Here is a 72089-nt window from a genome sequence, read left to right as displayed (position 1 = left end):
TGTCAATCTTTCCAAGTTTGTTGCAGTTTAGTGCTCTTTAAATTTTTTGGAAGTAAAAGTTCTGAGAATGTCTTAATTTTTTATGCATCTTGAGCCCAGTTTTATGTATTTAGTTCTAGGGACTTCTACCTTGTTCTACAAGATGTAAGGTACCCTCAGATATTTTGTATCAACATAAAGTAACTTTTATAGAATATTCTAATAGCATTCTTACTTATGAAAAGAGAATTTAAGGAAAAGTAAATAAAATGTCTATGTTGGTTAAAAATTGAGTGTTGTTGAGAGAATGACCTGCGTTTTAAGAGGTAGGGTAGATAGGTTGTTAAAATTTTGGTCTTTGTAAAAGCCAGAGAGTATTCATTGAATCCGTTATTTCACATCCTCTTGGACCACACCATGGTTCTTTTATCCTTTTGTCTCTTCTCCCCTGGAACTTTTCCTACCTTCTTTCTATGAGCCAAGGTCTGTAATAGCTTCACCGCTTGGTTATCTGAAAACCTCTTTCACTTATGAACACCCTTGCTTGTGCGGGTCTAAGAAAAAGAAGGCCTTCTACATGAAAGCTAAGAGTACTGAGAAGCCTGGTATATGTCTAGAAGCCTTTCTCAGGATGGTATGAGATTTAGAAAAGATTAAGCACTGAGTCCCAAATACGGACAATGAAACTTGGGAAACTGTAGGATTAAGCTTCATTAAGGCTAAGGCTTGTGGAATAGTGATCATATTGTCATATTGTCCTTGGTCGGTTTGGGAGGTCAAGAAGAGTTATTTAATAACTGGAATAAAGACATTTTAGTTTTTCCAATAACAATCTCCAATTCCAAAATTGTTGAATACTCCTTTCTTGCTGTTTTACCTTGTTAGGGTCCCTTGGATGATAGTGTGGAAGAAAGTTAGGAACTTTCTTGGCCATTTACTGTTTACCAAGCCTCTTTCATCTGTAGACAAATGGGTGTGCCACACTTACACTATCATCGGGATGGCATAGTACCACAGGCCTCCCTTTGTGGTTGTCTGGTTCTTTGTGATGCTGGTGATCTCTGCTGATGTGGTAGTTTCCTGTGTCTCTGTGAATTTGGCTTGGATATGTTTCCTTAATGTTGCCTTATCCTGAAGGGAGGGGAGATTTAAAAGCTAGATCGAGTGGGTTTGGCTGTCACTCTAAGAAGTCTGAATTTTGTTTTTAAGTGTAATGGAAAACTTTGAAGGATAGTAACAAAATCTGATTGCTATTTAGGAAGAAAACTCAGCTAAGTCAGAGATGGTCTATGCAGGAGTAACAGTGAAGCAGAGGCCAGTTAGGGGGCTGATGCAAAGGTCTAGATGAGAGATGATTGCAGCTAAGATTAGAACACTGGTGAAGTGGCTGGATTCAAGCTATGATTTGATTGCAGAGTCAGTAGAACTTACTGGTGGATTGGATTCAAGTGTGGAAGAAAACAATGAGCATAGTCCTGGAAGTGCACCCAGAATCTACAAGGAGGCCATTAAAACCATTGCTAAAGGTGGGAGAACATCTTGGCACTCAGCTGGGTTTAAGGATGAAAATAGTACACAAATGATAAAATCGGAGTGTAGCAACTTCAAAAAAGCATACACAGTGGAATAATGATGCAAAGCAAAGGGTCATCCTTTCTCTCTGACCCCATGAATTACGATGGGACTCGTTTCCATTTCCCAATGAAATGGAAATCTGTCTGGTTTTAGGAAAGGGGTATCATCAAGTGAAATCTGGTGTTAGGTAAGATGGAGTAGAGAAAGGGTTAGAAGGGAGATCAAAAATCTAGAGAGAATTATTCTTAAATGAATGATACTGAAGGTACTGGAGGATAGAGGGTGATAAATGAGGCTGAGTGATGAGAGTGTTGCAAGAAAAGGCATGAGGAGTCCCCTAATCTTAGCATTATTAAGTAAAAGCTGTCATTGAAAATGGGCTGATGGCACATGTTCATGATAAGGGATGAGAAATGCTGAGAAGGAAAATTTACCTTAAAGGCCGAATAATATACTTATCAGTACCAAGCTTCTGTCTGGAATGTTAGCATCATGGTTATACACATCCTATGTTGATGGGAAGGCCTGGGTGGAGGCCCAGTCTCTGTGGGCCTTTTCTAATGTCTACATTTACTGTTGAGTAGAGTAATTGTGACATCAGAAGAAAATCACCCAATCATGGTTTTCTGCTTTCCTTTCAAAATTTGTTTCCACTTTTATTAGTCTTTTGCACTTTTCTCACCATCCTTACTTCTTCTACTTCTCACTTGCCTTATAGATCATAGCATACCATACAATGCATTAACATTCTAACAGCTTATTTTAAGTTTGAGACTGATTTTTGGCAGTTTTTGCACCCAGGATTTTAGAAATGCTCAACTGGGATATATCTCTTGTCACTAATTACAGTCATCATGATAACAGCCTTTCACTTTTTTGAAAATGAACCTTGCTATCTGGATAAACAGATCATCCCATCACCTTCTGACATCATTAATGGCATAATGTCCATATCTGTACAATGGACATCTAGGTGATCCCTTTCATGTGAAAGATACGACAACATCTTCAGACAAAACATGAAATGTGTGGCACAGCTAAACACCATTCCTTCTCTATTAAATCTTAATTATTGGCTGTTCCTTTTCTATTAAATCCTAGTTATTGGTATGTTAAAGAATTTATATATACCACCTTATTAGTACATATCACACTTTGTTTTCAAGTCCTACTGTGACCCATTTGATGGAATTTGAACTTTGAAGTTATAAGATTGGCCCTTTTAGCATGTGAGAAGGGGGAGGGAGAAAAGATATAAAAACAATTTAACCTACTAATGAATTTGTATCCATATTAACAAAAAGCCAAAGACTTGCTGAACCAGCTAACCAGACTTTTTTTTACAATGGATTGGCAAGATAAAGATTGCAGATGCCACCTGTTGAGGCAGCGACGACTTTCAGAGTTAAGGTAATACTGCTTCTTCTTAGAAATATTCACATTTAATTACATATTCAATGTTTGCCTTGTCCTTGTATCGTAGGCTTTCTAAAGGCAAAGATCATAGCCTCAGGATTTTTCACAATGTCTGGCATACTAGGGCCCCCTCTCAGGTCCCTTCCCTCCTCAGGAGCTTTGTATTATCCATTTGCTATTATTCAGTAAACTTGCTTTGCTGTCAAAAAAAAAAAATGTCTGGCATGCTTTAATCTTTCAGTAAATATTGATTGAATAAATAATTTTAATTTGGGAAGATCAATCAAGTTGGGAAATAGTGCTGATTAATATGCTGATGTCTTCTAGTAGTCAAACTAGTTAGCTAAAAAATTGAATTAGGAAAATGAAAACAAATTTCTGAAATAAGTTCTTTTCTTAAGCTTCCCCCCCTTTTTTTTTCTGTAGGCTCCTTGCTCAGCATGGAGCCCAACACAGGGCTTGAACTCATAACCCAGATATTAAGACTTGAGCTGAGATTAAGAGTCAGACACTTAACCAACTAAGCCATGCAGGCACCCCTCAAATAAGTCCTTTTATTCATTAGTTCCCACCTTCTTTCTCCATCTAGAGATGAGAGAGATGTAGTCAATAGCCAGTGGTCCCTTGTGTGGCAGATAGAAAAAGCTAAGGTTCTGGAGATAAATGATGTAATAGGTCCTCAAAAAGTAGATGCGTAGCATAATTTTGTGTATACTGATTCACAGAATGTTCGATATTGTTTGTGACCCAGAGAGGATGCTTGTCAACCCACCGTTAAGTGGACATTTATTAAAATTCCAATATTTTTAAGTAAAAACAATAACGGATGTTCTAGGGAAAATGTTTCTTAAACTCTAAGGAGTGTAGTTACTTCATTGGCTATTGCTTCTGTTTGAATAACTTCATTCTAGTTGGCTATATATGCAGTTGCAGTGTGGGGGGGACTTGTTTTGTTATAAAAATAATATATTTTTGAAGTCATTCATCTCTAAACTAGAAAATGCTAGAGTCATCAGTTAAAGTATGGTAAAGGAGTGCAAGAGCTGGGCTCTTTCGAGTTAGGGCTCTTTGGGAATATAAAAGTGTTTTAAAAATCTTTGTTATTGAAGTGTAATCAACATACAGTGTAATATTAGTTACAGGTAAGCAACATATTTATTCAGTGATTCTCTACTCAGTGCTCACTATGGGAAGTGTAGTCACAATTGGCTACCACACAGCGTTATTACCATGTTGACCATATTCCCTATGCTGCACTTTTCATCTCTCTTTTTGTATAGCTGGAACTTAGTACCTCTTAATCTCTTTCATCTATTTTGCCCATGTGCCTACCCACCTCCTCTCTGATAACCATCAGTTTGTTCTCTGTATTTAAGAATCTGTTTATTTGCTTCATTTTTTAGATTTCACATGTAAGTGAAATCATATGGTATTTGTCTTTCTGTGACTTATTTCACTTAGCATAATACCCTCTAAATACATCCATGTCATCACAAATGACAAATTCTTTCTGTAGCTGAGTAATATTTCATGGTGTATATATACTATTTTTTTATCCATTTATCTACGGATGGACATTTGGGTTGCTTGCATATCTTGGCTATTCTACAATAAACATAGGGGTGCATGTATCTTTTCAAATTAGTGTTTGAGTTTTCTTTGGGCAAATATCCAGCAGCGAAATTACTGGATCATATGGTATTTCTATTTTCAGTTTTTTTGGAAACCTCCATCTTGTTTTCCATACTGGCTGCATCCATTTACATTCCTACCAACAGTGAATGAGGACTCCCTTTTCTCCACATCCTCGCCAACACTTGTTATTTTCTGTGTTTTTTATTTTAGCCATGCTGACAAGTGTGAGATGATATCTCATTACAGTTTTGATTTGCATTTCCCTGATGATAAGTGATGTTGAGCATCTTTTCATGTGTCTGTTGGACATCTGTATGTTGTCTCAGGAAAAATGTCTATTCAGGTCCTCTGCCCATTTTGTAATCAGATAATTTTGGGCTTTTGGGATTGAATTACATATATTTTGAGATCAATTAGTTTGACTAAAGATAATTTGGCTCAAAGTTAACTCTCATGGATTCTGCAAAAGTTCCAAGGGAAAATCAAATATGTCTAGCTGCTAGACATATGTCTATAATTGCTGTTAGAATTTAGACTAATTTAGACTAATTTAGTCTAAATGAATTTGGACTCTTCTAGCAACTTATTAGGAACAAAGAGAGATGCTTTAACTAAGATCATCAAGGCCACAGACAATGCAATAAAGATCAAGAGTATAACCATAGATGTACTATCCCCTTCATAATTTACTGAGCAGGCATGTTTGTTTGGGCAGCAAAACTGCTTTTGGTTGGATACAAGGAATTCAGTCATGAATTGCTAAATATTTTCTTTAGGATGAAATAGATGGATGCAGGAGTCCTACTAACAAAGACCACCATTTTGCAAACCTTCTAAACACTTAAAAAATATATTTATTTTAGAGAGCACGTGCACATGCACAGATAGGAAGGGTCAGAGGGAGGGGGAGAGAATCTGAAGCAGAATCCATACTGAGTGTGTTGCCTGATGTGGGGCTTGATCTCACCACCCAGAGATCAAGACCTGAGCCAAAATCAAGAGTCAGATGCTTAACCAACTGAGCCACCCAGGCACCACCCCCTTCTAAATATTTTTAAAGAGAAATGCTCTATAACTGATAAGAAGGGGATGACAGGGAGGCTGACGTTTGTTGAGAACCTACTGTCCATTATGGCACTAGGCACTTAAAGTGGTTAATCTTACTACTTTGAACCTACACTATTTTAGTAAGGTAGGGGAAAACTCTAGTACAGAAGAAGAAACTGAGAATTACAGAAACTTGAAGTCTTGCTCAGGTAGAGATTGACAGAACAACTGAATCCCATCAGATTTTTTATGTTGATAGATGGTTAGGGAACTAATGTGGTGCGGTGGAGCAGCCAGGATCAGAAATGCTTCCCGAGTGTAACCAGTTAGGAATTAGGACAAAATTGGGCAACAGGGAAGAAAAAGCAGTACTTAAATACACCTTGCTGCTGAAATTCAGCAATTCCTGGAATGGGGGTGGCAAAGAGACAATTCAATAGTGTGAAAATTAATAAAGGGAATCTCCCTAAAATGGAGTGGGGAGGACAGCAGGGGGAGCTCTAATGTTGTACCACTCATGGCCAATTAGAGACCTTAACAGGAATAGGTGTACCTTTCTAGTCCTACTACTTTACTATTCCAGCAGGAATGAAAAAGCTCACAACCCACCACAACAGCCCACCAATGAGATACTGTCACAGTCAGCCAATGAGAAGCCACTATGCTTCAAACTCCCAGTTTACTCCAACAGACTTTTCATTTGCAACAGCAAGTCCTCTCCCTCCCTCTTTGCCCGCCCCCATAAAAGAGCCTTCTTCTCCTTTGTTCTCTAGCAGCTTGCCTGTCCCGAATTGGAGTTCTGTGCAACTCCCTCATCAACCCATTTTTGTTCGTGAAATAACTGACAGCTGATTTTTTAAGGTTGACACTACTTGGTGAGGAGATATGGGATCCCAAGAAGAGCCCCCAATAACTCCAAGGCTGGTGAGCAAACAGGTGCCAGACCCCAAAGAGCCAGTTGAGCTCACTGCTTTCTTGCCGACCCTGGAGTTTGAGGGTAAGTTTTCTCCTGGATTGGATCTCTGCTCTTCGTGTTTGTGTTGATCTCTAGGGACTTTATTTGGAATCTATGTTAAGGTCTTCTTAGAGTACTTGATCAGCATTTGGTCTCTTTGGAACCGGACTGTGCCTATTGGAACTGTGCTGTGCTTTGGTGAGACTCCTTTTTGGAATCCGGATGTTCCTGTTGGAACTATGCTGTTCAGGAATTTTTCTTTTTGCTCTAGAGAACACTTCTGAAAAAATGGGATTTTAAAATGCTTTGAGGGGGTCCTTCCTTCTGGCACCCCTCCACTGGTTTTACGTTTAAAAACAGAAATCCCTCCTCATGTGCATTTCTAATTAAATGGAGCAACTTAATCACAAGCTTTTTGGGAACTTTAATGGCCATTATGGGGAACTTATGATGTCTTCAGTCAGAAAGTCCCAGCTAAACAAAAAACTGAATGGGATGCCTCTTTAATTGGTACCTTGAGGCTTCCAAGTGTTTTTAGGGTTTTAAGTTTGCTTCTTTGTGAAATACTACTTCTAAATTAACTGAGGCAAACAATTGAAAGGGATCAAAATGGCTTCTGAGAACTTTCTTCCCCCTCCCCCTCTGTCTCCAGGCACGTGGGCTCCACCTTGCGCACAGGCCCTTCCTCCAGTGGTATTTTCCTCTGTTCCTTTGTGCCTGCCTTTCCTCCTTCTGGCCCCCTCCCCATTCTAATCCTCTTGTTGAATTTCATTTTTCCTCCGAATCTCTAACCAGCACTTCCTGTCCCAAATGTATTAAAATCTACCCTATAAAGTTAAGTCTTTGGAGAATCTAACTAAACTTCAAATGTCTTAACATTCCTTGGACTAAGGCTGAATTTTGGGCCATAGTTTCCTAAAGTAACCAAAGACCCCTTTAGGTTTGCTGAAGAATTTAGCATAGTTATTTAAATGTACTACCTAGCTTCTTGATTTTTATCTGTCCACATGCCTGTTGGTGAGAGCCAGGTCAAATACTAGAAAAGATTAGCTCAGTGAGAACATCCTGAAAGGGATTTGGAGAAATAAACCCTAACTTTTGGCAAAATGCTTGAACACTCACAGGAAATGTCCACCAAGCAATTAGAGTGGCTTTTCCTAAGCCTGTTAATTGGAACAGAATTCATGTTTGTACACAAAAGCCTGGTGAAACTGTATCTAAATATTTTCTTTAGGATGAAATAGATGGATGGTGTTTGTTTAGTTGTTGAATCCACTTGGGTAGCATTTAATTCTTCTTATTAATGGACTGAAAGAGGCTCTTTCTCTTGTAGTTAAAAGGATGATGATGGAATGAGAAACCGTGTGCACTCCAGATTTAGTCAATTTGGCAAACTAACTTACTCCTATCCCAGATAAGTCACCTATAAGAAAGATGTCTACGAGTCTCAATTTTCAGTTCTGGAAAATTAAGGCTCCTCTACAGAACCAAAAATCCTAGTTTCTGCCATTATTGCAAAGGGCCAGGACATTGGACAAAATAACTTACAAATTTAAGCATACCAGGTGTCATCAGTCCCCAGGCCAGCCTTTCCAATGTCTTCCTAATTCCCAGTAATGGCACTTGGTGGAAATACAGGGGCTCTTCCCAATCCTCTATCTTAATCTGCTTGGAGAAACCACTCTCCGGGGTTGGGGATCTGTTTGTCCTGATTGACCCTGGAGGTGCATGCTCAGTGCTAACCCCACCGCTCTAAAGCAGCTTCTGTCTTGGAGTACTAAGGGTCTTTAATAAACCTCAACAGGTTCCTATCTGTCTGTCTCTCCTTTTGTCTAGGCCCTTTGTGAGATACACACTCTTCTCCTTAGTTCCTCCACCCTTACTCATTTATTGGGCCAAGATTTCTTAGAAAATAACCATACTGGAATTTTTCTCCCAAAAGGAAGAAATAATTCTGGAATCTGACAGTAGTAATCTAAGTAGCCAACCAGGGAAATTAAATAACTCTTTGATAGCTCTTATTTACTCTGTTTCTGATACCACTATGGCTGGATCTGCAGACAGTGATCATTTGTTCTTATTGGATCAGCTACCACCCTTTTTATGGGCAGGCTCTTCAGATTATATTGGCAGAATCCACTGTGCACTACCCATCAAGATTCAGATGCATCAGAAATTCTCCTCAGAATTAATAAAGCTTTACTAATCAATTCAATTAATAAACTAACCTATATATAAAGAAGCCCTCTAAGGCATCAGTCCCCTAATATAACATTGCAAGGCTCAGGGCCTCATGATCCCCTGAACTAGTCCTTATAATGTCCCTCTTTTACCTGTGAGAGAACCCAATGGCAGAGGATGGAGGTTTGTCCAGGACCTCCGAACAATAAATAACACTGTTATCCCCTGGCACCCTGTTATTCCTAATCCATGTCCTACTGATACCCATTCCCAACGAAAGCAAATTTTTCACTATTGCAGTGCAGTTTTTAGTATCCCTATTAATAATGATAGCCAGTATCTTTTTGCTTTCACTTGGGAAGAGTGGAACTATGCCTGGGCAGTAATGCCCCAGGGTTACAATTAGTTTTTCCTTTTCACAAAACTCAAAAGCTGATTTGGATAATACAAAGTTTTCTGCAGGCTCTGTTTGTTACAATGCATAGATGATTTGCTTCTCTGCTCCCCTTCTCGAACATCTTTATGGGAAGACAGCATCTGCCTGTTAAAACTTCTGGCCTTACAGGGTCAGAAAGGCTCCAAAGAAAAAATGAAGTTTGCTCAAACTCAGTTTCGATACTTCGAGTATCTGATCTCAGGACAAGGACTACATTTGGATCCAGGTAGGCTCATGGAATCCTGAACTTCCCAAAACCTAAAACTAAGTGCCATTTATGATGTTTCCTTGGACTGGCTGTCTACTGTTGAAATTGGATTCCAAACTTCTCTCTTAAGGCTCAACTTCCATATGTTTTATTTAAAAATGACCCTATTATTTGGAAAGATCATGATGACATAGTTTTGGGAACCTTAAAGAAAAGCCTAATAAAGCTCCCTGTCTTCAGACATCCTGATTATCGACTTCCCCTTTTCCTCATTGTATGTGAGGGGGAAGGGAATGCCCTTGGAGTACTCACCCCAAAATAGGGGAACATCATCAACCAATAGGGCATTATAACCAACAATTGGACCCTGTAGCAGGGGGATAACCCCCTTGCCTTAGACTCATTCCTGCCACTGCCCTTTTGGTTAAGGGCCACTCTGGAGAAATAATCACAGGATCCTCTTTAACCGTCCTGTGTCCTATGTAGCAGAACTCCCTTGCTATCCCCCACCCCCAACAATTCTCATCACACTGAACACTAAGTCAGTTGCCTTGCCTCCTAGGACATCTTCCTGCTAAACTGTTACTCATATAATTCTTCTCACTGTAGTAACCTTAGCCCTGCTATTATCCTCTCCTTCATGGATGAGGTCCCTCAGGACTGCCTAATGCTGACAGATAACTTTTGACTCCCTTTGACAATTTATAGGAAACTCCTCTACCCAATGCATATTTTTCATGGTTTAATGATGGTTCTTCTATAAAGGCTGAAAATGGTGAATATTGTGTTAGGTGCTGTCACAACTCCTTGGGAAGTCCATACTTGCAGATTTAGTTATGTGCCATGCTTGGGCTTGTACAGCCAAGAGTAGAGCCACAAACATTTATACCAATAGTCGGTATGCCTTTGGAGTAGCTCATGACTTTAGAAGTGCTGTGGAAGCAATGCAGTTTGTTTACCTAAACAGTGGGAATAAAATTAAAAATGGCTCCAATGTCCCAAATTTATTAGATGCCATACTATTGCCTGCATCTCTGCTTATTACTAAACTTTCTGGGTCTTCCAGACTCAAACTCCTAGAGTCCAAAGGAAACCACCTCACTGATATTTCCAACAAAACACTGTTCTTGAGGAAACCAAGACCAAAACCTGTCATGGTTGAAAGGGATGTTCTCTCAAATGATGAGTTGGGGAGAAAAATGACAAGAGTTATCCAGTAATTTACACTAGAGAGAGAAAAATAGTGGAAATCTAATAAGTATTTGTTTCATTAAAAAAATAATAATAATAACTCTGGTATAGACCCAATGCTCCTGCCTTGCTAGAAGTCCTAGAATTCCCACTACTTAACATCTCACCATCATTAAACCATTAGCCTACTGACAAAGTAAGTCGTTGGGAATGTTAGTGGGGAAATATTAAGGCTGCAAACAGTGCCTACATTACTTGTCACACCTGTCCGAAGTATAATCCAAAAAATCCTGTTCACACAAACAAACTTTATACAGCTTCCCTGTCTCATGGATATAAATGTCTTTTCATTATTATGCTTCATTATCTCACTGGACCAAGGTTTTTACCATGTAGACAGACTAATGCTTATCCTGTGGCTAAAATTCTCTTAGGAAAAGATTATCCCTGGTCTTCCTGGGTGGCTCAGTCAGCTAAGTGTCTACCTTCAAAGCTCAGGTCATGATCCCAGAGTCCTGGGATCAAGCCCCATGATGTGCTCCCTGCTTAGAGGGAAGCCTGTTTTCTCCCTCTCACCGTGCCCTACCCCCTGCTTGCGTTCTGTTTGTCTCTCTCAAATAAATAAAACTTTGAAAAAAAAAATGGAAAAGATTACCCTCCCTGGGGAACCCCCCTCCCTTGCAACTTCACAGTGATTAGGGAGGTCATTTTACCAGGCAGATGCTTCAACAAGTCTATGCTGTTTGGCCAGTTTTACAACTTTCATCGTGCATACCATCTTCAGTCCTCGGGGTTGATTAGTTGCACTAACAGCACTAACTGACAAAATTTTTAGAGTCTCCAAATATCTTGGCTGAAAACATTGCTGTTGGTCTTCTAAATTTCAGATCCACCCCCTTTGGGATTCCTAAACTCTCACCCTTTGAGATAGTCACAGGATATCCTAAGCATTTGGCCCCTGCCTCCTTTGACACGGAGTTGATAGAAGGGGATCTACTTTAACATTGTTAAAGGCCTAGTTGCTTCTGCTGAAGAGAACCATGATTTTTGGTAGAGCAATCTTTTCACTGTGTACTCAAGTACATGGGAGACAGACTTCAAGTACTCTGCAACTTGGAGATTTCATCTATTAGATTAGATACTTCCAGAGAAACTTATCAACCTCACTGGAAAGGTCCTTATCAGGAACTGCTAACCAACCCTTGGGCCATCAAAGTCCGGGGAATAGATTCTTGGGTTCATATGACACATCAAAGAAAGCTACAAACCCTGACTGGATCTGCATACCAGCTGGTGATCTGAAAGTGAAGATTTCCTGGAATTGAAGCAGATGACCTCTGATGAGACCCACTTTCCCATCATATCCAGACCAGGACTGTGTCCCTTTTCCATACTGTTCATTGCTACTTTCTCTTTTATGAAAAGAAAATGCTCTATATTTCCCAAACTCTTGCAAAAGTGAGAAATATCTCCTTTTGACTTGGTCTTTTGGAAACCACCTTCTCACGATCCTGAGAGCTTTCTCTGAAGGGTGAGAAGGTCAGAACTCACAGAATTCTTTCATCTGAACCATGACCTGACTTCTGAGTCTTACCCAAATTCATGGTTTCTGAATTTACAACTTTACATTGATATTATTGATGACACATTTGCTTCAAAACACTTCTTTTGAGGTAGTACCATTTTAAAACATCTTTGAAGTGTTAAGTTTTGCAACAAGTTCATCAGCTCCTGCTTCATGTTTATACCTGCCCTGTATCTTCCCAAACGCACTCCATTAATTCTTTCCATGTGCTTTTGTTCACCTGCTTTCATGGTTGCTTTAAGTGGAGACTTCCAGGAAACGTATTACTGCAGGCTTGTTTTTGTAAGGGGAACCTTATGTAGGAGAAACTCCCCTAAGTTGGAAAAAATGCCAATAAGCATGTTATTTGGCTACTCTCAGACCTAGCACACCAGTTGCCATCTCTTCTACAATTTGAAATTGTCATGCTTTGTATAATTCAAGTGTTGTATTTTGTTCCCGGTCACACTTTTGTAAAAATCAATGTACTCAAAAAGGTGATGCTGGTGGCTCAGTACTTTAAGATGATTTCCAATGTTTATGACCTTGAGAAGATACAGACTTGAAATGGGAAGTGCCTGAGAGTTCTCTCTCCAAACCTTCCCTGTTACTGTAATGTGGCCTTAAGTGGAACATGGGACATAACAACATGGGATCTAGGAAAGGTCCATCCTGGACACAAGGGACAAAAACCACGAAATGTGGAAAACCTGACTTGTAATCATTGATGTTTTTGAGGGAAGGTCTTGATCAAAGGGAGGAAATGTAAACATTAATAAAGATAAACTTCACTCAATGGAGTGGGAATACAGAAGAAGGAAGCTCTCACATCTTACCAATCACCACCAATTGGAGATGCCAACAGGAAGAGATATAACTTGCAAGTAGATACCATTTTACTCCCCAGCAGGAGGAATAAAGGTTTTCTCCTCCCCCAGCAACCGCTCAGCCAATGAAAGGCCACTATACTTTAAACTCCCTAGTTTACTTTGATGGACTTTTTTTTTTTTTTTTATAATAGCCCTACCAAATACCCCCAGCTTTCCCCTATAAAAGACCAGCGCTCTGCTTTGTTCTCCCCCTTGCCTGTGGTTTTGCTGTAGCCTGCATGTTTGGAATGGTAATTGTCTGCTATTCTTCAACCATTTTTGTTGGTAAAACAAGATAGTTTTATTTTTAAAGTTAACAACTGAGTTCTTTAGGAAACCATTAGGCACACATTTCCTTAGCCACCCATTCCACATTCCCCACAGCAGACTGTCCAGGTTACTGCAGAATCAACATTATGGAAGTTGCCTGCCAACAGCAAGTCTCTGTCTCCTCCCCTAGCCGGACTTCCTCTTTCCCTTTAAGGCCCCCTCAGGACCAGAAGGGACTGGAGTTGTTTGCTGCGCTCTGGAGGGCAGTACAGCAGCCCCGGCTTTGCAGAAAGCCTGCTGGTGGGCAGGCACTCACCCCGTCCCCAGTCCCCTGCCGTGCCCTCTGTTTGGTCTGCAGGCTAGAGGCTGGCTCTTTCCTGAACACCAAGCTCCGTCCCCAGGGAGTCATGGCTATGTCCAGGGGCCGTCTCCATCTTTGGATGTACTTGGCTGCAGCGCTGGCATCTTTCCTGGCAGGATTTTTGGTGGGTAAGTATGTACCCCTTCTCCCCGGTGCAGGGCTGGCACTTCACCCTGCCTAGGCTGGGGAGGAAGGAGAGAAAGCAAGCCTGGAGGCTGTGCGGGCTTCCTGAGCTCCCTGTGTGTGGCCAACTCCAGGGATTTCAGCCCAACTGGAAACCGAATGGAATGCATTTTGACCTTTTTAATGAAGTGTGACTGAAATTCAAATTCATTAAAGGTTCAGTGAGCTCAGGTTACTTGTCAGGAGCTGTTAGGTCAGAGCTATCATTCTCCACAGGCATGAAAAAGGTGGTTTCATTTACAAGCACTATTAATGAGTCAAAACTAGCAACTAATATGAACAGCAGTGCAAAAACTGCCCTTCCTTCATCATTTACTAAATAAATATTTGTGGAATGTTTCTTGTGTGTCAGACGCTGTGCTACGAACTAGATCACCCCAAGGAGAAAAAGAAAGTTAGAGTCCCATGCCTTGGTGCATAACATGTAGGAAAATGAAAAGAATATCTCCTAAAACTAGTTTTAACAAACTCAAAATTACATACACTGCATAGGAGATTTTGAAGGATTTCTATACTTAATAGGAATATTTTTGTAAAGCTCACCTTGATCTATTCCTGAAGTAAGGACAATTTCTGGTCTTCTAATTTTTGTAAAGTCAAAAACAATTGTATAAGTATATGGCAAGTATAGATGCATGAATTATCTCCTCTAGGCTGGTTTATTAAGCCTTTGAAAGAAACTACAACTTCACCATCCTATCATCAAAGTACACGGTGGAAACTCGTATCTGAGATGAAAGCTGAAAATATCAAATCATTTCTTCGGTAAGTTTGTTTTGATGTTTGGTCTTAAAAATGTTGAAAATATCTCAGAGGGAGAAGCATGTTACAACTGGTTATATTCACCTGGGTAATCTTTATGTGAAATTGTATCATCTCACATTAATTTATGGTAGTTCAGAATGTCCCTTTTAACCACTCAGGGTAAAATGTATCTGAATGTTGCAAAAGTGGGTCTTGGGTCTTTCTTTAACTTCATGTACAGAAAAAGTATCTGGTTGCTTTTTTAAGAGATGTTTCAACTACATGTAACTTTAGACAGCAACTGAATCTTGTTTCTTCCTTATGCCTGCTTTTAATCAGCAATTTTATTTGAAGGTCCCATTCTGTCAGGAAGACTTAGATGGTTGTAAACTCAGATTTAAAGGAGGGGAGATTAAAGTTTCAGACTGTCTGCCACAAACTAAACCTTTATGCCACATTGCACATATAAGTAACACAAACTGGACAAAATGAGAGCAAAAGGATCAGTGCAAATCCACCATCTCTAAGTATGAAAAAGCATGACATTTCAGGGAAATGATAATGAACTCCTTAAAGGCAGTCACCATGATATTTGTTTCTATATTCAGACTCTCTCAAAGGAGGGTCATTAAAAGAAACAAAAAACAACAACAAACTCAGCTTTATTGAAGTATAATTAATGTAAAAGGAACTGATCATATAAAGCCTAAAGCTTGACAGTATTGACGGATATATAGTACTTAGCAAACCACTTCTTGAGTCAAGATACAGAAATTTGGGGCGCCTGGGTGGCTCAGTGGTTAAAGCCTCTGCCTTCAGCTCAGGTCATGATCTCAGGGTCCTGGGATCGATCGAGCCCTCCATCAGGCTCTCTGCTCAGCAGGGAGCCTGCCTCCTCCTGTCTCTCTCTGCCTGCCTCGCTGCCTACTTGTGGTCTGTCAAATAAATAAAAAATACCTTTAAAAAAAAAAAGATACAGAAATTTTACATCATGTCCTTTGCAGTTTATTCCTGTCATCACCTTTAGCCCTACGCATCAACTGATCAGTTTTATGTCATTGAGTTCCTCTGCATTTTTGAGAATTTTATATAAATGGAATCCTCTAATATGTACTATTCTGTGTCTGTCTTCTATCATTCAGCTAATAATTTTGGAATTCATCAAGGTTGTTGCACATATCAGTTTATTGCTTTTTATTGCTGACTAGTATTCCATTGTATGGATATCTTGTAATGTGCAGTTGTTGGACTTTTGGGTTGTTTTTCATTTTTGATAACGAACAAAGCTGCTATGAACATGTGTGTATAAGTTTTTGTGTGGATGTACATTTTCATTTCTCTTGGAATGGCTGTATTGGATGATAAGCATTATGTTTAGCTTTTTAAGAGAATGTCAAACAGATTTCAAAAGTGGTAACAGTTTTACACTCCTGCGCACTATGCATGAGTGTACCAGCTGCAGCACATCCCGGTCAACACTTAGTTTTGTCTGTTATTTTAGTTTTGATTTGCATCTTCCTTATAACGAGTGATGTTAAGCATCATCTCCTATGTTTATTGGACATTTGCACATTTCAAAAAGCATCTGTTCACATATTTTCCTATTTTATTTATTTATTTATTTAAGATTTTATTTATTTATTTGACAGAGATCACAAGTAGCCAGAGAGGCAGGCAGAGAGAGAAAGAGGAATGAAGCAGGCTCCCCGCAAAGCAGAGAGCCCGATGCAGGGCTTGATCCCAGGCTCCTGAGATCATGACCTGAGCCAAAGGCAGGGGCTTTAACCCAGGCACCCCCTATTTTCCTATTTTAAATTGTTTTCTTATTGAGTTGTAGGAGTTTTTTGTGTATTCTGAGTACAATTCCTTTGTCGGACATGTATTGTGAATATTTTATTCTGTTCTTTGGCTGGACTTTTTTGTTAGTGGAGTTTTTGAAGTGCAGAAATTTTTAATTTTGGTAAAGTCCAGTTGACCAAGTTTTGATTTTTTTTTTTTTTTTAAGATTTTATTTATTTTTTGCCAGAGAGAGAGAGCGAGCACACAAGTGGGAGGAGCGGCAGGCTGAAGGAGAAGCAGACTCCACACTGAGCAAGGAGAGTGATGTGGGACTTGATCCCAGGATCCTGGGATCATGACTTGAGCTGAAGGCAGACCCTTAACCAACTGAGCCACCCAGGCGCCCCAATTTTTGTTTTTTTCTTTCCTATTCTATGTTCTATCTCACTTTGACTATTAGAAGTATGAAGATTTCCTTCTATGTTTTCTTTTAGATTTTTTTTTTAGAAGTTTTATAACTGTAACTTGTATATTTAGGTCATCGGTCTACTTCAAGTTAATTTTTGTGTATGATATGGTGTAAGAGTTGAAATATTCAATTATTTCTGCAACACTTGTTGAAAAATATTTATTTCCACATTGAATTGCCTTGGCATATTTGTCCAAAATTACTTGACCATATATGTGTGGCCTGGTTTTGGATTTTTACGTTTTCTTTTATTGATCTGTAGATCTTAACACTACATACTGCTGGTTAGTGTAGCTTAATAATAAGTCTGAGAATCCAGTGGAGTTAATCCTATAAACTTTTATTCTCAAAAATTGCTTTGACTACTTTGGGCCATTTGTATTGCACGTTAATTTTAGAATCACCTTCTGAATTCCTACAAAAAACCTGGAATTTTTACTAAACTCTTTTACTAAACTCTTTTACTCAACTCTATAGATAAATTTGGAAGACAAGTAACATCTTTAAAATATAGAGTCTGACAGTCTCTTTTTTTATTTGTCATGGGGGGGTACTATAGTTTAACTTTTCAGCCATGGAGGGACATTTACGATTAGTTTTTGGATATTATGATTAACATTGCTATTCACATTTATGTACAGGTTTTACATGAGCATAGGTTTTCATTTCTGTGGCACAAATGCCCAAGGATAAAAACTGCTAAGTTGTATGGTAAATACATTTTTAGTTTTAGAAGAGTTTGCCTGCTTTCCAGTATAGGTGTATTGTTTAATGTTTTCCATTGACATCATTATTTTTAATTTTACCCATTCTCACAGGTGCATAGTGATACCTCATTGTGGTTTTAAACTGCAGTCCCCTAATAATTAATGATATTGAACATCCTTTTATGTGCTTATTCATCATTTGTATACTGTCTTCAGTGAAATGTCTGTTCATGTCTTTGACCTATTTTCTATTTGGATAGTTTTATTTGTTTTTTTTTCCTATTGAGAGTTGAGAGTTCTTTATATTTTCTAGATAAGTCTTTTGTCAGCTTTGTGGTATTCAAATATTTTCCTCTCTCTCTGTTATTTGTCTCTTCATGTCTTAACAGAGTTATTTGTAGATTAGAAGTTTTAAATTTTAATGAGGTCCAGTTTATTGCTTTTTCCTTTTATGGATCATGCATTTGGGTTCATATCTAAGAACTCTTAGACTAGATCTCTTTTCCCCTCTCTTCCCTCCACCCTGAAATTTTATACTTTACATTTTACATGAATTTTGTGATTCATTTAATTTTTGCATAAGACATAATGTGAGGCTGAGGTGCATTCTTTTGCCTGTGGATGTCCAATTGCTTTGGCATTATTTGTTGAAAGGCTATTCTTCTATTTAATTGCTTTTCACCTTTGTCAAAGATCATTTGGGCATATTTGTGTGAGTCTATTTCTGGCTTCTCTATTCTGCTCTATTAATTTGTGTGTCTTCTCCCTGCACGTACCCCATGGTCTTGATATTTGAAGCCATATAGTAAGCCTCAGTAATGTGTAGAATGATTCCTCTCATCTTATTTTTCTAAACAATTGTTTTAGCTATTCCATATCCTTTTCCTTTTCATATAAAATATAGACTAAACATATTTACATCTCTGTGGGATTTTGATAATATTTGTCCTAATCTTACAGAACAATTCAGGGTACTTGACATTTTTCCTATGTCCAGTCTTCTAATCCGTAAACATAGTCTGTCCAGTTATTTAGATCTCCTTTGTTTGCTTTTATAACATTTTGTAATTTTATAGGATGCAGATCCTGGATATGTACTGTTCAATTTACATCCAAGTATTTCATTTTCTTTGGAGTGGTTGTAAGTCATATTGTGTATAATTTCAGTTTCTACATGTTTGTTGTTAATATATAGAAGTACTGTTGAATTTTGTGTTGATTTTGTATCCTGTGGTCTGTTTAAATTCATGTCTTTAGGAATTTCTGGTAGATTCATTGGGATTTTCATAGACAATCATGCCATCTTCAAATAGGGACACTTTTATTTCTATCTTTCTAAACTGTATGCATTTTACACTTGGCTTTTTCTGTTTGTCTGGTTTTTGTTTGTCTTGTTCTTATTGTGCTGACTGAAATTCCAGTAGTATGTTGAATAGGAATGAGAGTGAACATCTTTTGTTGTTGTTGTTTCTAAGATTAGGGGGAAAGCATTCAAAATTTCTTGATTTAGTATGATAATGTTCACAGATTTGTTGTAGGGGACCTATGTGGCTCAGTTGACTGAGCATCTGACTCTTGATTTTGGCTCAGGTCATGATCTTGGGGTCCTGGAGTTGAGCTCTGGTGGGCATGGGACTCCATGCTCAGTGGGAAATCTGCATGGGAGTCTCCCTCTTCCTCTCTCTCTCTCCCTCCCTCCCTCCATCTCTCCCTCTCTCTACCCGTTTCCCCACCTGTGCTCTCTCTCGCTCTCTCTCCCTTTCAAATAAATGAAAATCTTAAAAAAATTAAAAATTTGTTGTAGATGATCTTTATCAAGTTAAGAAAACTCCCCTCTATTCCAAGAACGCTAAGCATTTTCTTTTATCCTGAATGGATATTGATATTGTCAAAAGATTATTTTTCCACATCAATTTCTATGATCGTGATTTTTTTTTCTTTATCTGGTTTGGAATCTAGTTATTCCTTTACTGATTTTAGGGACATTGGAATCAAATTATATCAAGAAAGGAGTCACAATCTCCAGGACTGTGAAAATGCATATTTTCCCCTATTAATTATGTAAATTTTTGCTTTATATATTATGAAGACCATTGACTAGGCATATACATGTTAATGTTGTTAGGTTGTTTTTTTTTTTAATTTATTTATTCATTTATTTGACAGACCGAGATCACAAGTAGGCAGAGAGGCAGACAGAGAGGGGGAAGCAGGCTCCCTGCTGTGCAGAGAGAGATGGGGCTCTATTCCAGGACCCTGGGATCATGACCTGAGCCGAAGGCAGAGGAGGCTTTAACCCACTGAGTCACCCGGGTGCCCCTGTTGTTAGGTCTTTAAGACAGACTACCTTTTTATCTTTATGAAACATCCTTATCTTTGGTAATCGCTATCTTTAAGTCTATTTTATTTGGTAGAAATATTGTCACATCAGTCTCCTTACACTTACATATACATGGTATATCTTCTTCCATCTACTTTTAATCCATTATTTTCTTCAGAATTTTTCTGTTCACTGTAGAAAATAAGACAATAATTATATAAAGTAGAAATTAAAGATCTCAAGCCCCACTCTTTTTTAATGCATACAAAATAACTTCTGTCTATAAACACAATACTTTTTTTTAAAACAAATATGCTAAGATATTAAATATCCATAACCTGTAAATTTCATTTAATGATATAGAAAGGGAAAGCTTAATAGGAGAAGACGCTGGAGGAGTTCTCATGGGTGATAAGTAGTTTGCTTTCTCTTGTGGGAAAGGAGAATGAAAGAAGTGGTGACAGGGAGACTGAGGTAGATGGGACAGTATTTATGTCTCAGTGAAGACCTTGTGCAAGGGTAATAGGTGGCCACTGCAGGAGGAAAAGGAGTCTACCAAATGCCGTGGGGCAGAGATTTTTTTTTTTTTTTTTTTAGGGCGGAGAATTTTATATGGAGAGTGGTGGGAAATGAAAATGGAAAGGTGGAAGGGTGGCTCAGATAAAAAAGGGCCCAATATGCCATGCTTGAATGTGAACTTTATAAAAACTCACGGTATAGAGAGCCATACAAGGAGTTCAGGCAATTGAATAATATCAGATGAATGATTTCAAATTATCACTATTTCTCAAGGTCAGACAACTATGACTTTCATATTTTAGTCCCAGCATTTCATGACTGACATTATGAAGAAATTATTTAACTATCCTCTCAGTTCCCTTATTTGCAAAATGAGGACAATGGGAGAAGGGCTGTGAAGGCTGCATGAGGTAACCCAGGTGAAAGTGCCTGGTTGCATGCCTGGGATGTAGTAAATTCTCAGCAAATGTCTGTTTTCCCTTACTGCCTATCTTGTTTTGGTTGTGTCCTGGTTGGCTAAAAAAAACCAATTTATAAAAGTATTATTCTCTTACTGAAGGGGTGGTGGGGTAGAGAAAGGTGAGAAAATATTTTTAAAATATTATTTACCTTCATGTAAAATCAGTCTATATAGAAACAATTTTTGTGAGGTCCCTTAAATGCTACAACACATTTATACTCAGAACCAAGAGAACATTGCCCTAATTCAGTTCAACAAACCTGTTGTATAATATCTGAATAATAGGCAGAAACTAAGCAGTAGGCAACATAAAAATGCGTGGACTTTTAACTTGAATGAGATCAATAAACAACAGAATAAATACGACAACAGTGGAAGTATATATTTTAGACTGCCCAGCTGGTCTCTGGCAAACATTATGAACTGCCCTCCCCCCTCTACCACCCAAAATATCCTCCCTTACTGATGATCAGCAGGAAGGAGCACCATTCGTATGGAGGCCTGATCTTCTCCCAAGGTGCTTTCTCATACTGCTGATTGCCTGTGTTTACCATGGCATCGTGTTGTGAATATTGTATTTAAACACAATTTTTAAAATGGAACACCTAGAAAATTGGATCACTTTAGTTTTTTTTTTAAAATATTTGATGTAGAAATGATAATACCTAAAGGATGAGTGATGCATCTGGAATAGTCCTGAGGCATATTGTCTGAATATAGTCTTTAACTCCCACTTGTATCTTATTTTCATTGTAGTTCTTTTACAAAGCTCCCTCATCTGGCAGGAAGAGAACAAAATTTACTTCTTGCCAAGAAAATCCAAACCCAGTGGAAGAAATTTGGACTGGATTCAGCCAAGTTGGTTCATTATGATGTTCTCCTCTCCTACCCTAATGAGACAAATGCCAACTATATATCAATCATGGATGAACATGGAATTGAGGTGATGTGGAATTGTTGGTACTTATTGTAGTTTATAACACCTGTTGTTCATGTGAGTTGGGATATAGGGTCAAGTAAAAATAGAAATTGGTTAATAATGCAGTGGAGCTCATATTTTTTGGAAAATTGATAAGTTGCAAACTAAGGATTCAGTGTCTACTGTATATTAGGCACAGTGCTAAGTTTTAAAGATGGAATGAAGCCTAGGAACAGGATTCTTTTTGCATTAAGTAAGTCAAGGCAGTTGTTAGAACACGTCATTTTAAATCAATATGGTGAGCGTTATGAAGAATATGTTTTGGGTTCTTTACACAGGAAAGATTCACTTAGCCCAGTCTGGGACTTAGAGAAGGTTTCCTGAAAGAAAACCTTTCTAATATGAGAGTCATGAAAGATCCTAAGGAGTTAACCACATGAAAAAGCAAAGTAGGGGGCACCTGGATGGCTCAGTGGGTTAAGCCTCTGCCTTCGGCTCAGGTCCCGATCTCAGGTTCCTGCTTCCCCCTCTCTCTCTGCCTGCCTTTTTGCCTCCTTATGATCTCTTTGTGTCAAATAAATAAATAAAATCTTAAAAAAAAAAGAAAAAGCAAAGTAGAAGAATCCAGGCAGAAGAGAAAATAATGGAAAAGGTTTGGAGACCCATAACTAACTTAGTATTACTGGGGAACTTAAAAATTTTCTGTATTTCAAAAATGTAAAGTACAAATTGGGCCTCAGTAGGAGATAAACCAGTATATATGTTTTGGGGACAGGTTACAGAATGGCTTATACATTGTCCTAAGGGGCTTAGAATTTAACGTCAGTCAGTGGAAACCATTGACAAGTCCTAAGCAATGGAAGGATGTGGCTAGAGAGGCATTATTTAGATAGTTTGGGTCATCTGCAGCTTAGACCTTGATAGACAAGAAGTTTAAATTGGAGTCTTATGAGAACAGTCCAGGTAAAAGATGATGAAGCCCTGAATCAGGATGTAGTAGAAATGAGGAAGAGGGCTGATCTAAGAAATAGGTGGCAATACTAGTGGAAATTCATTAGTGATTGCCTGGAGTAAGGAGATGAAGACAGAGTTCAGGATGACTCTGAAGTATCTGTTGTATGGGTGGCTGGCTAGTGATGCTACTAGTAATAGCAAGGAAAGCCAAAAAGATGAGAAATTCAAAGTCGGACGTGTTGAGTCTGGACATCCAAGCTGAAATAATCATCAGGCCCTTATGTTGCTGGAAATGTCCATATATAAATGTACAAATGTATACATATCTGGAAAGGTGGACATTATAAGCGTAGGGACTATGGATAAAATTTTGGGAGTCCGTGAAATCTGACAACAAGAGAGTATAAAATGAGGCAGATCATAGACTGGGGATAAAACACAGGAAATATTTAAATGCATTTGAAAGAAAAGGGGTCCGGCAAAGAAAGTTGAAAAGGAATCATTGGAAAAGGAGGAGAATCATGGGGGTGCCACCTTCACAGCCCTGTTTTTATATGGCAACTCCTAGTCACCCGAGATTGCCTGCATTTGTAGAAGTTGTTACTGTTTTGAAGGCAGTAAGAACAATAAAGCTCTTGCTCATTGTTGCCAGTGGAATTTACCTGATCAGTTACTGAACCTACTGTCAGAATGCTTAGTCTTAAGTGTATACTTGGGGGCATTATTCTTTAATAAAAATCGGGAATACTTTTTTTCCAACTTCATGTATTTCAATTCTTGCTAGATTTTCAATACCTCCTATTTTGAGCCGCCACCTGATGGATATGAGAATGTTACAAATATTGTTCCACCATATAACGCTTTCTCAGCCCAGGGCATGCCAGAGGTAAAACGCCTTTTTACTCAACTCTTTAAGCCTTCCTTCGTTATTTAAAGTATCCGTAAAGGACTAGAACCAAGGAGATTAGGTAAATCATACATGCTGATCCACACTTAAAGATTCAGTGCTACGAACACACTTCCTAAAAATAATTTAAGAATAAGAAAAAAAACAAATACATAAAAATCGTAGCCTTGTGAAGCAGATGCCACTCTGAAATAAGCTGCTGAACACATCTTTAATTTGGTAATGTCAGTAGATGTTTCCACAAGCTCTTTTCCTTTGTTCATAGTCTGATTTTGTTACAGGTTTATATAGATCATACCACACAAGTGGTATTTAAAAATGAAACATGGGATTTCTTTTTTCTTTTAAAAATCTCCTTTGTTTCACCTACCACCCACCTTTCTCCCTTCTGGCAACCCTCTGTTTGTTCTCTGTATTTTGAAGTCTGTTTATTTAGATTCAGCATGTAAGTAAAATCATATTTGTCTTTCTCTGACTGACTTCTCTTAGCATAATATCCTTTAGGTCTATCCGTGTAGTTGCAAATGGCAAGATCTCATTCTTTTTTATGGTTAAGTATGTGCACACATACATACCCCAGTTCTTCCTTATTCATTCATCCATCAATAGACACTTTGGTAAATAATGATGCAGTAAACATTAGGGTGCCTATATATTTTTTTAATTAGTGTTTTCGCATTCTGTGGGTAAGTACCCAGTAGCAGAATTACTGGATCTTATGGAATTTCTATTTTTAAGTTTTTGAGGAACTTCCACACTGTTTTCTACAGTGATCACACCAATTTACATTTCCACTAACATAATGCAAGGATTTTTTCTTCTCTACATCCTTGCCAACACCTGTAATTTCTTGTCTTTTTGATACAAGTCATTCTGACCCATGTGAGGTGATATTTAATTGTGATTTTGATTTGCGTTTCCCTGATGATTGCTAATGTCGAGAATGTTTTCATGTGTCTGTAGCCCATCTGTATATGTTCTTTGGAAAATTGTTTATGTCAGTCTTTTGCCTATTTTAATCAGATTATGGGTGTATATATGTATTTTCTGGTATTGGGCTGTATGAGGTCTTTATATAGTTTGGATATTAACCCCTTATTGGATATATCATTTGCAACTATCTTTCCCCTCTTTAGTTATGTTTGTGGTTTTCTTTACTATGTGAAATCTTTTTATTTTGCTGAAGTCCCAATTATTTTTGCTTTTGTTTCTCTTGCCCAAGGAGACATATCTAAAAAAAATGTTGTTAAAGCTGATGTCAAAGAAATTACTCCCCTGTGTTTTCTTTTAGGGTTTTATGGCTTCAGGACTCATCTTTAGGGCTTTAATCCATGTTTATTTCTCTGGCTGGTGTAAGAAAGTATCTTGATTTCATTCTTTCACATATAGCTGTCCAATTTTCCTAGTACGATTTATTGTAGAGACTGTCTTTTCCTCACTATATTTTCTTGCCTCCTTTGTCATAGATTAACTGATTATGTAAGTATGGGTTTACTTATGGACATTATTCTGGTCCATTGATCTATGTGTCTATTGTCATGCCAGTAGTATGCTGCTTTGAGGACTACAGCTTTGTAGTCTGTCTTGAAATTGGGATTGTGATAACCTCCAGCTTTGTTCTTTCTCATGCTTCCTTTGGCTACTGGAAGTCTTCGGTGGTTCCATACACATTTTAGTATCATTTTTCATAGTCTGGTGACAAAGGCTGTTGGTATTTTGATAGGGATTGTGTGGAATCTGTAGATTGCTTTGGGTGGTATGCACACTTTAATGATATTAAATGAATTCCACTCTGTGAGCATGGCATATTTATTTATTTCATTTATTTGTGTCTTCTTCAATTTCTTTTATCAGTATTTTATGATTTTCAGGTTACAGGTCTTTCAGCTCCTTGGTTAAGTTATTCCTAGGCATTTTATTATTTTTATTATTATTTTATGATTGTTTAAAACATAGCTGGGATTTTTGAATGATCCCTATTTCCTTTGGTTCACTACCTGCTGATAATCTCTTCAAAACAGAACACACTGTTTAAAGTGTTACATACTGGCATTTTTTTTGACCTTTCCAAGTACTGAAATATTTTCTAAAAACATACAGAATTAGCACATACCAGTTTTTTTATGCCCAATCCAGGAAAGATAACTTTTGATGATGTGGTATTGTGGACCAAACTTATTCATTGGTTTTCCTTTTAATTATAGCAGTAGTCTATATATTTAAAAAAATTTTTTTTCCTTATAGGGAGATCTTATATATGTGAACTATGCTCGTACTGAAGATTTTTTCAAACTGGAGAGAGAGATGAACATCAATTGCAGTGGAAAGATTGTTATTGCAAGATATGGAAAAATCTTCAGAGGAAATAAAGTATTGTATCACCTCCTTTTCTAGAGAGAAGAGGATTGTGTATATCCTCTAAATGTAAATGATCAGCTTGCATCATGTTTTCCAGAATTACCTCAATTTATATGTATTTAAAAAATCTTCCTATTGGCCATGGTTGCATGGGAAATCTTGTTGTTGTTGTTGTTGTTTTTAAGATTTTATTTATTTCTTTGACAGAGATCATAAGTAGGCAGTCAGGCAGAGAGAGGATGGGAAGCAGAGAGCCCGATGTGGAGCTCGATCCCAGGACTCCGGGACAATGACCCGGGAAATCCTGTTTTTATGTTACCTCATACATCTAGAAAGGGAAATTACTTTTATTACAGCAACAAAATTTGCTTTTTAAATTTTTTTGAGGGAAATTTTATGTAAACTGAAAATGAAAGCTCCCCTACATGACCCATTTTATTTGCCCACATGTGATCAATCTTCACAGCTTTTCTTAGACCTAATTCTGTGACATATGAATATAAATATCTTTTTTATATGCTGATTTTACAAATATTATACATTTTTTACAAAGATGCCATCATATACTATATTTAACTTTATTTTCTCACTCAGCAATAATATATAGGTATCCTCCACATCAAAACACTGAGTGTTGTTGTATAATGTGTGATTAAGAGTAGAGGACTCTAGATTAGATCCATACTAGATTAGATACCATAGATTCTGGTCTAGTGTAGGCTCCCTGTTCTATTGATCTTTTACTGTGAGCAAGTTACTTATCTTTCTTTGTCAGTGTTTCTTTATACATACAGTGGGAATAATAGCACTGATAATAATAATAATAGCACTGATCTCCTAGAATCCTTATGAAGATTAAATTACTTTATGTTTGAAAGAACTTATGATAGTGCATGGTACTTAATTGGTAGTTAATTCTATAGAGCTCCTTCCTAAGTAAATATGTTGTTATTTTGGATGGGTGCATAATACTTTGTAGAAGTGCTAATCAGTGTAACTATTCCTATGTTGACAGATGCTTGGCTTGAATTTATTACTATTAAAAATAATTCCATTGTGAACATCTTTGTCCATACCCACTTGAATATTTATGTGAAGATTTTTGTAGTATGGATTCCTAGCAATTTAATGGCCAAGTCAACATGTATATTCTTTCAAAATTTTGGAAGGCATCATCTAATTGCCCTTCAAAAAAGTTGTGACAGATTGTTCTCCCGTTCATATTGTAGGAATGTTTTCTGAGTATTGAAGTGTGTTTTAGTTAGCCAAGACTGATTGTTATCTATCTTTCACTACAATATTTCTGGTAATGGAGACTTCAGAATCTTGCTGGAAAGATTTTCCTATTTGTGGTTAGTTTACATTGTTAAAAATGTTTACAAAATACAGTCAGCAATTTTTCACACACTCTGTGTAGAACTTTAAATTAGTTTAGTTCTACAAGTATTTCTGTGCTGTGCCAGAACTTGGAGGGTGGGTAGTTAAGAGTGAACAAGATATGGTCCCTTTTCTAAAAACATCCTCAGTCTAGCAAGGGAGAAAGTTATCTTAAAGGTATTTTAAAATACTATGATCCATACTATGACAGAAATATGTACAAAATAGAAGAGGTAGAAAGAAGGGAGTCATTAATTTTGCAGTTTTGGCCACAATAGGAATGTTTCACAGAAGAGAGAGGAGCTTGTTTGGAGTTGTTAAAATAAATGAGAGTTCTTAGTTTCCCCAGGAGAGAAACTGTATTTAAGGCATAAAGAACTGAATGTGCAGCAGCATCATAAAAAGCAGTGTCTCCAATTCCTTCCATTATTAAATTGATTTTCTCTTAGATGAATTAATCATCTGCCAGTTCTCCATTATGGATTGAACATTGCCCCTGCAGGTTAAAAATGCCATGTTAGCAGGAGCCATAGGAATCATCTTGTACTCAGATCCAGCGGACTACTTTGCCCCTGCGGTACAGCCTTATCCTAAAGGATGGAACCTTCCTGGAACTGCAGTGCAGAGAGGGAATGTGTTAAATTTGAATGGTGCTGGTGACCCACTCACTCCAGGCTATCCAGCTAAAGGTAAGCATGGATGGGCCTGCCCTGGTTCACCCATTTTTGCAAAAATACTACTTGCCCTTAGTGAAGACCTAAAAGCGAACATCTATTGAATAACCTTCAAACTGCATACAGTTACAATATTTTGGATTACTATAGCTAAGAATTAAAAAAAAATTTCCCATGTATTACTTTTGTTTCATATTTTCATGAGGTGTGCACGTGGAGGGGGAAGGGTCAGTTCAATTTCTCTCTACTTTTAGCAGAGGTGCAGAAACACAGACCCCCATACCCAAAGTAATACTACTTTTACCAAACTAGAACTTTGGTTTTCTGAATTGCTTGGTGATACTATCCTTCTCTAGCTATCATACATTTGTATTATTATTTATTTTTGAATACCTGTCAGTTTTTGGATGTTGTCAAAACTTTTCACATTTCACATGTTAAACATCTGTGTAACTGCCTTCACAATTAAGATAATGAACATATCCGTGACCCAAAAGTTTTCACTCCTCTCTTTGTAATACTTTCCTCCAAACCCTTCCTACCCACTTCCTGCCAGTCCCTAGGCAACCACTGATCTGCATTCTGTCGGTTTAATTGTTTTGAGATCCATCCATGTTGCTGTGTCAGTAGTTGATTCCTTTTTATGCTGAGTATTTCCTTGAATGGATACACTGCAGTTTGTTTATTTACTTGTTGATGGACATTTGGATCTTTTTTTAGTTTGGGGACTCATATATAAACCTCTATGAACAGTTGTATACAAGCCTTCATATTTACATATGCTTTTATTTCTTCTGGGTAAATATAGAAATTGAACGACGGGCTAATATGAGAGATGCGTATTTAAATTTTGGAGGGATTTTCAAATTGTTTTCCCAAGCAGTTGTACCATTTTACATTCTAGCAGCAGTGCGGGAGTGTAGCAGTTGCTGTATCCTTGCTACCTTTAGTTTGGTCAGTCGTTTTCATTTTACATTCTAATAGGTATGCTAAACCTCCAAGTTACATTTTTTTCAAAGTTTTGGGGGCTATTCTAGGTCCTTTCCATGTGAATTTTAGAACCAGTTTATTAATTTCCACTGAAAAGTGTCCTGGGAATTTGATTGAGATTGAATTAAATCTGTAGGTCAATTTGGGGAGAATCGACATCTTAAAAAATAATGAATATTTTGATCTGTGCACATAGCACAATTCTCTGTTTACTTAGATACTCTTTATCTTGGCATGTTTGCAGTTTCACTGTATGGGTTGTGCACATGTTTCTCATTTACCCATATGTGTTTCCACTTGTATGCTTTTTAATAATATATTTGAAATTTCTATTTCCCTATGTTCAGTGCTAGTAAGTAGAAATACTTAATTTGTAGAAGAAATACATCAATCTTGTATCCTGCAAACTTGTTGAACTTACTAAATAGTTCTAGTAGGTTTCTATAGATACCATCAGTTTTTACATAGACGATCATGTTTTCTGCAAATATGTTTTTTTTCCCCAGTCTGGAGGCCTTTTACTTTTTAAAATGTGTTTGCCTTAGTATACTGGCTAGTATGTCTTGTACATTCCTGGAAAAAGGTGTTAGCAGAGATGTCCTTACCTTGTTCCTGCCTCAAGAAGAAAAAATCCAGTCTTCAGCTATATATATCTTTTTGTCAGATTGGGGGAGTTTACTTCTAATGGACTAAGAGCTTTTGTTTTAGCACATTTATCTAGGACTGTATAATGAATTTTGTCAAATGCTTTTACTGAGTCTTGAGATGATAATAAGTTGTTATGTTACTTTCATTAAATTATACTAATAGATTTTTGAATGTTAACCCAACCCTCCCATCCTAGGATAAACTCTACTTGGTCACAACACACTATCCTTTCACATGCTTTGGTATATTGTTGAGTTTAAAATTTTGTTAAGCGTATCTCCTTTTATTCATGAAGGATATTGGCCTGTAGACTGATTTTCTTGTACATTTTGGTCTTATTTTGGTATCAGAGTAATGTTGGCCTTATGGGCTGAGTTGGAAACTATTTCCTCTTCATTGTTTTGTAAGAGTTTCGAGAGATTTTGGCCTATAAACATTTGGTAGAATTCCCTAGAAAATCTTGGTCTGCAGTTTTGTTTGTACGCATGTTTTTAACTACAAATTCCATTTTAAAACAGGTATGTGGCTATTTAGGTTGTCCATTTATTGTTGAGTGAACTTCGGTAGTTTATGTCTTCAACATATTTAGTCCATTTCATCTAAGTTAAACTTGATAGACTTGTTCATAATATTCTCATGCTGTGTGTGTGCGGGTGTGTGTGCATACACATGTGCATGTGCAGGTATGAGAATGATATTCTCTTCTTTATTCCATGGCAATTTTTCTCCCTCCCTTCCTCCCTTCCTTCCTTCCCCTAAACTGTCTTGCTGAAGATTTATGAGTTTTATTGATCTTCTCAAAGAATCTGCTTGGATTTTATTCATAATTGCTACCATTTTTCTGTCTCTTATTTCTTATATTTCTGCTCTGATCTTTATTATGTTCTTTCCCTGCTTATTTTTGCTTCATTTTTTTTTCTTCCTATTTTCTAGAGGTGGAACCTTGCTGTCATTTGATTGGAATCTTCCTTTGTTTCTAAGCTAGGTGTTTTAGTGCTATACAACTATTTTGGCTGAAAGCCAAAGCCCCAATGAGGTTGTAAGTCTGACAGTACTTTTTAGTCTTCCTTTAAAAAGAATGTTGTATTACCATTTGAATAAGATCTTTATTATTCCCAAGATCTCATAAATTCGCTTTAATTTTTTTTTTTATTTTCAGTTATACCTAGTTTCAAAATTTGGGACATAATTTCCAGGCAACTAGTTAACTGAAGCTTCCCTAAGAAGGATTCAAGAGATCCCTGAGGAAATAAAATATTCTTGTAAAATTCAAGAGATTTATATGCAATGTCAAAACAAATTTGGAAATTTATAATCCCCACAGTTGATTTTACATTAAAATTTGAATGATTTAATTTCTTACTGTTGAATTAAATAGGTCATATTAGATAAAACAATCAGTGGGTTTGGGGGAATTTTAAATTTTGATATAATTTCAAACATGTAGTAAATCTGATACAATTTTAACCATGTAATAAATATAGTAATAAAAGACATTTCTTTATACCCCTTGCCCAGATTTTTCAGATGTTTTCATTTTATACAATTTCTGCAGAGTACACCTTTAGACTTGATGTCAAAGAAGGAGTGGGAATTCCCAAGATCCCTGTACATCCTATTGGGTATAATGATGCAGAAATATTACTACGGTATGATTTTCTAATTGGATATGATATTTAAGATGTTTTATACTAATGTGTCTATTTTCTTGTCTAAAACCAATGTACTCTAATTATGTTAAAAGTAAAGTCTGGTTGTATACACGAAACCAATGTTATAGGTCACTTATACCTCAAAAACATTTTTTAAAAATTAAGGAAACAAAGTAGGAAAATACTTCCTGAAGTAGGAATAACAGAGTACACCAAGAAATAGCAAGAAACCATTAGTCTCCTACAAAAGAAAGTATCAAGTGCAAAACTGTATCCAAGATAAAAATACTGACTGGAGATTTTTCAAATAGTTGGATTTTCTTTGATATTCATTTGATGTTTGTACTTGTATTTTAAAAATATTACAGGGCCCGGGGCGCCTGGGTGGCAAAGTGGTTAGGCGTCTGCCTTTGGCTCAGGTCATGATCCCAGCGTCCTGGGATCGAGCCCCGCATCAGGCTCCCTGTGTGGTGGGGAAGCCTGCTTCTTCCTCTCCCACTCCCCCTGCTTCTGCTCTCTCTCCTGCTGTGTCTCTCTCTGTCAAATAAATAAAATCTTTAAAAAAAAAAAAAGAAAAAAATATTACAGGGCCCTCTACTTATTAGATGTGTGAACTTGGACCAATTACTTAATCTTTCTCTGGTTCAATTTGCTTATCTGTGAATGAGCACAGTAATTGTTTCTCCCTGATAGGGTTATTATGAGGAGGAGATGAGACCAATGCAAGTGTATAAAGTATCTAGAATATAGTAAACATTTAACTAATGTTTGCTAATGTTGCATTCTGTCACTGATGTTCTTTCACAAATTTCCAACTTTTGTTTTTTAGGTGTCTATACCAATAACATTTAATAATTGCTTGGTGAGTCTAACTAGGTAATCACCAGCTTCCCTAGAAATTAATTTCTTCTCCTTTACATAGTCATGAATTTCGCATTTTCACTATTTCTTAGATCTAACACTTCCCTACATAAAGTCAAAAGTAAGAAGGCTGATGTTTCTCATTTCCACTCCCTATTTTTTTTTTTCCCAAGCCCTCTTACCACAAACATATTAAATATTTCATATATTTCAATTTTGGCTCTCTTGATAAAATGTAAGTTCCACAAAGAAAGGGAATATTAATAGTACTTGGCTCAATAAATATTTGTTAAATGTATGAATGAAATATCACATTATCAGACTCCATGATTTCTTCTAAGAAATTATGATGCTCAGCCTTTTTCTGTTATTTTTATTTTCTCTCAACAGCCACATGGGAGGAATTGCTGTACCCGATGACAGCTGGAAGGGAAGTCTTAATGTGGATTATAACATTGGGCCTGGCTTTGCAGGGCATGATTCCTTCAGGTAATTTTATATTACTTTAATAGACTGGAAAAGTTTTGTATGTTTAATGGAAAAATGTCAAGGTAACTTCTTATATTTTGCTTGTCTTTTTCTCATTTTTCATAATGAACAATTGATCATTTTATATCACTTAAGAAATACTTATAGAATGATGTCCTGAATTCTTCTTCCAATAGAGAGATCACAGCATTTGTTTTATAAAGTCTTAAACATGACTACATTTGAGTTCAGGTTTAACATTTTAACTGCCTTTTTCATCCAAAGTTGTAAAACAATGTTTCAGATAACCCAGTATTTCAAATGTATAGCATTTTGAAAGTTACCTTAAGGGAAGGGGTAAAAGAGAAAAGAGAAAGGAGCTCACATTTATTGATCACTTACTGTGCAATGAGTTAAAATAGGTAAGCACGTAACTATTGTAAGGCTCAATGCATTAGCATTAGCACTGTTGTAGAGGAGTGATCCCAGAATATTTATTCATTGAGCTTATAAGTTTCCCACTAGATCAAGGCAGGCAGGAAATGCTAGCTGGAGAGATCAACTTGTGTAGAGATCAACTTGGCAATATTTAGAACTTCAAGTAGTTTGATTTGCCTGTGGGAGAAAGGGAAATTTAACACTGATAAATCAGTGTTTTGATTAAGTCTTTTGATTAAGCCCAAATCAGTCGATCAGTCTTGTTTGCTGTAACTTTACATTAATCGTGCAAACTTGGATTCTTACTAATTTTTTTAGTTTAAGAATGTTTTTTCAGCACTTTTAAAGTATTAGGAGTTAACTCCTTTTATTTTAAAGGAATTTTAGAAATACTGTAAGTGCTTATTTATCTCTATAACTGAGAACAAAGAGTTACTTTAATATAAATGTTTATTATATACAATAGCAAGAAAACCTAACATGCACAGTGAAAGATAAAGGCCTTTCTGATTTAGAAATGAAACATAATGACACAGAGAACAGAGAAAACATACAGCTTCAGTTCTATAATTTCAGTTTAGGAGTAAATTCAGAAATATACAAATCCCTTGGTCTAGATATCAAAATGTTCTCCTTCACAACGGGCACAAATTTCCTAATTGATTTGAGCTCAAAATGGACAAATACACAAATAAAACTCCCTTGTTCTTTCTCACCAAAAAGAGCTTTTAATAATTAACCCATTTACAGAGGTTCTGTCATTTTTCACCCAGATGAACTGTCCAGATTATCATTTCTCACCCAGAAGAGCTCTTGATAATTAATCCATTTACAGAGATTACCAAGTGACAAGACATAAAACCAAATTCCTAACCATTGCTGCCACCAATAGGGAATAATTCACCTGCCATCAGCAAACTAGAAATACAAAACATAAAATCAGTAGGAAAGAGAGTATAAAGTTAGAAGTCCACAGAAAGAAAGACAAACCAAGAAATAGACTCTTAATGACAGAGAACAAATTGATGACTACTAGAGGGAAGGCAGGTGGAGGGGATGGGTGTAATAGGTGGTGGGGAGAATAAGAGTACACCTACCATGATGAACACTGAGTAAAGTATAGAACTGTTGAATCACTATATTGTACACCTAAAACTAATACAACACTGTATGTTAACTGTATTGGTGTTAACATTAAACACTTCCTAATTAAAAAGAGATACAGAGTCAGCAGAGTGAAAATTCTGTCACTGCTCTGGTTTAACCTCAGAGCCAAAAGAAGACATGTCTGGGTTTAAGCTACCCATACCTGGTTCTACAAGGTGAATCCATTGTACATCTCAGTGGGACTTCAAAAAATGAACAAATGGTGATTTTTTTTTTAAGTAAAACCATGTTTCTCCTACAAATATAAAATGAACATGTGTCAAAAATTTCATTTAATTCATTAAATAGTAAGGGAACCACAAAGGAATTAAAATTTGTTCAAAGGAGAATTCATTGATGATATCAAAAAAGTCAGCACATCAAGAATGCTGAAATTGAAGTACTTAATAGCAGAAAACTAGTTTCTTCTACCTTGAAGGAATCCATTAAATATTCACTAGACAGATTGTATATTTCAGTGGATGTGGAATTTCCACAAGTTAATCTTGATCTCTACGGAGTTGTGAAATATTCTAGTCAAAGACACTGATAGGCAGAGTGATGAATGAGCTAAGGCCTTTTTCACTTTTTCCTGATAGGAGTGTATTCATTCATTTTACAAATATTTGAGTATTTACTGTAACGCAGGCACTATTCTGCATACTGGGAATTCAGCAGTGAACAAAACAGAAAAAATTCCTTCCCTGTGGAGCTTACATTATAGAGTTCATGTTGTTTGGAACATGATGAGTTTGAAGTGGTAACAGGACCAACAGATCCTTTTTTAAAAGCTTTTCGAGTCATTGCTTCTAAAAACTAGAAAGAAGTATTACATATGTGGTTGAGCTCCTCTGAGGATCTGACCAGATAATCTATGTTTATTTTCAGGTTTTGATTAAAATAGATTTTTTTTCCATTCCTTTTTTGTAATATTCTTCTTTTATTCATTTAATGACATAATATCAATGATTCAGGGTTTCTTACTGATAAATCTTAGGCTCAGTTTTAGAAACATGCTAGAAATCTTTTTGCTTCTTTGTTATTAATTTTTATCTCTCAGCAAAATAAATCCTAATGTCTTCTAAAATATAAAAAATACCCATTGATTAGTTTTTCTCCAAAGACACTTTACTGAATATCACACATGCTTTAAATATGCATTCAGAAGCACAATATGCTTGTAGAGGGGAAAAATAAGTACAGGTTTTGACAACCTCTTAGTTCTTCCATTCATAAATAACCACAAATTAGAAACTGCTGGGAGTCCTCTCTTCCACCGCCCGCCTCCCACATAGATAAAGACTCATTTTGTTTCCTTGTGAAAATGAGACTGAGTATTTTCCCATGTCATTTTGGATTCATAGATGTGAATAACTTTTTCTTTTTTTCTATTTTAGTCTGACCATATTTTCCCTTTAATTTGGTTAATTTTATTTCATGAATGGATATTTAAAAGGCTAGCCCAAATCAGAATCAACAGTGATGGGCTAGAAAAGTTTCATTATATAGTTGTCTGGTACATTTTAGCAGGTGCTTTCCCAAATTCCATTTCCTTCCCAAATTTCCCATGTTTCTTTTTGGCAGTACTCAGCCAGTACTGACATTCTGCTTCAACAATCTTACACCAGCAGTCATTAATGTAAATACAAAGACACAATTTAAAAACACTTATTTGTCTCTTAAGACATAATTGGCTGCCTTCCTTATTTTTGTACTTTATACAGTGTTTTTAAAAATTTTAGAATAAATACCCAAAACATTTTGAATAAGAGTATTTTGGACTTTAAATAAATATCAACAATATAGCTATGAGGGATGAATAATAAAAATATTGACAGTTCTTAAAATCTGACTTTAAGCATGCGTAAGTACTTAAGAGTAAAATGCATTAGCCATTGACACATTGCACACATCAACAGTGTTAATGATTATTGAAATTAGTTTGTGGATATATGGGAATTCATTGTCCCATTATATAATTATCTGTAATTTTGAGATTTTTCATAATAAAATGGTGGAACAAAACTGTTAGATGTAATAATCTATATAAAGTAATTTATTCCCTTTGAAATCCTAGGAAGGTTAGAATGCATGTTCATAACACCAATAAAATTACAAGGATTTACAATGTAATTGGAACGATCAGAGGATCTGTGGAACCTGGTGAGTCTGAATGTTTTTAAACACTTCATTTTTACAAAGATTAAAAGAGTAAGAGAAAATAAACTTCAGTCAATAATTGATTTTTTTTCTCTGTGAAACAGCTACATTTGAAAAAAAAAATTGTACAACGCTAAAAGAAACCCTTATCTTATAGTGTTGATTTTTTTTCCTATGGAGGAAACTCAACCAAAAGGAAGTTTAAGTTAAAAACTTAAATCGCAGGCGCCTAGGTGGCTCAATTGGTTGAGTGACTGCGTTCAGCTCAGGTCATGATCCTGGAGTTCTGGGATCGAGTCCTACGTCCAGCTCCCTGCTCAGCAGGGGGTTTGTTTCTTCCTCTGACCTTCCCCCTCTCATGCTTGCTCTTTCTGTCTCTCTCTCTCTCTCTCTCTCTCTCTCTCAAATAAATAAATAAGTAAATAAATAAATAAATAAAATCTTAAAAAAAATAAATACCTAAATCACAACTATTTGTAATATATTGAAAGTTGTAGTTCTTCTGAACACATTATTTTCCAGACAGGTATGTTATTCTAGGAGGTCATCGGGACTCCTGGGTGTTTGGAGCTATTGACCCAACCAGTGGAGCTGCTGTTTTGCAAGAAATTGTCCAGAGTTTCGGAAAACTCATGAGTGGAGGTAAATGATGTTTCTTTGGTTGGTGATGACAAAATGTGACTCACTTGTCTTCTGTTTTTAGATAAGTGTACCTAATTAATGCATGTTAACAATGATTGCAGGCTGGAGACCTAGAAGAACTATCATTTTTGCCAGCTGGGATGCAGAAGAGTTTGGGCTGCTGGGATCCACAGAATGGGCTGAGGTAAATATGACTACAGGCTCTTGTTATTTTCTTGGTCAGCAGGGAAACAAATACATGTATCTTAGGATAAGATCCCATCTGAGAAATTGTTTTTATTTTCACATTAGTTTGGCAAAGCAGAATAACCTCTAAATTACTGGGCCAAAACCAAATTTATTCTTGTCAAAGCATTTTGGTTTCCATTTGCATTTATTTTGTGAATAAGTAAAATTTGTAAGCTCAGAGAATAAACAAAACTAGCAAGCTTTTCTGACAAGAGGACTGACCTATGTAAAATGGATATAGATCCTTGGAGTTAATTTTCAAGTTTTTTAAGTTTCCTTGGAGTTCTACTTAGGAAAAACCCATGATATTTTTAAGAAAACCTAAGGTAACTGTACTTGGGTTATAATTTTACACTTGTAGATTCCATGTAAATTGCAACCATAGGTATATTTTACCATTCTACAAAAGAAAAATGCTTGATTGTTGAGAAGATAATTTTGTAAATGGAATTACTCTAGTAAATTGTCTTTATAATTTTAGATATTTATTTTTTCTTCAGGTATCATTGATTTTTATGTTACACTGCTTCCTAATGCTTTAAGTGTCTCTCCCAGGCCCCCTTCTTTCATCTTCTTCCCTTAGCCTTCCTATCGAGTAACTAAGTTCTTTAATGTACAAGGTAAGGAAATGCATTTTGTAAAGACATGTGCACTATATAAGCACATAGTCTCCCTGCACCATGCATTTATCTTTTATGAGTTGGTTTTTATAGATTGTTTTAAAGCATGTCATACACTTCTTATTAACTAGTTTTTAAAATAATTTCCTCCAGACTCATTTCCTCTTAACTTTACTTTAAATAATAATGTGAATGAAATAAGTATGGAAGTAAAATCACACAGTTTCTTGTCTCCTGTCACTTATCCTTATATTCAGTTGACACTGCAAAGTTTTATCATCACATCGGTAATCATGAATATGCATTTTAGAAGTAGACTATTTAGATGAATCAAATTTCCTTTACTTTTAGAAAAGCAAATTCTTGTGAATGCATGAATATATAAATAGATGTCCCTGTTTCTCTAAATTTAGCAGCTTAAAGTACAAACAATCTAAGATATAAAGTAATAAACATACTTTGCAGTAATTTAATAAATGTGGGTTAGGGAGAGTTTCAACACTTTCCAATATTCAACAGCATACTTTCTTTAAATATAGTTAAGGAATCTTCTTTATTTCTACTAAAAATGTGTTGCAATGGAAACTCTTTGTACTATAATACAGGCAACTGCCATCCCGGCATTGTGAGCAAGTGTAGATGGGGAACAGTCCTCATTTGTGCCAATAACCACACACAGCTTTAATTTTTTTTATTGTAATATATTTTTTCTTAAATTTAAGTACAGTTGACAATGTTGTATTAATGTACAAATTGTGGGTTGACAATCTTATACATTATGCAGCTCACCATAATATGTGTAGTTACCATCTATCATCATATAAAGTTGTATTATTGATTATGCTGTACTTTGCATCTTCATGACTTATTACTGAAAGTTTGCACTTATTAATGTCTACACCTATTTTGCCCATCTTTCCACTGCCCTCCCTTCTGGCAACCACCAGTTCTCTGTGTTAGCTTTGGTTTGTTCAACAAATATCCCACTTGATCATGATAATTGGTCCTATTAATGTATTGTTGAATTGGGTTTCATAATATTTTGTTGGGAATTTCTGAGTCTGTGTTCATCAGGGATATTAGCCCATTATTATTATTATTTTTTTTTTTTTTAGTGTCTTTATCTCATTTTGGTATTGGGGTAATGCTCGCTTTATAGAATGAATTGGAAACTTTATTTCCTCTTCTGTGTTTTGGAATAGTTTGAGAAAGAGAGGTATTAACTCTTCATAAATATTTGGTAAAAGTCATCTGTGAAGCCACTGGGCCTGGACTTTTGTTTGTTGGGAGTTTTTTGATTATGGATTCAATTTTGTTACAAGTAATTGGTCCACTCAGATTTTCTATTTCTTCCTGATTCAGTTTTGGAAGATTGTATGTTTCTATAATCTTATGTTTCTTCTAGACTGTCCAATTTGTTGGTGTATAATTTTTTATAGTATTTTATAATCATTTGTATTTCTGTGGTCTTAGTTTTAACTTTTTTTTTTTCTGATTTTTACCTGAGTCCTCTTTTCTTGATGAGTCTGGCTAACATTTTATCAATGTTGTTTATCTTTTCGAAGAACCTGCTGTTTCATAGGTATTTTCTCTAAGTTTCCATTTCATTTATTTCTGTTTTGATTTTTATTATTTCTTCTCTCCTTTCACTAATTTTGGGCTTTGTTCTTTATGTAGTTCCTGTAGGTATAAGGTTAAATTGAGATTTTTCTTACTTATTGAAGTGTAGACCATAATGTATTTCTATAAAACTTTCTTTTTAGAACTGCTTTTGCTGTGTCCCAAAGAATTGAATTATTATTTCCATTTTCATTTGTCTCCACGTATTTTTTTATTTCCTCTCTGATTCTTTCATTTACTTACTGGGTGTATGGTAGCATATTGTTGTAACCTCAACATATTTGTGTTTTTGACAGGTCTTTCTTTGTCATTGATTTCTAATTTTATACCATTGTGGTTAGAAAAGATGCTTAAGATGATTTTGGTCTTAAACTTACTGAAATTTGTTTTGTGGACATACCCTGAGATCAAATCTGGAGAAAGTTTCATGTGTTTTAAAGAAATGTGCGTTCTGCTGTTTTGGGGTGGAATATTCTGTATATATCTGTTAAAGCCATTTGGTCTAATGACTTACTCAAAACCACTGCTTAATAATGGATTATCCAGACCCAAAAATCTATCTATTGCTAGATGTGGGCTTTTAAAATCCTTTAGAGTATTACTATTGGTTTCTAACTTTTTATGTCTGTTAACATTAGCTTTATATGTTAGGTGCTTATTTACTATTATATTTTCTTGTTGGATTGATTCCTTTATCCTTCTATAATGCCTTTGTCTTTTAAAGTCTATTTTGTTTAAGTATTGGTACTCCAACTTTCTTTTGCTTCCATTTGCATGGGTATCTTTTCCCTTTCCCTTCTCTTTTTGTCTGTGTGTCTTTTGATCTGAGGTGTCTCTTTTAGATTGCACACAGATAGATTTTGTTTAGTCATCCATTCAGTTACTCTGTCTTGATTGGTCCATTATAGTTAATGTAATCATTCATAGATACTACTCATTGCCATTTTGTTGTTTTGTGGTGTTTTTTGTAGTTCTGTTCCTTTGTTCTTCTCCTGTTCTTCTCTTCCTTTGTGTTTGATGGTGTTCTTTAGTGTTATACTTAGGTCTCTTTCTCTTTTTGTGTATTATGGGTTTGGGGTTACCATAAAGTTCCCATGTATATAGCAATCTATATAAGTTGATGGTTGCTTAGATTTGAACACATTCAAAAGCATTAAATTTTTACTCCCAAAACACAAATTTTATTTATATGATGCCATATTTTGCATATTTGCATATTGCCTAATATTCTAAATATATTTGATTTTATTAGTTTTCTTTTAACCTTCATATTAGCTTTGCAAGTGATTTATTTACTACCTTTACTAGAAGTTTGCTTTTACCAGTGAAATTTTTTCCTTTCATACTTTTTTTCTAGTTGGACTTTTTCTTTTCTACTTAAGGAATTACCTTAACACTTATAAGGCCAGTTTAGTGGTGATGAATTCCATTAGCTGTTTTTCATCTGTGAAACTCTTTATCTCTTCTTCAATTCTGAATGGTAAACTTGGTGGGTGGAGTATTCTTGGCTCTGTTCCCCCAGTGTCCTTTTAGCACATTGAATAGATTTATGGCCTCCCTTCTGGCCTACAAAATTTCTGACGAAAAATCAGCTCAAAGCCTTATTGAGTTTCCTGTGTATGTAACTGTTTGCTTTTCCCTTGGTGCTTTTAAGATTATTGAAGTTTTCCATTCTAACTATTCTGTCTTGGTGTGGACCTCCTTTGACTCATCTTTTTTTAGGAGTTACTGGATGTGTGTTTTCTTCTCCAAATTAGGGAGGTTTCCAGCTGTTATTTCTTCAAGTAAGTTTTCTGCTCCCTTCTTTCTTCTTCTGGGAACCCTATAATGCAAAAGTTACTATGTTTAATGTTGTTGCAGAGGTCCCTTAACTTGTCCTCATTTAAAAAAAAATTATTTCTTTTGGGTGTTCAGCTTGGCTGCTTTCCAATACTGTCTTCCAGCTCACTGATCTGTTCTTCTGCTTCCTCTACTCTTGTGTGGACTCCCTCTAGGGTTCTCATTTTAGTTGTATTTTCAGTTCTGGTGGGTTCCTTTTTATACTTTCTCTTTGTTGAAGTTCTTAATGAATTCATCCACTCTTCTCTCAAGTCTGGTGAGCACCTTTATGCCCATTACTTTAAATTCCTTCTTAGGTAGATGGCTTGTCTTCATTTAGTTCTTTTTCTGAGATCTTATTCCTTTGTATGGAACATTTTCCCTGTCTCCTGACTTTTGCCTGACTTTGTGTTTGTTTCTTTATTAGGTGGAACAGGCACCTATCTCAGTCTTGAAGAAGTGGCCTTAGATAACAATGCCCCTGTGTAGACTGTGTGCTTAGTGGCTTTGGCTAGCTGATTGGTGCTGGATAGGTGCTGGCTGTGGCACTTTGCACAGAGGCACCCTGTCAGGTCAGCTTGAGCTGAAGCAAGAATAATTCAGAGGTTCCTGGAGCACTTGGCACCATGGTCCCCTGGAAGGACAGCTGAAAGGGAGCAGGCTCAGGCCAGGGGTTTTGGGGATGCTCCACATTGGGGCTGCTTTGGTGGGAGGGCTTGAGTGGTGACCAATAGGCCAGGTGTGTGCTTGGGTCACCTTGGTGGAATAGCTGGAATTGGTGTGGGTGAGGGGACCAAGTACCTTTGACTCTGGAAAGAGTTCCAGTAGTTAAGCTCATTTGGCAGACATTCTAGGGTTAGTAAATGAATGTCCTTCACTTAATAGTCTTGTTTCCCTTTGAACTGTTTTGTTTTTCTGTGCCCTAGGGTGGGCAAGTCTGCAAAAGGGCCCCTCAGTCCTATCTCTCCCTGCTATAGGTTGTCACATTGTGGCTAGTTGTTCCCAATGTTACTGTGTCTCTGCTGTTCCTACCCTTCTTTAAGTGGTCCCTCTATTCTTTCTTGTGCAGAAGCTGTTCAATCAGCTTTCATTCTTCTTCAGGAGGAATTGCTCTATATGTAGATGTAGATTTGTTGTCTAGGAACTGAATTCAGGGTATTTCTGTGCTTCTATCTTGGACCGCCTCCTATTATAGCATGTTCCCATAAGGTAGCAAGCCAGATAGAAGTAAGAGGCGCTCTCAGCATATTCCCATCTGTGTGATAGTGTTCTCTATCTTGTGTGTGTGTGTGTGTGTGTGTGTGTGTGAGTGAGCAAAAGCAAGGGGAAGCAGGAGAGAGGGAAAGAGACTGTCCTAATGTTACTTCTTTCCCTGTAGTTTTTTTCTATCCTCCTTTTTAAAAATTACTTTCTCTTTATAGTTCCTCTTTTAAAAATTGATAAATGGAAATTCTCTTTTTCCTCACTTTTACTTTACTTGGGTATCCAGTCTCAGTATATCTCTCAAAACTTCAGTGTATGCAAGGGTTTCCAGAGATACCTTGTAGAAAATACAGATTTCCAGGACTTTCAGAAATTCTTGTTCATTAGGTCTGCAGTGGAGCCCAGAGTCTGGGAGCCTCACCCCATATTCTAATGCAAGAAATCAAGGAACCACACTTTTCTGTGACAGTTCCTGCTATTGCTATAAACAGTAGCTACACGATATTTTTCCTACTGATTTTAACTGCATTAATGTTGTTAATCAGCCAGTTATCTGTATTTTCTTAGAAATTATGTTCAAAGGCATAGGTGTTTGATTCATAAAGGTATCTGTAGACCACTTTTATACTAAGTTGCCTTTTTTTTTTTTTTTTACATTCCCACAATTGTAAATATTGTGAATTAAGTAACAACTTTGCTTTAACTGTAGGAGAATGCAAAAACACTCCAGGAAAGAAGTGTTGCTTATATCAACTCAGATTCATCTATAGAAGGTATATTTTATTTCAGATTATTAAAAATCTTTTGGGGGTGAATGTGCAAATTGTAACTAACTTATAAACAAAGATTATTTTCTTCCTGTCAAATTCCTCACTGATACCTTAATTTTCCACTTTACCACAGAGAAAACTATGATTCAAATGAGTCCATGTATGATTCATAACTAAGCTACTGATCCTAATTTCTTTAGTATATTTGCCATTTGCCTATCTTGAATTACTACTTAAAACTCTAGTATTAATCACCATCTTCCTGTGGAGATATTAAAAGAATTAGGCTAAAATATTTGAGAAGAATGATGCTAGGGGTTACGGTGGGACTTGCTGCCTCAGCAGCCAAAACCCTCCTATAACTTCCCCTGTTTGAAGTGTACACTTTCTTGCTCCTGAAGAACCATTTCCACCCTATTAAGATTTTATTTATTTGATAGAGATTACAAGTAGTCAGAGAGGCAGGCAGGGAGAAAGGAGAAAGCAGGCTTCCTACTGAGCATAGAGCCCGATGCGGGGATTGATCCCAGAACCCGGAGACCATGACCTGAGCCGAAGGCAGAGGCTTTAACCCACTGAGCCACCCAGGTGCCCCTCCACTCTATTCTAATTCCTTGGGAATGATGCCTTCAATTTCAAGTCTACTGTATCTTCTTTATAATTAGAAATAGTTAGACTTCTAGTGGAATTTCATTTGGAAGTATTAAAACACACTGTGTTTTATTTTTCCAGGCAATTATACTCTCAGAGTTGACTGTACACCCCTTCTTTACCAGTTGGTGTATAAACTGACAAAAGAGGTAAATAAATCTGTCTTGTTTTCTAATGAATGGGTAAGTGAATAATACCGGTTTTCTTAATTAGTAGTAGTGATTTTTAAACTGGAAAGAGACCTTAATACAGTATTTATATGACCTAACTATAAAATAGTATTGATAGTCTCTTCTAATAGTAGCTATTAATAATTGTGTGCACTGTCATGTTGTAGGTATACAGAGTCATGTGGTAGAGGCATTCTGGTAGTACAGTGAGCTGAAATGGAAAAAGCCTTGGGTTCAGGCCCAATAAAGTGAATGTTAGCAGCAAAAATAATAAAAAGACATGGTTACTGAATCCAAATACTTAGTAGTCCAGAGAGGATATATACTCATAAATGAGGAATTATACTTCACTAGAATATTGGGTACTACAAGCAATGGAGAACAATTATGGAATAGAAAATGTGAAATCCTGGGGTAGGTGGGGAGGCATCAGAAGAGGTTTACAGAATATTTAGTGTGTGGGCTGTAAAATGGAAGGATATGAAAGAGAGAAGGCATTCTCAGCATAGAACTCAATACCTAAAACAGATGTGGAAATATGAAAAAAGTATTTCCTGACCTCTGGGTGGCTCAGTGTGACATAATTCTAAGGTTTTGGTGGAGAGATGGTAAGAAATGGGGCATGACAGGCCAAGTTCAGACATCTGGTGATGGAGAAATTAAAAATCTTTAACAAGGTTATACATTATCATATCTATCCATTAGAAAGATCACTGTCAGTGCAGTGAGTAGATTAAGCTGTAGCAACTCAACAAAATAGAAATAATAATCACATAGGAATTTTGTAAATATTGATAAAAAAGTATTCTGAACTCCCTAATGTACTCTAAAAATTATATAATCTATTCACTTAACATCTCTGTACTTCATTTAAATAGTTCATTGTAGAATTACAGAAATATTGAAGTAATGTGTCACTTTACAATGTGTAGTGTCACTTTTCTGAAGGTACTATTTCCTACTTTCCCTTATTATTCTTTTTCCTGTTAGTGTCTCTAAAAACTACTTTTCCCAAAGGAGTCCTCTCATTATTCCCATCCCAACACGCAACAAATTGGGTAGCTTGTGTTCTTGATCCTTTTATTGGACTGTCCCATAAAAACATCTCCTCTAAAAGCAAGCTGTAAGGAAAATCCTGAGAAAATCCTTTTCAGCATATGCATTTATGCTTTGTGCTGTCCTACAGAGATGGCTCCTGCCTTTGATGTCAAGGATAAGAATAATTTTAGGGGTGCCGTGGTGGCTTGTTAAGCATCTGGCTCTTGATTTTGACTGAGGTCATCATTTCAGGGTTGTGAAATTGAGCCATGTCAGGCTCCATGTTGAGAATGGAGCCTGCTTGAGATGCTCTCTTTCCCTCTGCCCCTCCCCCCATGCTTGTGTTCTCTCTTAAAACAAACAAAAACAAGCAAAAAACCAACCATAAGAATGTTAGGGCCAATGGGGAGAAGTTTAGGTCTATGCACCTTTGTAAGGAGGCAGATGCTTATCTATGGCCATACCAAAACCCAGTAGAAAAAGACTTTTGTATTCTCCTGTGAACCGATTATTATAATTTTACCAACTCCTAGTATGTGTTAGCACAGTCACATCATGCTGGTAACACGAGAGTAAGAGAGTTGTAGATAGGGCAGAGCTAAGAGAGAAGGGCAGCTGACTGATCAAAGAAATGGGACAAGGTGTTGAAATAATGGAGGGTCAGCATCTATGTGTGTATCAGAGACACAGGTATGATCTAAGGAGACCGGGCTGAAGTGACACTGTTCTGGTTAGTGGCAGGTTGAGATGGTGATTACAGAAAATGAAAGGATTTTTCAGGGAATTCAATGTAAGCAGGATATGGGAGTTGGAGGTTCTCAGCTATTGCAAGTTGGGAGAAATGGAGTAGAGTAGAACCCGATGAGTTGGCTGGAAACGGAGAGAACATCTCTGCAGCTGCAACGTGCAGCAGGCAGAGGGATGCCTGTGGGGTGCTGGAGCTGTTTTTAAGCTAGGGCTTCATGTGCAGTGAGAAGGCAACAACCAACTCTGTATAAGGCCAGAGAAAATACCAGAGGAACTGATGTTTATATTAAGATGGGGACCATTATTCCCACTTCCACAAGGTGAGAAAACTAGGGCTTCAAGGGGGGAAGCAATACACAAAAGGTTAAAAGGCTTTCAGAGCTGCATGAGTAGGATATGCCTTTTTTTCTTTCCCTTTAAAAAAAAAAAAAAAAAAAAAAAACAACAAAGAGCTATAACCAGACAAATTACAGGTGGGTATATGTGATAATATGGATTTAAAATACATGTTAGCCTTCCAAGTATGCAATTTTTCCACACATGGCCCTGCTTCAAGTGAAGAAAGAAAAGTATGTTTATGGGCATACTTTTAATCAGGATAGTATAAAAGGTTCATGCAATTTACAGAAGCTCTTGAATTTCCAAATAGAAATCTGAGCTTATACAGAGCTTTTTACAACCCATCAAATTCCAAATTTGCAAAAATAAATATAATTTGACTTTCTAAAATGGCAGTACCTCCTTACCCCACCTGCCCTACAAAACCAACTTCAAACTTAGTGTCTTCAGCCTCATCTCTTGCCCTGAGGCCTCTTTTTTATAGGTCTTCATGGACAAAAGCAATTTACTAAAGTAAATCCTGTATCTGGTTTGGCCCAGTAAAGAGATCTAAGCTCCCAGAAATCATAGTGATGACATTCGCTGGAACTCTAGTAAAAAGTTTACCGAAAGAAGCAGGAAATATTATCCCAGATATAGGGCAAAATTACCATTAGGCAGCCAACAAAAATAAGAATTTGGTTGCATTTTTTCTTTCTTGCCATTTGCTTTTGTTTTTCCATAAAGAACATGACATGTATCCATATAGTTAAAAAGCTGGTAACATATGGTATTATTATTGGCATAAATTTAGTTGCTTCTGTGTCTAATTCACAGTATTTGATTTTTCATTCCAGATCTCTAGCCCAGATGATGGTTTTGAGAGTAAATCTCTTTATGAAAGTTGGTTGGAAAAGGACCCTTCATCTGAAAATATAAACTTTCCTAGGTAAATTACTTGTGTATTTCTTACCATAGGATAAATTATGAATTCTCCTTTGCCCCTTGTTTCTCCAGATATGCAATTCTTAGATATGTCAACAATTTGACTAAAGAGAATCCCATAGAATCCTGCTTGTAGCCTTCAATTTGGTAAATGGACAGAATGGCCATCTTTGAATCTTTAAGAGTCTAGTTTTGCAGAGTTTTAGTCAAAGTTATTTTGCCACATTATCAGGTACTCTTTTGCATTCTTGAATTAAATTTCAAATATGTTAGATGTATTAATAAATCATGTAACTCCAAATGATAATGATGAAGTACAAGAACAAGATTATTTGCTTCTAAAGGGGCATTATAACCACCAGATTGTCTTTACCTGTAATCAATTTAGGCTGTTTTAAGTATTAATTTTTTTACTTCTTATTCATACAACAGCTTTCTTGATTTTTTTTTTTTTGGTTTCTCCTGCAGTACTATTTCTAAAAACTAGCAGAGGATGGTAGAGTGTATAGCTTCATTCTATATTCCAAATAAGGGCTGTGAAAGTCTGTTTCCACTATGGAAGTTTCACATGCTTAAAAAAAAAAAAAAAATACTGGAGTAGAAAAAAAGGTTTGAAAAACATCTAAGGTTGGGGGCACCTGGCGGCTCTATTGGTTAAGTGTCCACCTTTGGCTCTGGTCACAATCCCAGGGTCCTGGGATAAAGCCATGTCTGTGCCCTGCTCAGCAAGGGGTCTGATTCTCCCTCTGTGCTCTCTCCCTCGCTCAAACAAAATCTTAAAAAAAAAAAAAAAAAATCCACAGTCTAAATTTGGGAAGTGTATAGTTACAGTCTTAATGCAAATGTAATTTTACTTTCTGCTTTACTCACCATTAAAGAATTTTTGGGTTAATATATATATGTGTGTGCATGCGTGTGTATAGTGGTTTACTATATGCAAAGAAATTGATTTTAGTTAAATTTCTAAATAAGTCACATTTAGATTCTTAATGATCTTATTTGTTTCTCTTTATTTTAAATATACTTTAATATGGTAGGTTTTTTTTTTGTTGTTTTTAAAGATTTTATTTGAGAGAGAGAGAGAGAAAACACAAGTGGGAAGAGAGGCAGAGGGAAAAGCAGACTCCTGCTGAGCCAGGGACCTGATGGGATGTGGAACTCCATCCAAGGGTCCAGGGATCATGACCTGAGCCAAAGGCAGACGCCTGACTGAGCCACTGAGATGTCCTTCATGGCAGTTTTCTTCCTAGATTATAGTTCTCTGAGAATGAGGAAATCTTATTTTTCCCTCTAAATAAATACCATAAAATGCTGACAAAAAGAGACTACTGTCTTAGTAGGGAGCCTGCTTCTCCCTCTCCCTCTGCTTACTGCTCCCCTGGCTTGTATACTGCCAAATAAAATCTTAAAAACAAAACAAAACACTATATATAGTCCCTTGGTTGCTGTCTTTGGTGGCACTGTTCAACTCCATGTAGTAAAATATCTTGGAGTGGTGTACCTTTTCCTAATTCCTATAAATATGCTATGCAATTCCTTGCTTGGTTCACTGTCCCATTTAACTTCATAATTTTTTTTTTATTTCTCCATGTGTGTATATTTATATTCTACATCCAGAATCAACAAACTGGGATCTGGAAGTGATTTTGAAGCTTATTTCCAGAGACTTGGAATTGCTTCAGGCAGAGCCCGTTACACTAAGAATAGGGTAAGCCATTGTATTATTTTGGATACACAGAACGACCAACTTGTTAGGAATTTTAAAAAGTTTACTTTTTTGGCACTAGGTCACGTGGCCCAGGAAAAATTTCATGGATAAGAGCTAACTTCATGTCCCTTTGTAGATGGACTAGGAATTTGGGTTATTCTGTCTATCTTCCCTGCAGGATTATTCAGTGAAGCGGTAGTTAACAGAGTAATGCCAGATATTTAGCTGGTTATCAGAACCAAGTAGTTCATATCTTCTTTGGTGTAGGTTTTGTTGGAAAGCCTCATTCTTCTCATCTTTTCTTGAGGAAAACAAGCAGGCGAAGAACCTGTCTTGGTTACAGGGGATGCCAGAGTCTTTACTGGTTACAGAGTCTTTATCGTCAGTAACCCCTCTTCACATACCCACTCCTGCCTGTCATCTGAGCCCAGGGCTTCTGACTATGGAATAAAACAAGTTCCTCATTTTTCAGTTGAATCTTTTTTCTGTTCTGCACGGACTACTTTACACCATTGTCACTCAAACATACTGATGATATGCAAGTCGTAGGATATGCCAACATATACCATGTCTGCTTGATTATGTTAAAAATTATGTAATAAACTGGGGCACCTGGGTGGCTCAGTGGGTTAAAGCCTCTGCCTTTGGCTCAGGTTATGATACCAGGGTCCTGGGACTGAGCCCTGCATTGGGCTCTCTGCTCAGCAGGGAGCCTGCTTCCCCTCCTTCTCTCTCTGCCTGCTTGTGATCTTTGTCTGTCAAATAAATAAATAAATGAATAAAATCTTTAAAAAAAAAATGTAATAATCCAAGGTGAAAATTCCAACAGTAAACTCAGATTAGTCACAGATTTTAGTAATTTTGAAATAACTGCAGTACACCAACATCTTGCTTTTCTAGAATACATACCCCTTGCAAACTGGACTACCCAGAAGATGACTGAGAACAGAAAAGAAAGCAAAAACAGTTCCAAAATAACCCAAAATAAATGTATAAGTCTGTATACTAATACTCATTAAACTTTTTCAAGGCTTATTCACTATTCACTGATGACCTATTCTAGCATCAATCCGAACAAAGTTATCTAGCTTTTAAGACACTGTAGATTAAAAGCAGAGTATTAAATACTGACATGGGGATTCCTTGTTGTGATACTAAAAGCAATAAAAATGTTAACCTTATAGCAAAGTAGCAGAGAGACAAAAACTAAATTTAGGAAAGGCAGCCCTAAGTCAAAAAATATTTACTTAAAATACCACTATGTAATAATTTATCCTGGTAGCCCATAATTATGTAATAAAGGATAAACAGCATTTAGTTATACAGTTTGGAAAGGAGACAAGGTGCCTAAATATCAAATTCCTAAACATATGTATCTTAGCCAACCAGAACCTTTCATTTTCAATCAATTGGTAATTTTAAACTGTGCTAATATACAGTTTGAGTATGTACTCCTTAATTTCAGTTATCAGAAATACAATAAAGACAATTTTCAGGAAGTATTTTGAATGAAGATTACATGAATTATAAAACAACAGTGAAATTTTAAACTGGTAAAACATGATAGTGTTTTAGTTAGATATTAAGTTTATTCTGCTTCATTGTGATAAAACTCAGGGTGCCACATGATTGTATTTTTCCTGCAATCATTTTTATTATACCAATCCTGTAATTTGAATATTTAATGTTTGTATTTAGTACCTGTTTTTTTCCTCCTCCTTCCCCCCCACCCCTTCCAGAAAACAGATAAATACAGCAGCTACCCGGTATACCACACGATTTATGAGACGTTTGAATTAGTAGAGAATTTTTATGATCCCACATTTAAAAAACAGCTTTCTGTGGCTCAGTTACGAGGAGCACTGGTTTATGAGCTTGCAGACTCTGAAATCATTCCTTTCAATATTGAAGACTATGCAAAAGCTTTGAAAAAGTATGCATCAAGTATCTACAATTTATCTAAGAAACATGACCAACAACTGAGAGACCACGGAATATCATTTGGTAAGAATGGCTGGGTATTTTATAATCTTTAAGTCAGAACTTTAAGACCATCTCCTCTTGTCATCACTGTACACTCTTTGATCCTAGAATATATACCTGCATCACTTAATTCTTACCTCTAGAAAAAAACCCAAGCACTTTTAAAGAATGTAATTTCATCTGATACTTATAGGATGAATCCATATTGCTAAGTTAATGCTACAGACATTGGTTTATAAATATTTTCCCGATGTTGCTGTCTTTAAAAATTTTTTTCCGTTAAAAGAACAATACAATACAAAGATGAGAAAACCTATTCCACTACATATTAAGTATCATTATTATTGCATATTATTTGTCTACATTCAGGATTTCTTTTACATGGTTTTAAGCATTGTTTCATATTTATGTAGCCATTTTGTGGTTGCTATTTTATACTATGTACCCCTTACAAAGCAGGGATGAACTGGGTCTGGAAGTAGTTATGCAATTCAAATCCTGGCTTTAATGTTTAATCACTGTATGATGCTGGGAAAGATACTTGGCCCCTATGTGTGTGTCAACTTTCTTAGGAGTGAAACAGTAAAGAATATAACGTGTTTCCAAGACAACTGTGGGTGACTGACCTAGTTAATATATAGAAACAATGTTATCTACCAGTAGGGTTTTATTGTAACCATTTTAATCTGGGAGTACATGTTCTTAGTATACACCAAAATTATCAAATTTGTATTCAGTGTCTACCATCTGTAAGTTCTGTGTTAATTCCTGGGAGATAGAAGGATGTGTGAAAAATAATCATTGCCCTCAAAGAGCACAGAATTTCACATGAAGAAGACCAGAAGGCCGGGGACAAGTTGTTATAGGAGTATACAGAGAGTACTACAGGAATACAGAGAGTAAGTACAGAGTAGTCAGTAGTGGCTTTTGAATATTACTATATCCAAATTCGTCACCTTCAAAGTTATGATGAGCAGTAGGTACTAAGTTCTAGAGAAAGATGATGCAAAGAAAATTTAGGAAATTGTGTTTATATCAGTGATTGGAGAACCTCTGTAATGAAGGGGCAAATAAAAAAAAAATGAGGGGCACCTGGGTGGCTCAGTGGGTTAAAGCCTCTGCCTTCAGCTCAGGTCATGATCCCAGGGTCCTGGGATTGAGCCCCGCATCGGGGAATCTCTGCTCGGCGGGGAGCCTGCTTCTCCCTCTCTCTGCCTGCTTCTCTGCCTACTTGTGATCTGTCAAATAAATAAATAAAATCTTAAAAAAAAATGAAACTGCAGTCATAAGATGGACATTCATAGTTCTTTGGCTATCCAGCATCCAGTTCTTGTCCTAGATGCCCTGATTTTTTTTAGTGAATTACTTTTTATCAGTTGAAGTTGGTATCCAACCGAGAGGGCACACAGTTAAAATGGAAGGACTCTCTTTACACAGGTTGATTAACCTCATCTATCTCTTAATACCCAGCCTTCCCCCCGCCTCCCATATTGTCAAACTCTCCAACTCATTTGTGACACTCCATCCGGATTAAACATTGATAATCTTCTATCTCCTACCTAATATGCCCTACTCCTTTCCCAATCAAAATTCACCATTTAGTACCAGGCAAAAACAGGCACTCAAAAAATGTTTTAATGAAGGAATGATGGATGGGATGGATATATAATCTGCACTCCTGGTCTCCAGTTCCTTACTTCCTTCTACCATTCCAGCACACTGTCTTCCTACCAGTCTCCCGAAATTGTTTACGCCAAAGTTATCACTCACCCCTATTACTAAATACCAGGGACACAATTTATTTCTTATCCACATGGACTACTGTGGTTCACTGGAAATTTAAAATTCCTTCAATATTTTTCTGTAGCTTCCATAGTACCTATTATTATTTGGTACATGGTTTTAGAAACAACTATACTAATTAGAGCTTAAAGGAAATCTAGGACAAAGAAAGATTCTTATTCTTTATATTGAAGACCTAATAGCTTGTGTCCTGAACAGTAAGTACTCTATCTGTAAAATGAATATTGTCTCCCCTGCTTCACAGATTAATGAAAGGAGGATAGCAATAATTTATGTTCAGTTTAGAAAAGATGCAAAATGATAAATAAGGTAATTGTAATAAAAAGTACACTAAGAACCTTCTCACTTTACTTAGAATCTTTGTAAACTAGAGAAAAGCCTGACCAGAAAAAAAAAACCTGACCCTATTTCTGTGTCCACATACGTCAGCTCACAGGCATACTTTAAACAAGATCTTAAATGCACTTCTTACAAAGAGGGATTTAGTCTATAATATTGCAAAAACCTAACTCATCTATAGCTGTATCTAGTATCTAGCATACAGATGTACCAATAGTATGTACTGAATGAGTACATACATGAATGATTCATTTCTGGTAAATTGGGAGTTAAAAGAATTAGTTATGTCCTAGACTCCTGGAAGTTATTTCCTGAAGAAACAATTTAGTCATTTTCTATTTTATATATGTATATAATTTTTATATACTTTTATATAAAATATATATATATATATACACTGTTTCTTTGTTATAATATTTTCTGATAATTTCCATGGATTTGCAGGAAGGCGCAACACTGTTTGCCTATCTATTCACTCATATCAGCCTGGAATGGGGACAGCAGGAAAGTGAACATGTGAAATAAGCAGCACTTACTAACTGAACTTCCACTTTTGTATTTTTAAAAGATCCTTTATTTTCTGCTGTGAAGAACTTCTCAGATGCTGCTTCGGATTTTCATAGAAGACTTACACAAGTTAATCTTAATAAGTAAGTTTCAAATGTCAAGCTCCCCATCATTCTGAAAACTGATCTGGTTACTAGAATGAGTCGTGTACACTTACACTCGGCTCTACCTCACTGCTCTTGAGGTCTGTGAATCAGCAGCATCAGCATTACCTAGGAGCCTGTTCGTTTGATACTCTCATTCTAAGACCCACTCAATTCGAATTCCATACTTTAATAAGACGCTCCAGAATGGTTTTTATTCACACTGAAGTTTGAGAAGCCTTACTCTAAATAGTAGACAAAAACTCATCCCCACGACAAGGGCCAAGGAGGAGAGCTGGGAATTCACAGTTCCACAGGCTTAAGTGCATTTGTAGTATGAATTTCACTATGATCCCAATACTTCCCTGTCCTAATGCAGAATTGTTTTTATTGATACAATTGTTGCATTTCACTTAATCACTTGCTTGAAATATAATGAAAAACCCCTTGGATTGTAGGAAAGCCCAGAGAACTTATGTAGCACCCCAGAAAGAGAGCTGGCAAATTCCAAGTGTGAAAGGGGAGTCCTGGCATGCAATACTTCCCATCCTTCTTGTAGAATGAAACAACTTCCCCTCATTTGTTGTTGTTCAGTGTTTATTCAGTGGCACTAAATGGCTTACCAGGAACTTAATAGCACACCCAACCTGCCTCTGCAGGAGGCCGGGCTCTCCTCCTAAAAAGAATTAAAAATGTCTTTCTATTCTTTTGGTGATCTTGAAAAACAAATGAACCACTACCAATAGGTCTTTCTTACTGTGAATATTAGAAAGATATCTCTGTTGTCATCTATGGTTTACATATGAGGCATTATCATTAATCTGCATTTTCTTAAAAGCCTATTGGTTTTAGAAATTCATTTTTCCATGCCTTATCCTGTATTATTTTAAAATACAGTTCCATGGTAAGGGTTATAGCTACTTATTTCTTGTTTTCCCAGTCCCATTGCACTGAGAATCATGAACGACCAACTGATGCTCCTGGAGAGGGCATTCATCGATCCCCTTGGTTTACCAGGGAGGCGGTTCTATAGGTAAGGAAGCAACAGGTGTTTGACTCAAGGACATTAGCTACTTTTCTGTGACCAAAACCAGCATGCTTTAAACTCTTGCCGTCAGATGAATGGAAGGCGAATATGTATGCTATGAGGAACATGGGTAAGATTATGTATAGTAGTATAAGTTGTAGTATCAGAAAACTTCATGTTTATTTGTTTGCTGCAGATGTAAATGATAAACGGTAGATGAAAAATAACTCTAAGAAAATCTAAAAGCTATAGAATTTAGAGGGAATCTTAGAGCTTCTGTAATTCAAACTTCTACATTAATCTTTCCTATAGCATCTGAGGTAAGTAGCTATTTAGCCTCTGAATCTTCCAGTCCATAGGAAGCTTCCTACCCTCATGAGGAAGGCCATCTCATTTTAAGAAAGGTCTAATGTTAGTTTCCCTCAGAAAGACCTTTTTCTCTGTAATCTTCCTCCATCTGACCCTGTTCAGCTCTTCAAAATCAAATAGGATAAATCTAGGTCTATTTCCATAGAACATTATAGTTTTTTGAAGATGACTGCCATATTCTGCTGAAGCAATATCCTCTTTTTGTATCTGTACCTCTGTGCTTTCTTTCACTGTCTTGGCGGTGTGTTTGGACAGTCTTATTTTTCTAGGTACCTCTTAAACTGCAGGTCCTCGGTGAAAATTTGTGAGGCGACTTATCATCAGATACCATGTGCCAGACATAGTTCTGCATGTTAGCTTTCTTATAAATATTAGTTAACTAGTATTAACCTTTAATTTTAAGCACACGCTTTCAGAGCCCAGCTCTGGCTCATACTCAGCAACCTGGGCAAAAGATTTACCTAAATTTCAGGTTCCTCAGCTATAAAAGGAGAGGAGAGTGTAACTGCTTTCATCCCATAGACTTATAGATTTCAGGCATGTGGCAGATTTAGCTCAGAGAGGAATGTACTCAGTAAGTAGCTATTTTAATAAAGTTATAAACAGTAATAATTCATTATTGATACAAATAAAACAGCCATTGGTTAAGTATGTACCTGTCAAAAAGCTGAAAGCAAATCTACATGTTAACCCCCTCTTGCCTGTATTAGTCTATTATTCATAAGCAAAACACCTTTTTCTCAAAATGAATGCAGACTCTATAGAAGCTTGTAGGAGAAAAAGGGACCATGGTCCTTCAGCATTTCCTACTGTAACCCACACCCAGGCATTTGTTATTCTCTTTAAAGAAAATTGTTTTATATACATGTGTATATATATATTTATTCATCTGTATCTAAATTAATGGGACCATACATTTTGCATCTTGCTCTTTTTTCATAACAATTTATCTTAGAGAACTTTCCATGCCAGTATATACAGTTTTAGCTCTCTCTTATCTGGTATATAGTATTGGTTTGGCATGTATGTATAATTTTTGAGTCTCTGTTGACTCTTTAATTCGTTTTCCCCTCATTTACTTTTAGTAAAAGTACTGCCATAGTATGTTCTTGTGCCCTTTTGAGCATTTGTCTTTATATCTATATAATCAGTATGCGGATTTCAGGGTCAAAAAGTAAACACATTCTATCTAAGTAACTGCTACACTGTCCTCCAAAAAGACTGCACTATATTTTAAAAACTTATAGGAATTATTAACTGAATATTAAGGCTATATTCTAAAGCGAGGGCAGTACCAGATGGCAATGTAGGAAGACCCTGAACTCCCCTCAACCCAGGGACACACTGAAGCTGTAACTATATATGTAACAGTTTCCTCTCAAAAAGACCAGAAGACTAGCTGAGCCACTGCTTCATATCAAACAAGAAAAAGGCCATACCAAAGACAGTAGTAGGAGAGTCCGAGAACTAATCATGCCATAAACCCATCTCCAGGTACACAACCCACAATTAGGAGGGAATTTATAAATCCAGAATTTCTCCCTTGAGGAGAACAGTTCATACCTCAAACAGGGTACACCAACTTTTAAGACTTGCACCCGAGGTTAGTCTCTAAAATATCTGGCTACGGGGCACCAACTACCCAAAGGGCTACAGTGAACAGACCAACAGCTCTTAAAAGAGCTTGCATGGACTCACCTGCCACAGGGCCAATACAGAAGCAGCCCTCTGAAAAGCAGACCTCATGTGGAAGATTCATTTGGTAGTCTTAATGCATCACCTGGAAGAGGCTGGTGGGTGTCATCTTTGTGTTGTTCTGCTGAACTCCAGAGCACCAGTATCTCCTGGAAGGCAGCTTTTTTACTTGTGTCTTGTACTTAGTGTTTACAGCTGCTGGCCAGGGATGCCCTTTAATTGTGTGGCTCTGGAACCCATGGGGCTTACTTACATTCCTGGGTCCCATGAGACTATAACAACTGGAGACTGTTCTTGGAAGAGTTTCTTCTAAGAAAAACAACTATTTGCTGGTACAGGAGGTTTGGCCTAAGAAGAAGATCTAGGGCCTATGGCAAGAGTCTTTACACTCTCCCTCTGACCTGCCCCAGTTCGATGGTCTATCTCAAAAAGGAGGTTATACTTTTGTTGGGCATTGGTTTTTGCCACTGCTGCCAGGGCACACCTGTCCATTGGCTCTGGGGCCCAGCAAGGTCCCATAAGACTGAAACCAATGGAGCAAGAGGTCTTAAGACAGCAAGAGGCAACAGACCCAAGCAGCTCAGTCTTCCAAGTGACGGAGGTCTAAGTTTATCATCATGGCTACAGCCTGAGGGGCAGGCTTCCACTTGAACACACGTCTAAGCATTAACTATAAAGCTTCCCAGGGACATTGGAGGGCAGGTGCTATTTTTCGTGTTCTCACTCTTCCTGTTCCAGAGAGCAGACTGAAACATAAGCATATTTACTTACCCTGGAGCTTCAGCCTGCTGCAGGGCAGGCCTTCCATCGAGCCCTCTTCTAGAAGCCTATAGCAATGCTCTCAGGCCATGTAGGTGGGGGCAGTACCACCTTTGTGCTCTTTCGTATTGCAGCTTGCTTCTATATTCCAGAAAGCAACTTATGTACTCAGTTGGAGCCCCAGTTTTTACTACTGTGTCTGAGGGACACCTCCCTATCATGTAGCGCTGGTGGCCACCCCAGATTGCTTGCAGTCCTATAAGGTGGTACATATTTGCATACTGTGGAAACCAAACCCTCAGGCAGCAGCTTTTAATCACCAAGAATTTAAGGTCTGAAATAATCAAGGGGACAGTGACAAGTCTTGGCACACCCTCAACTACCAAGAGGAGTTATTAAAAAGAGGCTGTTGGAACAACACAAAATTTGAGAAACAAATGGAGACAGAGCAAGGTTAGATGAAAGGTTCATCTACTTCAACACTGGGAGAGGTAACTGTTTGATCTACGGCATAGAAACTAACACAAAGTTTAAAAAAAAAATTCAACAGGAATATACCAATGAAAGGTAAAACCACGGAAAAATAGCTTAATGAAACAGAGATAAGTAATCTACCTGATAAAGAGTTCAAAGTACGGCCATAGAGATGCTAACCAAACGTGGAAGAATGGATGAACACAGTGAGAAGGTGAAAAGGAAAAGTACCAAAGAGAAGTCCTAAAACTGAAGGATACACTTAGAGGGGTTTACAGCAGAAGAGATGAAGCAGAAGAAAGTATCACTGAACTCAGAGACGGGGCACTGGCTTTCACCCAAACAGAGCAAGGGAGAAAAAACAAAACAAAACACCAAAAGCTTAAGGAACATATAGAAAACATCATTCCTAGTGTAGGGAGAGAAGTGGGCTAGAACCTGCCCTAACCTAGAGAAGGAAACCAACATCCAGATCCAGGGAACCAAAAGAGACCCACACTAAAACACATTATAATTAAAATGTCAAGGACAGGGAATTTTAAAAGCACCAAGAGAATTACTTGTTATGTACAAAAGAATCCCCATAAGATATTTAGATTTTTCAGAGGAAACTTTGCAGGCCTGATAGGACTGGCCTGATATAGTCAAAGTGCTGAAGAAAAAACTAAAACTAAAAACAAAAAAACTTCCAGGAATATTGTATTCTGCAGCATTGTCATTCAGGATTGAAGGAGAAAGAGTGTTCCAGACTAACTAAAGCTAAAGGGATTCATCACCACTAGTCATATGAAATGGTAAAGGAAGTTCTTTAAAAGCTTGCAAAGAAAAGGTGCTAATTAGTAACAAGAAAATAGTAGAGTGAAAATTTTACTGATACAGATTATAGTAAAGGTAATATATTAAATAGTATGAAGGTTAATGCAAGAGTTATAAAAGTAAGCATAACTGCAATAATAAGGGATGCAGAGAATTAAGAGGAAATAAAATGTGACACAGAAAACAAAACGTGGTGATAGGGTTGATATAAGAGTAAGAAGGGAGAGCTTTAGAATGCCTTCAAAGTTAAATTGTACTATTCATGAAAGTCCACTTTAAATTGTTACATTAGTGTATGTAAGGCTCACAATAGCCACAGACCAAAAGCTACCTAGAGGCTTACCTCTGATATACTGCAAGGTAGCTCACAGATATTTGCAATAAAGCAAGTCACATGAAATTCCTGATTTTCTAGTGCATACAAAAGCTATGTTTATACTATATTGTAGTCTACTAAGTGTGCAAACCATTACTAAAAAAAAAAAAAAAAGTACATACCTTAATTTTAATTTATTGCCCCAAATGCTAACCATCATTTGAGCTTTCAGCTAGTTGCAATCTTGCTGGTGGAGGGTCTTGCCTTGATGTTCATGGCTGGTGATTAGAGTGGCTGTGGCAATTTCTTTAAAGAATACAACCATGAAGACTGCCACATCAACTGACTATTCTATTTATAAGATTTCTCTGTAGTTTGTGATGCTGTTTGATAGACTTTTACCCACAGTACAAGTTATTTCAATATTGGGAGTCAATTCTCTCAAACTTAATTAAAAAGCAGCAGCAAGGCTTTATGTAATACTCAAAACCCTTTGCTGCCACTCTTGAAGCCACTGTTCTACCTTCACAGCATCTTCACCAGGTGTAGATTCCATCTAAAGTAACAACTTTTGCTTATCCATAAACAGCAACTCTTCATCTGTTATAGTTTTATAAGACTGCAGCAATTAAAATATAATTACAAAAATTAAGGCCAGTATCCCTGAAGAAGAGCGATGCAAAAATCTTCCACAAAACAGCAAAGTGAATTTAATATATTAAAAAGATCATTCACTATCCTCAAGTTGACTTATTTCAGGGATACGACTCTTTGAGTATTCACAAATCAATGTAGTGTATGACATCAACAAAATAAAAGGTAAAAATCCTATGACCAAATTAATATAGATGCAGAAAAACCATTTGACAAAATACAACATCTGTTCATGATAAAAATTATCAGAACGTAAAGTGAGTTTAGAGCTAGGCCATGTAAGACCTACCTTGTACCCTAATACTCATGGTGAAATACTGAAAGCTTTTCCTGTAACATTAGGAACAAGACAAGGATGCCTACTCTTACTACTTTTATTCAACATAGTCTTGGAAGTTCTAGCTGCAAAAGACAGGAAAAATAAATAAAAGGCATTCACATTCGTAAGGAAGAAATGAAACTGTCACTATTTGCAGATGACATGGTAATACAGAAAACCTAAAAACACCAAAAAATGAGAACGAATGAATTCAGTACAAACACAATGCACAGAAGTCTATTACACTGCTATAGACTACTAATAAAGTAGCAGAAAGAGAAATTAAGCAAACTCCTTTACAATTGTATCAAAAAGTATAAAATACCTGTGAATAAATTTAACGAGAGGTGAAAGATCTGTACTCTGAAAAGTACTAGATAGTTCTAAAATGGAACACAATAAAAACAAATGCCATCCCTGTTGAAATACCAACAGCATTTCCCACAAAATCAGAGTAAATAATACTCAGGTTTGTATCATAAAAAACATCCCAGATAGCTGAAGCAATTCTTGTCAAAGAGCAAAGCTGGAGGTATATACAATCCCAGATTTCAAGATATACTACAAAGTTACAGTAATCAGTATGATACAGGCAGAAAAACTGACCCAGAGATTAATGGAATGGAACAGAGAACCCAAAAATAAACCCATGCTTATACAATTAATAACATACAAAAAAGGCAAGACTGCAGTGGAGTCTCTTCAATAAATGGTGCTGGGAAAACTGGACAGCAACATACAAATGCAATGAACCACTTCCCTACGTCAAACAAAAAGCAACTCAAAATGGACTAAATGCCTAAATAAATGTGAGAGCTAAAAGCATAACACTCCACCAAAAACAAAAAAACCAGCAACATAGGCAGCAATCTCTTATACACTGGCCGTGGCAAAGTTTTTCTGGATAGGCCTCCTTGGGCAGGGAAAACAAAAGCAAAAATAAACTTTTGGTAGAATATCAAACTAAAAACTTTTGTGCAGCCGAGGAAACCAACAAAATGACAAGCAACCTACTAAATGGGAGGAGATAATTGCAAATGATAGATCTAATATAATGGGTTCATATCTGAGATACAAAAAGCCCCCAATAATCGATTAAAAAAATGGGCAGAGAACCTGAATATGTATCTTTCCAAAGAGTACACATGGCCAAGAAATATGAAAAATGTGGTCCCCATAACTAATCATTAGGGAAATGCAAATGAAAACTGAGGTATCACCACCTCACAACTGTAAGAAAGGTTAGCATCAAAAAGCCAAGTGTCGGTGACAATGTGGAGAAAAGGGAACTCTCATGCACTGTTAGTGGGAATGTAAACTGCTGCAGCCACCAGAGAAAACAGTATGGAGGTTCCTTAAGAAATTAAAAATGAACTCTACATAATCCAGTAATCACACTGCTGGGTTTTTACCCAAAAAAGCCTGAAAACACTAAATGTATAAATATGTATTTAATTAAATACAAATACATGCATCCTTATTTTACCGAAGTGTTATTTACAACTGCCAACATAAGGATGCAAACTAAATGTCCACTAATAACAATAATGTGGTACACATACAATGGAACATTAACCCTAAAAAAGAATGAAATCTTGCCATCTACAACATGGCACCCAACTAAGAGGGTATTATGCTAACTGAAACAAGTCAGAGAAAGACAAATACCATCCAATTTCACTTCAAAACAAATGAACTAAGAAAAGAAATGGTGGTTGCTAGAGGGGAAGGTGGCAGGAGGGTGGGCAAAATAGGGGGTTAAGTGGTTCAGATTCGCAGTTATAAATAAGCCACGAGGATGAAAGGTACACCACAGGGAATATAGTCAATAATACTGTAATAACTTTGGTGACAGATGGTAACTAGTTACTGCAGCGAGCATTTCTTAATGTATGTAACTGTACATAAATGTAAAACTGTACGTAAAATGTATATACCCCAAACTAGTAACACCGTATTGTCAAATGTATTCCAATAAAATATATATAATAAAAGTTTGAAATATTACAAGAGTAACTGTAATTGTAGTTGGAAAAATGGTGTCAAAAGAACTGCTAGATGCAGGTTTGCCATAAACCTTCAATTTAAAAAAAAACCAACAAAAATGTATCTTTCAAGTACAATAAAATGAGGTAAGCCTGTATTAGATACAAGAAAAGATAAAAACTTAAGCATACGTACCATCAAACCACAAAGGGCAAGAGGAGGAAAGTAAGGAACAAGGAGGAACTACAAAACAGCAAGAAAACAACTGACACAATAATATGTACATAATACTGATTATTTTGAATGTAAATGGAATCTGCTCCAACGAAAAGACAGGGTGGCTAAATGTTAACAACAACAACAAAACAAGACCTGTCTATATCATGCCTAGAAGAGACTCACTTCAAATGTAAAGACCCACAGAAACTAAATATGAAAGCACAAAGATATCAAATGCAAGTGGAAGCCACAGAAAGCAGAGATAGCTATACTAATATCAGACAAAATACTTTAAAATGAAGACTGTAATAAAAGACAAAGAAGGAAATTACACAATAAAAGGGTCAAACAAGAGGATGCATTTGTAAATAAATCATCATTAACCATCATAAAAGCACCTGAACACATAAATCGAGACCAAAAGAGAAACAGCAGTACAATAGGAGGAATAGGAGGAGACTTTAATACCACATATCAATGGCTAGCTTCCAAACAAAATAATTACTATGGAGACATGAGCCTTAAATGACGCATTAGACCATATGAAATGAAAAGATATATACAGAACGTTCCATCCAAAAGCAGAATGCACATTCTTGCAAGTGCATGTGGAATATTCTCTGGGATGGGTCATATGTTATGCCAAAAAAACAAGACTTAATTAATTTAAGAATCCAGCATCTCTTTTGACCACAGGGGTATGAAACTAGAAATCAATTACAAGAAGGAAAGTGGAATACTCACAAACAGGTGGACATTAACATTCTACTTACCAAACAGCTAACAGGTTAATGAAATCAAAAGACAAAGAAGATACCTTGAGAAAAATGAAAATGGAAGTACAACATGGCAAAATTTATGGGATGCAACAAAAGCAGTTCTAAGATTGACATTCACCAGCAATGAATACCCTATACCTCAGAAAAAAGCAAAACTCTTAATCAACCTAACATCTCAAGGAAGTAGAAGAATGACAAGTAAAGCCCAAAGTCAGTAGGAGAAGGAAATAACAAAGAGAAAATCAAGGAAACAAATTAAAAAGCCAAAAAAAAAAAAAAGTTCACTAAGACGAAAAGCTGACTGTCTGAAAAGATGAAATTTATAAACTATTCACTGGATTCACCAAGAAGAGAATGGGCTCAAATAAAGAGAGGAGACACTGTAACTAATACTATGGGAATAAATAAGAGACTACTATCAACAATCATCTGTCTGCAAATTGGATAATGTAATAGATATGGACAAACTTCTAGAAACATACAGCCTTCCAGAACTTATTAATCAAACAGAAAATGTGAATAGACCAGTTATTAGTGAGGAAACTGAATTAGTAATCATAAACCTCTCAACAAACAAAAGTCCAGGACCAGGTGGCTTCACTGATGAATTCTACAAAACACTGAAAAAATAATCAATACCAATTCTTTTCAAATTCTTCCAAAAAAAAAAAAGAGGGAACACTTCCAAACGCATTTTAAAAGGCCAGCATTACCCTCATAGGAAAATCAAATAAGGATGCAAAAGAAAATTACCACCCAATATGATGAACATAAAAAAAAAAAAAATCCTCTATAAAACTTAGCAAACCGAATTCAACAATATATTAAAAAGATCATGTACCACAAATGGGATTTATTCAAAGACGGTTTATACAAAGACGGTTCAATATCCACAAATAAATGTTCTATACTACATTAACAAGATGAAGGACAAAAAAGTCTTTAACAGATGCAGAAAAAGCGTTTGACACAATTCAACATACACTTTATTAAAACTCAACAAAATTATGTAGAAGAAATGTAACTCAATATAATAAAGGGCACATAAGACAAGCCTACAGTTAATATCGTATTTAATGGTAAAAGGCTGAAAGCTTTTCCTCTAAGATGAGGAACAAGACCAAGATGCTGCTTCTTGCCCCTTCTTTTCAACACAGTATGGGTAGTCCTAACCAGAGCAATTAGGCAAGAAAAAAACCATCCATATTGGAAGAAGTAAAACCATTGTTATTTGCAGGTGACATTATGTAGCGACAAACCTAAGGAATTCACCAAAAAACTGTTAGAATGAACAAATTACATTCAGTGTAAGGTGAAGATACAAAATCAATATACAGAAACTGATTTTATTTCTATTCACTAATAATGGCCTATCAAGAAGAGGAACAAAAAGATAATTCCATTTACAGCTGCATCAAAAAGAACAGAATATCTAAGAACTTAACCAAGGTGAAAAGCCACAGGACTATTAGATGTCAGTTCAAGGATTCAAACCAGGTTTGTACAAACCTTATATCTATCTATATACATTTTTTGCTATGCTCTCCCTTTCTAATTCTCCAGTAAAGGACAAATGCAGTGAATGCATAGTCAGATTTCTTTGCTTAAAGTTATACTGTCACATAAGTATCGTAAATCACTTATAGGTCATTTTGGAATAAAAAAAGTGAATGCCAGGAGGAGACACACAGTATTCTTAAGATGTGGTCTGCTAAAAGGGAATGAATAAAAAAGCATATAAAGTGTAATGTATGTATACTCTAGCTCAGCCTACCATCTGTTTTCTTCTATTAGGCACATCATCTTTGCTCCAAGTAGCCACAACAAATATGCTGGAGAATCATTTCCTGGGATCTATGATGCTATGTTTGATATTGAAAACAAAGAAGACCCTCATTCAGCCTGGACAGAAGTAAAGAAACACATTTCTATTGCAGCCTTTACAATTCAAGCAGCAGCAGGGACTCTGACAGAAGTGTTATAGTGAGGTCCCAGCCAAGTGGCTAGCCATTTAAAGTGTTACTGAAAGTCTGAGGGTAAAACTCTTGTTTTCTGATAATTCATGATGCCAGAGTATTCTATAATCTTGCTTTTCATGTCATGTTTTGACTTTAGACTTCCATCCTGTCCATCTGTAAAGACGTTTTTTGGCTCTTTTAACAATTCATAACTTCATCACCAAAGTGTTAATAAAACAAAAACAAACACCCCAGTTGTGGGGCAGAAAAACAAAGTAACTGAAAATTCCCTTAAATGTCAAGGAACTTGGGACTTTGGCACACTGCTAGTAGAAATGTAAAATGGTACAAGCACTTTGAAAAAGAGTTCATTAATTTTACAAAGTTAAACATACGGTTGACTCTTGAACAACATGGGTCTGAACCGCACACATCTGCTTATACGTGGATTTTCTTCTCATAAATACAGTACTGTATATGCATTTTCTCTTGATGATTACATTTTCTTTATTTTTAATTGTAAGAATACAGCATATAATACACAAAATAGGGGTTAATCAATCTGTTATCAGTAAGGCTTCTCCTCAATAGTAAACTATTAGCTGTTAAATTTTTTTTTTAAAGATTTTTTATTTATTTATTTGACAGAGAGATCACAAGTAGATGGAGAGGCAGGCAGAGAGAGAGAGAGAGAGGGAAGGAGGCTCCTTGCTGAGCAGAGAGCCCGATGCGGGACTCGATCCCAGGACCCTGAGATCATGACCTGAGCCAAAGGCAGCAGCTTAACCCACTGAGCCACTCAGGCGCCCATAGCTGTTAAATTTTTAGGGAGTAAAGTTACGCAGATTTTTGACTGCACGGTGGACTGGCACCTGTAACCCTCACATTGTTCAAGGGTCAACTATAGTAACCTTTGCAAGTTATTGTTTCAAAAGTTATTTTGTTTTCATCATCTTTAAGAAAAGAACAAGTGATTATGTGGTAGAACAGTGTAATTAATCAAGGATGTTATAGAACATGCCTGAACTATTTCTTAAAAACATCTTCCCCTAAGAGTACTTTACCTATGAGATGGTTTATGTAAGCCACCTGGTAACCACAAAGCAAAAATCTAGTGATGAAACCTAAAAAAGGGGAGACTGAACAAATCACCATGGAAATCCACTTTACAAAGGTAGAAAATAGGGTAAGGAAACACAGGAGATACAAGACTAGAAGGCAAACAATAAGATGGTAGTATAAGTAATTATGAATGGATGGATTCCACCAAAGGTCAGAGTGACTGATGAAAAAAAAAAAGGACCCAACTCCACTCTACAGGAAATTCACTTCAGCTTTCAAGACATACACAGACTCAAGTATAGAAATACAAGAGGATATTCCATGCAGGTGGATACCAAAAAAAGTGGGTGTAGCCATACTTATGCCAGAAAAAAATACATGTCAAGCCAAAAACACTAGCAAGTGTGATAAAGAAGTCATTACATAATGATAAAGTAACAAAGATGTCAAGAAAAGAGAATGTTCAAAAATATACACACATGCAGCATCAGAGCACCATGATTAAAAAAATTTCACCAGATTTAAATGGAGAAATGAGCAATACATTAATAGGGAACTTTAATACTACTCGATAAATTAATCATGCAGTCAGAAAATCAAAAAGGAAATATTGGAATTGAACCAAAACATCTTCCAAAACAAAATGATTTAGCAGTCATATATATAGTACTATTCCATCCAAGAACAGTATAATACACACTTTTCTCAAGGGCATATGAGCATTTTCCCAGGGCAGATCCTATGACAGGGCACAAAACAAATTTCAGCAAACTAAGACTGAAAGTATACCAACTCTCTTTTCTGATCTGATCACAATCGTATAAATTAGACATCAGCAAGAGGAAGCTAGAAGAATCTAGTACATGGGAACTAAATAACACACTTCTAAACAGTAAGTCAAAAAATAAAAAAGGGAAATTAAAACAAATGAAAAAGGGAATATGACCCATCAAATCTTATGGGTAAAAGCAAAGCAGTCAAGAGTCAAGTTTATAGCATGAAATGCGTTATCTTAAGAAATTACAAAGTTCTCAACCTAACTGTACACCTCTAGGAAATATAAAAAGAACAAGTTTACAGGAAGCAGAAGGAAGGAAAGAAAATCAAAGCAGAAAAAATAAAAATCCTATTTCAGAAAAAAACTGCCCATGAAACTAAATGCTGGTTCATCAAAGAGATAAAACTGACAAAATTTTATTAGCCAGACTTAGACAAAGACATAAAATTATAAATGAAAAAGACCATACAAGTGGTACTACAAAATACACAGGATCATAAGAGACTACTGAATAACTCTATACCCAAAATTAGATAACGTAGAAGAAACGGAAAAATTTCTAGAAACAACCCATCAAGACCAAATCAAACACACACAAAAAAATGTGAAAAGACAGTAATGAGCAAGAGATTGAATCAGTAATTTAAAGCTCCCAGTACAAAAAATAACCCAGGACCAGAGGGCTTCATCGGCAAGTTCCAATAAACAGTCAAAGAACTAATACCAGTCTTTCTCAAACTCTTCCAAAAATGGGAGGTATAGGGAATACTTCCAAACTCAGCTTAACAGGCCAGCATTATCCTGGCACCAAAGCCAGGTAAGAATGCAACAAAAAAGGGGTGTCTGGGTGGCTCAATCAGTTAAACATCCAACTCTTGATTTCAGCTCAGGTCATGATCTCAGGGCTATGAGACTGAGCCCCATGCAGACACTGGGCACAGAGTCTGCTTAAGAGTCTCTCCCTCTCCTTCCTAGTCCACCCACTATTCAGTGGCATGTGTGCTCTCTCCCTAAAAACAATAACCACAAAAAAAGGAACTATAAACCACTATTCCTGATAAACATAGACATAAAAATTCTCAACAAAGTATTAGCAAACCAAATTCAAGAACACATAAATTATATACCAGGGCTAGATGGGATTTTTCCCTGGGTTGCAAGGATGGTTCAACATACACAAATCAATACATGATTTTTCATCACATTAATGAAATGAAATCACATTAATGTAGTGAAAGAAACATCATGATCATCTATGCATTTGACAGAATGCAAAATCCTTTCATAATAACTTTTGGCAGACTGAGTAGAGAAGTAATATACCCCAAGGTAATAAAGGCGATGTGTGACAAACCCCCCACCTAACATGATACTCAGCTGAGAACTGAAAGATTTCCCTCACATCCAAATCAGGAAGAAAGAAGTCAAAGTGTCCCATTTGCAGTTATATGACTTTGTTTATGCAAAATCCCAAAGACAACCAAAACACTGCTGGAACTAATATTTCAGTAAAGTTGAATGACGCATGATCAATGTACAGAAATAAGTTACCTTCCTATACACTAAGGATGAAATACCTGAGAAGAAAATTATCCCATTCACAGCACCACAAATGATCTATTTAGGAAAAAATTTCACCAAGGAAATGAAAGATATACAATGAAAAAAACTAAGACTTAGCTAAAAAATGAAAAGACACAACCAAATGGAAAGACATCCTTTGTTAATGGATCCAAAGAATTAGTATTAAAAAGTCCATACTACCCAAAGCCATCTAGATTCAATGCAATCTCCATCAAAATACCGATGGCATTCTTTACAGAAATAAAGAAACAATCTTAAAATATGTATGAAACCCCAAATTGCCAAAGCACTCTCGAGGGAAAAGAACAATGCTGGAGGTACCCCATTTGCTGATTTCAAATTATACTACAAAGCAACAGCAATAAAAACAGCATGGTGCCAACACTAAAACAGACATATAGACCAACAGAACTGATAGCCCAAAACTAAACCCCTGTGTATATAAGTCAAATAATAAATGACAAGGGAGCAAACAGCACCCAATGGGGAAAGGATGATTCTTCAAAAGATGGGTGTTGGGAAAACTGGATAAACACCAAGCAATGAAATTAGACGACTCTTATCACCCACAAAAATCAACCTGAAATGGATCAAAGACTTATACATAAGACCTTATACTACAAAACTATAGGAAAACATAAAGAAGTAGCTCAACAATGGTCATAGCAGTTTGAAATATGATCCCAAAAGCACAACGAAAGCAAAAAAAAAAAAAAAAAAGGCAACAAAATGAAAAAGCAAGCTATGGAATGGGAGAAAATTTTTGCTAATCATGTATCTGACAAAGTGCTCAAATCCAAGACACATAAAGAACTCTTATAACTGGACACAAAAACACCCAAGAGTCCAAAAACTGGGAAGAACTAAACAGATACTTTCTTAAGACCTCCATCCACATGGTCAAGAGGTACATGAAAAGATGTTCCACTTCAATAACCATCAGGAAAATGCAAATTAAAACCACAGGGAGGGATGCCTGGGCGGTTCAGTCAGTTAAGCGTCTGCCTTCGACTCAGGTCATGATCCTGGGATTGGGGTCCTGGAACTGAGTCCCGCATCGAACTCCCTGGTCAGCGGAAGCCTGCTTCTCCCTCTGCCTGCAGCTCCTCTGGCTTGTGTGTGAACACACTCTGACAAATAAAATCTTTAACACAAAAACCACAAGAAGACAAACATGTAGCAAGGATGAGGAGAAAAGGGAGCCCTTGTGCACTGCTGGAAGGAATATAAATTTGCACAGCTACTATAGATAATAGTATGGAAGTTCCTTAAAGAAAAAAAAAAATTAAAGAACCGTAACATGATCTAGTAATTCTACTTCTGGGTATTTATCCAAAGAAAATGAAAACACTAATTCAGAATGGCATATGCATACCCATGTTCACTGCAGCACTATTTACAACAGCCAAGATATGGAAAGAACCTGTGTCCACTGACAGATGAATGGATTAAAAAGATGTGATATGTATACACATACACACACACACATTCACTCATGAGAAAGAAGGGTATCCTGTCACTTGTGACAACATGGATGAGGGATTTGGCACATTATACTAAGTGACATAAGTCAGAGAAAGACAAGTGCAATATGCTGTGACTTATCTGTGGAATTTAGAAAGTCCAAAGTTGTAGAAACAGAAAATAAAATGGTGGTTACCAGGGGACAGAGGTTATGGGATCAAGAACAGATGTAGTTTAAGGGTACAAATTTGTAATACAGAGTAAATATGCCTTAGAAATATACTGACCATACAATGAATAAAAACAAATTATTAAATTCAAACTTACTAAGAGATTTGAACTTAATTATTCCAACTTCCAAAAATAATTATTAAATAATTACATAATGTAATTTAGAGGTGCTAATTATTACTCCAATGGCAACCATATTACAATATATAAGTGTATCAAATTCACATGTTGTACACTTTAACTTTCCTTGGAAGCAAACCTGCGTGGTTGATCAATTACCACCAGCATGAAGAAGTCACTAAAAAGTGTTTTTGTTAAATGAAGTAATTAATCAAAGGGATGGCTATAATGCTGAAGATGCTTACAGACTTTTAGATCTTATTAAAAATGTTAATAAAACTTACAAATCTCATACCTATCAAACTCAGAACTTCTTGGAGAATAACTATTACGAAAGCTAAAACTCAGTCTCAAGGTTATCTGGCAAAGCGTAATATATAAAAAGTAAATCAACCATGTATGCAAGAGATCTCCCTTTGGAAGACGGGCCCTGTAATTTATAACGTAATGTGGTTTTTGATTCATTAAACACTTAGGGTTCAGGTTTAAAAAGTCCCTTCTAATTTGATGGAATATCTTCCCTAACTCTTCACATATGAGAACCCATCCACTTTTCACATAATTGAAAGAATGAGTCTGTCTGCATAACACACCAATAATTTCAATGCGTTGCTTCTTTCACCCCATTACAGTGCCTATATACTGTATGTACGTATCTGCCTATGTACAGAGATGTAGAAAGTTGTTCCAAAGTCCAGGTGACAGTAAGGTGAACTTATAGGCACAAGAGTTTACAAGACAAATTCACTGCCATCACCCTATTACTTTCACTCAGTCCTGCAGACTCCATCCATAATTCTTCTGAATTGCCCACCTGTCCATTAAGGTCCTTATCAGGTATGTCAGTGGCTCCACTGTTCAGTGCAAAAACTTAAAAACCACTATCCTTTCATGACAATTTGGTCATTTGATACTAATAAACAAATGGCAGTTACAATTTTATGTTTTGCATGTTTAGATGTCTTTAGTGTCATGATAAAGAGTTTAAGGACTTAGGAATCAAAGTCCCTCAATTTAAAATCTAATTTCACCATTTGCTACATATGTGACCTGACACAATGTATGTGGTTTTCCTTTGCCTCTGCTTCTCTATCAGTAAAATATGACTATTAGTATATAATCATATGGAGGTGTTCTAAAATTAAATGAAAAGCTATTAAAAACACTTAAAGTACTTGGCAACTTCTAGGTGCCAAACTCTTGAACAAAAAACTTAGCTATATAGTGACATCTACAATCTTGAATTACTTGTAACTAATACCTAAATTCCTAAGCCTCAACTCCAAAATCTATGAAGTCTTCTAACCTAATCACTAGTGAATTATGAAGTCCTGATGTTAGACACTTACTTTTCCTGATGGTTTAAAATTACCTGCTTGAAAAATGGAACCAGAATTCCACCTAACTGAATACCATTGTTCTAATTTTCCTTATCCTGATACTGGCTTTCTGCTCCCTTAAATTTACTCCTCTCCTCTGCCTCCAACTCAGGCTTTTCTTGCTCATAATTTAAGGAGTTTTATGGAGGTGGGGGAGTGCCCTGGAAGGAATCCTTAAGGTATCAAACCGGTCCAAGTTGGCCTTCAATATAATGTCTGTAGTCTGAGACTAGTCTGTTATTAGAATCTAGCTTTCATTTGTAGGGAGCCTTTTAAAGTTTTATACACAATTATAATTTCAAGAAACCCACTAATTTCTAATAAACTCAATGCAGTGAATGTTTATAATTTGTGGATTTGCTGACACACATAATCTTTACATTCTCTTCCACCTTAAGAATATATCATGCCTAACTAAATTGTTTAA

The 72089-nt window shown here is 36.5% G+C and overlaps 1 protein-coding gene across 5 annotated transcripts; it reads left to right on the top strand.

Annotated features, from left to right (window-relative positions):
- The first annotated feature begins 13668 nt into the window (after positions 1–13668).
- On the top strand, positions 13669–65215 carry LOC116864962 (N-acetylated-alpha-linked acidic dipeptidase 2). Of its 5 annotated transcripts, XM_032852831.1 has the most exons (19): positions 13669–13815; positions 14524–14635; positions 21625–21811; positions 23526–23627; positions 25893–26018; positions 27886–28072; positions 31251–31344; positions 32599–32697; positions 36338–36423; positions 36943–37062; positions 37164–37246; positions 43261–43324; positions 44054–44121; positions 47103–47194; positions 48808–48898; positions 50638–50902; positions 53592–53673; positions 54614–54706; positions 64881–65215. In XM_032852831.1, the coding sequence occupies exons 1-19, from the start codon at positions 13734–13736 to the stop codon at positions 65068–65070; spliced, it is 2223 nt and encodes a 740-aa protein (XP_032708722.1). In that variant the 5' UTR covers positions 13669–13733; the 3' UTR covers positions 65071–65215. The 5 variants fall into 5 exon arrangements, with proteins under 5 accessions (XP_032708722.1, XP_032708723.1, XP_032708724.1 ...); XM_032852832.1 differs by lacking the exon at positions 25893–26018; XM_032852833.1 differs by lacking the exons at positions 53592–53673; positions 54614–54706; positions 64881–65215 and adding an exon at positions 53438–53540.
- Positions 65216–72089: the final 6874 nt, after the last annotated feature.

The sequence above is a fragment of the Lontra canadensis genome, unplaced genomic scaffold, assembly GCF_010015895.1.
Source record: "Lontra canadensis isolate GAN:19392208 unplaced genomic scaffold, GSC_riverotter_1.0 scaffold7, whole genome shotgun sequence".
Taxonomy (NCBI): Eukaryota; Metazoa; Chordata; class Mammalia; order Carnivora; family Mustelidae; genus Lontra; species Lontra canadensis.
The sequence above is the reverse complement of the archived record's forward strand: the minus strand, read 5'-3'. Positions and strand labels throughout refer to the sequence as shown.

Excerpts from the sequence above, each read along its gene's own strand:
- LOC116864962 (XM_032852831.1), top strand. The coding sequence starts at position 13,734 with ATGGCTATGTCCAGGGGCCGTCTCCATCTTTGGATGTACTTGGCTGCA. Across the intron at positions 21,812-23,525 it reads TGGATGAACATGGAATTGAG|ATTTTCAATACCTCCTATTT; the intron begins GTGATGTGGAAT and ends AATTCTTGCTAG. Across the intron at positions 37,063-37,163 it reads CGGAAAACTCATGAGTGGAG|GCTGGAGACCTAGAAGAACT; the intron begins GTAAATGATGTT and ends CAATGATTGCAG.